Raw genomic sequence first — 72089 nt, forward strand, 5'->3', positions numbered from 1 at the left:
CAGCTACGCTCATGTCTGTTTGGCAAAAATAGGTTGAGATGCTGCCTGTTTTCTCTTTTGCTAGGTAGTCCTGGAATCATAGCTTCAGAAGGTTCCAATATCCCCCGGGTACATTGGCCTAGTGCTGATAGACTTTGTCTAGTCAGAGACTCAATTCAGAACAGCCAGTGTTTTCCTTCGCTGCGGCAAGGCAGAGAAGGGCCAGTCAAGGCTCACCGGTTCATCTAATCCGTCAGTCACCAGTCACATCATCAGCAGACCGTGATGGCACAGGGTTCGAAAGAATTTGTGGCCGTCATAGCAGCGTTAAATCAGAGAACTATCATGCAGGCTGAGACCAGTATTGAAACGCAGCGCCCATCTGGGGCATTTGCCTCACATCCAGCTTTGGGACCCCAGCCGAACTTTGACCCACTTCTACCAGCTGAAGATTTGTAGGGTCCAGATCCTCGAGAAGGATTGGCTCAAGCCCGAGTTTTTAGACCCCTGGTGTAGCCTAATGAGAGGCTTTATCCCCTTGATGCTAGTGACCTCGATTCGACCACGGTAAAAATCACAAACCTTGAGAAGCAATTCGAAAAGGCACAAGGCCTTAACTCTATTCCCGACATTGAGGATGGGTACACCGAGGCTGCCGTACGGCCCCCAGACAGATTCAAAATGCCACATATTAACCGTTTCGACGGGTCTAGAGATCCTATGGTACATATCCGGCTTTTCTTGGATATTCTGAAGTCGATGGATCTGACTAAGCCACAGAAACTCTCTCTGTATGGAAGAACCCTATCGGGTGTAGTAGCCGCTTGGTACGCCAAGTTGGAGAATACAGTGAAGCAAAACTGGAAAGAATTGGCTGAGGCCTTTGTTGATCAGTATTCTTACAATACCCAAGTTGAAATGACCATCCAAGAGCTTGAAGCAACCCGCCAGAACCCAACAGAGCCTTTTGTGGAATTTGTTGCGAGGTGGAGAGCAAAGGCAACATAGATGACAGATCACCGCCCTTCTGAGAGGGATCAAATGCAGATGATGGTGCGAAACCTCGAGCATGATATGTTGCAAAAGTTGATAGTCGCTCCGCTATTCACTTTCAAAAGTTTGCATGAAATGGGGGTTCAGATCGAGAATGCGTTCAACAGTGGGATCATTCCCAGAACAAGTGAACTAACAAGGAGGGTGATTTTAGGGAGTACCAATGCTGGTAGTAGCGCTATTACCAAACCCACCGAAATCAATACAGTTGCCACAGCCAACCCTTTTTCCAAACCAAGCCTACAAACCGCCAGCCCAGCCCGAGCTCAGGGCAGAACTTTCACCCCTCTCTATATGAGCCTAACTAGCACACTAAAAATCTTGATGGAAAGAGGGTATCTCAAACCCCTCGATCCTCAACCTCTCCTGACCCACTCTCAGCCAGACATAACCCCTCCAAGTACTGTGTGTACCATCAGCAGCGCGGTCATAGCACCGACCGTTGCTACCGCCTGCGTCATGAGGTCCAAAATCTCATCGACAACCGGACGATAGCTCCACATTTAGACCCCAATGACCAAACATCTCCTGCCCACCTCAATCTCATCCATATACTACCATCCACCTTCGACCCCAGCATATACATCACCTCGGCCCATCTACCTAAGCCTGAGGTGTTCATTCCAGAAAGCATGGACTTATGCATGATGGATGCACCTAGACTCCAATCATCTCAAACCCGTGAGCCCACTACTTCTGAGCTGAAGAGAATGATCGAAGGTCTCCAGAGAACTGTGACAAATCTGGCCTCCGAGACAATGGCTCCCTTATCGACCACATCACATACCGGGAATTTCATGACAAAAGGCTCCCCAATCTTGGGACGGGCTGCATTTGAAGAAGGTCGATCCCTTGGCAAAGTGGGGGTGAGTGGTAAGAACAGGGTAGGGACAGGAATTTTTCCCCATGAACACCTTCAATGGGCTGTTAAGGCTTTAAAGGCCGAAGGACTAAATAAACAGCAAGTGCTTGCGGTGGTTGCAAAAACTGTGGATGATACTTTTGCCACTCAAGTTGGGGGTAGTCTGAATCAAAGGGCAAGTTGAGACGAGAGATGTTGTACCAGAAACACCTCTTTCAGCTCCAATCCTACACTCGGAAGAGATCGTCAAAAGTCAACACCTACCGACCCTTTCGCTGGTACATTCAACACAACCAGCTCACAACCTGCCAAATACCCCACCTCGGGGACTGAGGGTGTTCACCCCACTGGACATGTCTCTATCAACGGCCCTGGGGGTCCTGCTTACTGAATAAACTTCCTCTCTCCCACAACCCGACGAAGTACTGTGTCTTTCATTAACAAGCTGGCCATGACACTGACATGTGTCTTCGTTTTCACCATGAAATACAAGATCTGATTGATAAAAAGGTCATCGTCGCGTTAGGTCCTGCAAAGTCTATCGGCGCTGGATCGGTGAACTTGGGGGATAATGTGACCATGTGATCAGGGGATGAACCAGCTGCGGGTGGCGCTCGATTTACTCCAGACGTGGGAATGGCACGCATTGTTTTGAGCATTTGCGAGTGCTAGCTTTTGTGCTTTCTGACTTGGGTATTGGGTCAGTCTTGTCATTTTGTATTGAGTCAGTCTTTTCAAGTTAAGTCAGTAGGGTCTGTCTGGTTGTACCGAGTCAGTCCTGTTTTGTTGAAATCAGGTGATTTCGGGGGTGTTACCTCGAACATCACTTGCTTGTTTTGTGTTCGTCTTTTCGTTTTCTTTTTAGTCTGTTTCTGCCTTGGAGCCAGTAATGCCAACAAATTTGAATGAACAGCAGTGGTCTTTCATGCTTTTGTGCTTGCTTCTGCCTTGTGCCAGTTGTGCCAGAAAGTTTGAATGAAACGACAGTACTTTTCGCCTACTTTTCTGTGCCTCGAACTCATTATATTGACCTAAGTTTTTCAAAACTTTTTGAACATTATGATGAAAACGAAGAGGAAGAAATTCCTCGGGATTTGCAAAATTTGATCAACTGAGAGAAAGAGAGGCGTGCTAAGCCCTTAATGAATGAAATCATGTTTGATAATGTGAGTACTAAGAAGGACTCTGGCTTGATCCATATTGGTTCCACACTATCTTCAGCGTGAGCGATTAGTCGCTTTCTTAAAAGATTTCAAAAAATGTTTTGCGCAGTCCTGCGAAGACTTGTGTGGAATCGCTCATGAGATTGTGCAGCTTAGGATCGCTCTCAGCCCCGAGACTCGACCCCTCACTTTTAAACCTTGAACTTGAAATTCAGAATGTTCAACAGTCAACTACAATGTGAGGCCTGTGTGGCCAGATTTGAAGCAACCCATGAACTAGAGGCAAGGAGGTTAGAAATAATCAAAAGGAAGCTTGCGAAGCTAGATCAAAAGCCCTCGAACTAGGGACAAAGATGTCAAATGTGCTCGAAGAGTCACAAAATTAGGATGTTTCTCAAGCTAACAAAGATCGGCAAGAATGCCAAATCCCAGAAAGGAGGAAAGAAGAAAGTATTGCTGAAGGATAACTGAGTTCCTACCCACAACACTAGGGGCAGATTCAGTCCCCCTTTGGATGGACTCCTGCATCGTCAGCAAACAGCAGCCATTCTCCTAGATTCAGATGACTTCAGGATCTCAAAACCATTTGACATGGACAAAGCTACACTTTTACCCTCGAGAGGCTCGCTGGGCCGAAAACCCGGAAGGGCGACCCAGGCAAAAGTTAAAGCAAGAAAAAGAACAAAAAGAACAAAAAAAAAAAAAGAAAAATGCAAAGAATGAAGAAAAAAAAATGAAGAAAATAAAAAGAAAAGATGAAAAAAGAAGAAAAAAAAAATGAAAAGAAAAGAAGAACAGAGCTCGCAAGGTTGAAAACCCGGAAGGGCGGCTTTGGCAAAAGTTAGAGCGCAAAAGGAGAGGTTAAATACACCAGTGTACCTTAATCCCGAACTACGTAAGGCTTGATTCCTATCTTTGGGATACGTAGGCAACTTCACTCTGAAGTCCAGCTGTAAAACACTTCAAATCCGACTGTGTCCATGTGATGGTTCTAGTCATCTTTGTCTTCTCTGTATCCGAGAATTTGGTTGTAAATATCACTGTGAGGACTGGTTGCCATGTGCTGCGGCGCTATTCAGACTAGGGACAACTTTCCATTGCCATATAGTGTGCCGCAGTGCTACTCAAACAAGGGGCAACTTTCCGTTGCCATGCAGTGTCCTTCAAGCAAGGGGCAATTTTCCTTCGGATTTGAGGTTGTGTATCTCAAGTGTAGGTTCTGTGCTCGTTGAGCAGCGGTCATTTACAAAAATAGTTTTTGAGAATTTTTACTGAGGTTGACTGATTTTCTCGAAAAGTATTCCATTTTTCAAAACTGGACCATTTCTTGGACCCAAAAAAGGAAAATTTTCAATGCTCATAGCCTGACTTGCATGATTTTAAATCACAAAATTGAACAAGCATGTTAATCTAACTCTCATTTTGGTCAAAATTGTTTTAGTAGAAAGCCAAAAAACAAAAAATGGTTAAAATGATGAACTAGGGGCACAGTTGAGTCACGTGTCCTGTCTTTTCCCCGTTGTCAATGCATTTGCCAGAAAGGGCACCATACTTGCCAAGAAGAGCACTCTACCTGCCAGAAAGGAGCGCAACTGAAGCTAACAATAAAGGGCCGAAAAGCTCTCTCATCCTCCAAGCAGCGAGGTATCATATCAAGTGCGAAGCATGAACTGGAATGGATCAAGATATTCCACTCCCTCATCTGGACAGATCCGATCACGTCCAAACTCCCCAGCAGACCATCGTCAACCAATGTTAGCTGCAGATTTGCCACATACCCAGTCTTAGCACAACCCCTCTGTGGGAGGAACTCACTGGCTGTGAGCAGAAGAAAGAGAATCCAGTAGCATGCTAGGGGCAAGAGCCCGCAACTTCAAGCTTACCCATCAACCACCCTGGGTAGGGATAAAAATGAGAGATTGAAGAATAGAGAGATGTGCGCTGAGAGAAAAAATGAGGAAAAGGGCTTTTTCAGAAAAATAGAGCCTGAGGGCCGAGTGATGTGAGAATCACAAATGAGAAAGGGTGGGAAACGATACCCGGAGAAACTGGCTCCTCGTGCACCAAAAGGTCTCTTGCCTTTGTAACACAGCTGAGTGTGGTGTTTGTGTGTTTTTGTTTGTCTCGATTCTTGTTTTGAGTCGTTTGAGTGTCAATAGATGTGTTGAGGTTGTTTTTCCTTTGTTGAGTGGTGTTTAGGTTGTTCCACCTTTATTTTCCGTTGTTGAGTCGTTGTAGCTGTGGTCAGTTGTAGGCTCAATACCCGGTTGAGAACCCTTTTCTCATTTCAATTTCAAAAATGAATCGTTTTGTGCTCAGAGTGCCGTGTCGTTCTCCACATTTGTGCAAAACAAGATTTTGTTCTTTCAAAAACCGCAGGGTTCAACCCGGGTCATGTGGGAACAGCAAAACCAGGACCTATCTGAAGCTATGAAAGTTTTGGGCTGCAAAGCAAAAGAAAAGAGGGAAAATGTTAGGCATCTGAGTTTGTTTCAGCTTCTGCAAGTTCCGTCATTGCACCCCGTGTATTCAGAATGAGCAGTGTCTTGTATAAGCCGTGTGTTTAGAATAAACAGAATACTGTGCTATGAGCTGCGTGTTCAGAATGAGCAGTGTGCTGATACGAGCTGTGTGTTCAAAGTGAACAAAATACTGTGTTGACTGTTTCACTGTTGCAAGCCAGAATGGCGATCAGAAGTGCTCTCCCTGAGTACCATTCCCCGTCAAAGTAAAGCGGTTTACCGCCACTCACTACATGAGGTGCTTTTTAGAGTGCCGCTTTATCTGTTTATTACATTCCCTTAGCATCATGCTCTACATTACTTGTAACATGTACTGTATCATCGTACTTATTGCGTTTATTTGCATCTTGTGTTATCTTGTATCATTTATCCTTTTACGCCGAGCTGCGTTTAGGATCGTTGTCCTCTGGGACTTTTTCAAGTGGCGCTGAGCACGCGCCTGATAGTTTGTTGAACCTCCCCTCACGATTTCAGCGCGGTTTGAGTGTGCCATTCCTTACGCGATTTCAACGTGTTTGGAATTTATCCCAGGTTGCGTTGTAGACACGCTGGGCGGATTGTTGGACCTCCTCTCACGATTTCAGCGTGGTTTGAGTATCCCATTCCTTATGCGATTTCAGCGTGTTTGGAATTTATCCCAGGTTGCGTTGTAGACGCGCTAGGCGGGTTGTTGGACCTCCTCTCACGATTTCAGCGTGGTTTGAGTGTCCCGTTCCTTACGCGATTTCAGCGTGTTTGGAATTTATCCAGGTTGCGTTATAGACGCGCTGGGCGGGTTGTTGGACCTCCTCTCACGATTTCAGCGTGGTTTGAGTGTCTCATTCCTTACGCGATTTCAACGTGTTTGGAATTTATCCCAGGTTGCGTTGTAGACGCGCTGGGCGGATTGTTGGACCTCCTCTCACGATTTCAGTGTGGTTTGAGTGTCCCGTTCCTTACGCGATTTCAGCGTGTTTGGAATTTATCCCAGGTTGTGTTGTAGACGCGCTGGGCGGATTGTTGGACCTCCTCTCACGATTTCAGCGTGGTTTGAGTGTCCCGTTCCTTACGCAATTTCAGCGTGTTTGGAATTTATCCCAGGTTGTGTTATAGACGCGCTGGGCGGATTGTTGGACCTCCTCTCATGATTTCAGCGTGGTTTGAGTGTCCCGTTCCTTACGCGATTTCAGCGTGTTTGGAATTTATCCCAGGTTGCGTTGTAGATGCACTGGCAGATTGTTGGACTTCCTTTCACGTTTTCAGCGTGGTTTGAGTGTCCCTTTCCTCACACGATTTTAGTGTGTTTGGAATTTGACTTAGGTTGCGTCGTATGCGCGCCTGATTGATTGTTTTTCCTCCTCTCATAATTCCAGCATGGTTGGAGTATTTTCCCCTTTGCATTCACCATTGCATTTTGCATGCATTGCATCGCACTATCTTGCGCACCTTACTTGTATCGCACTATTTTGTGCATTCACCCTACTCGCACTGTTTTGTACACGTTTAGCTCGCACTGTCTTGTGCACTCTCTGGTCCGAGAGACCTTAAATCCTCTGGTCTAGGAGACCGTAAATCTTGCATCTTTATTCGCACTGTCTTGTGCACCCTCCGGTCTAGGAGACCTTAAATCCTCTAAAAGTGCAATTCATTTGGTGTTTGTCGTGCCCAAACGACTTCCAGTGGTCTGGTATAGCCATCTGTCTGTGTTTGCGGTGAGTTCCTAGGAGACCAACTGAGACGGTGGAAACTAGAGTTCGAATGGCTCACGCCTAGAACGCAAAGGTTCGGGATTTCCAAGACTAAAGTCTGGTTTAAATACCCAGGGATATATCCTCAGCTTAAAATCTGTATGGCACCCCCATAGATTGAGACAGCATGTGTATGCGGCTCAATTCTGGATACTAAATCAACCTAGTTTGTTACCCTGTTGGAGAATAGGGAAAGCTGCGACCATAGTCAGGGAAAAAAGTAGTACCTATTATTCAACTAAGAAGAAGCGAAAGATTCCCACATCAGCATGAGGTAGGACATTGCTGAGGTAGGTCATTGCCAAGTGCCCCTGTAAGGTACCTTTACTTCCTAACTACTACATCATCTAGCTATTACATTACTTTTTAGCTATTCATTGCATTTGTAGTTTGCATGCATTTACTGCATTATCCATCTATGGCTTGCGCCTTTCCATGTTGAGCTTGGTCTGGCATGTGCTCATACTTTCCGCATCAAAGCATGGTTATGAGATTTTGTGTACGCACCTATTCCACTAATGGGATTGTGGTTTGAGGGTGACGGCACCATTTCCGTGTTAGACATGGTTTGCTTGTGTCCATGCCTTTCCTAGGCAAAATTTGGTTTGGTCGCGCGCCTTATCCGTTGCATCCATTGCATTGTAGTGTAGTATGTTGCATCCAGCATTTAGGATCACGATCTTTCCTGAGCAAATCATGCCTCACTTATATCATGCCACCCAATTACTTGTATTTGTGTTCCGTCTACACACACATAGTTCTGCATGTGTACGCGCCTATTCCACTGATAGGATTATGGTTTGAGGGTGTCGACACCTTTTCTATGGTAGACAGAGTTTGATGTTGTATCTCCATCCTCTTCATGATATTTGTGCGGTCTTGCACTGCTCGTAGGTTAATCATATCATTGCATTGCATTGTATATCATTTACACTGTTTTGTTGCATACTCTTTGCATCCTGCCCCTGCCTGCGGGCACATCTCTTTGTTTATCTTGCCTGTTTGTCTAAGTCTTCGGCCTTGTCAAAAATGGGTCATCTCTGGGCTTTGACATTCACTCCCGTCACGTATGACTTTCGAGTTCTGTCAAAGAGGGGCAACTGTAGACACTCCATTTTTGACCAACCTTAAGACTCAGATGTCATTGATTGAGCGCTCGGTGATTGCGCATGTTGTGCTTGTTCTGAGGTTTCGGAGTTTCGGCTGGGAGCCTTGCCCCCGAACCTTAGGACCCTTTTGTGTTTTGCCTCGGTTTGTGAACCAGGTTCTGTTTTCTCTTCCCGAAGGGAGGGAGAGGTCTCGTAGACCATCACTTAGTGGCTGTAGGCTACTTTTTCTAGTCGTAGACCACTGTCCCCATTTGGATATCAGTTTCTGATTTTTCGGAGCCATCGGTCGTCCGCCTCGGTTCGGGACCGATTAACTTTCTCCGTTTGCTCCGGATTTTGGCACACACCTTGTTTCCTCTCTCTAGAGGGACATTGTGGCCTGGGAGACCACCTTTGTGGTCATACGCCGCTCTCGGTGCTTAACAGCCTGTTTTCGTGGCGCCCGGCCGCACACCCGGCTATGCATTGTCGGTGCCCATCTTCCCAAGTCTATTTTAGCTCGAACCTTTTGAACCCTTTTTTTTTTAGCTTCTTGAGGAAGCTTGACCTTTTGAACCCTTTTTTAACTTCTTGAGGAAGCTTGAACCTTTTGAGTCTTTTTTTAACTTCTTGAGGAAGCTTGAACCTTTTGACCCTTTTTAGCTTTTCCAAGAAGCTTGACCCTTTTTTGGCTTCTCCAAGAAGCTTGAACCTTTTGACCCTTTTTAGCTTTTCCAAGAAGCTTGACCCTTTTTTTTGCTTCTCCAAGAAGCTTGACCTTTTTGACCCTTTTTAGCTTTTCCAAGAAGCTTGATCCTTTTTTTAGCTTCTCCAAGATGCTTGGCCCTTTTTAGCTTCTCCAAGAAGCTTGACCCCATTTTTGGCTTCTTAAAGAAGCTTGACCCTTTGCTCCAAGCTTCTAAGAGAAACTCGAACCTTTCTTAGCTTCTTGAGGAAGCTTGACCCCTTTGCTTTAGCTTCCTCAAGAAGCTTGACCCATTTTGCTTTAGCTTCTAAAAGAAGCTTGGCCCCTTTGCTCCAAGCTTCTAAGAGAAGCCTTGGACCTCTTCTTCTATAAGAGAGACCCTCCTCTCCACTTACAAGGGTTGAAAAATTTTGGCTAAGGCATATACATACACCTCTCTCTATCTCTCTGCATCCAAGCTCCAAAGCTCCATTGTTCTTGCACCATTGCACTACACCTCCTATCCTAACGCCTCCACCATCACTCTAAGCACCTTGGAGCTGGTTTTCAGAGGTTGAAGGCTTACTATTTTGGTCCACAAGCTACTGGCTCTTTTGACTACAAGGGTAACTCTCATTTTTCCCCTTTTTAGCATTGTTTTGCTTCATATCTTAGCCTAGTTTGCAAGCATATTTGGGCTTTGTCATAAACTGAAAAAAGTCTTATTTTGAGATCCTCTTGAAGTTTGTTTAGGGTTATTTTTCTGTTGGGGGTCATCTGCCCCCTTGCATGCTTGTTTTCACCTTATTTTGAGCCATGCATTAGGGCCTTTGTGTTGAGCTTTGTTGGCCCTTTTGACCACTGAAATCCAATGGATTTTTAGTGGTTATTATGTGTTTTTGAGCATCAAAATCAGAGAGGGGTGACCCTCTCACCCCTTGTCTTGTTTTCTAGCATTATTGGCCTTACAAATGAGCCCATATTTGCACACTTCTTGAGCATGTTTCAGGCCATTATTTGTGAGTTTTATGACCTTCATGACCTCTGTCCAGAGGTGGTTTTGCCTTGTTAAGTGTCCATCTTGCATGTGTAAAGTAACCCTCTTCATAGCCTTTCAAAGGAGCCTTCACTTGCATGCTTCCTAGCCCCCTTTCAGGCCCTTTTTGATGATTTTAAGGGCCCTCATAACCTCTGTCCAGAGGTGGTTTTGCCATGTTAAGTGTTTATCTTGCATGTGTAGAGTAACCCCTTGCATAGCCTTTCAAAGGAGCACCTCATTCTAGCATGTGTTGACTGAGTTCCAGTGATTTTTTGGTCATATTTTGGCATGCCATGTTTCTTTTTTTGGCTGGTTTGGTAGTCCTTCGCATGCTTCATATAGTTGTTTTGCATGATGTTTTGGCTGCCTTTCCTAGCATATTTTGGCCTTGCCTTAAACTGATTTTGTGTATATTTTGGACTGCCTTAGCTCTATTTTTGGGTCTCATGGTCGAATGATGTTTGTTTTGCATGCTTGTAGTTCAATATCCATGTTTAACTTTGAGTTTTGAGGTCCCTCGCATGCATATACTGAGGTGTTTTCATGTTTTGGGGCCATTGCACATCATATTTCAGAGCTTACATGCATTCCATATTCCCATGATTCCCACTCTTTAAGTGCATTAGAGAGTCGGGCTTGTATGCCTAATTTACCGACCACTGTATGGGCTTCATTTGAATGCATTCCGAGCCATCATTTTAGACCAATTTCCCACTATCTTGGACCTGCCTAGGGTTTGTTTAGGGTTGGTTTTTCCATTTGTGCATTGCTTTGTGTACCTCTAGTGTAACGCACTTCACTAGTTTCGGTATTCGGGCCATTTAGCATGCATCGTGTGAAGTGTTTACATGATTCGGGACCATTGTGTATCATATTTCAGAGCTGGATCATGTGCCATTCTATGCCATATTTCATCCTTTGCCATGCTTTGTTAGAGTTGCATGTTGTGCCTTAGGATCGGTCATTTGCATCCGTACATGTTTGCATGTATTTCGGTTGTCTCATTTTCGTCATTTGGCCACTGATTTTGGTGTGGTTGAGGCCCATTCATTTTAGTTTAAGTCCATCTTGCATTGTGTATGCCATGTCCATATTGTCCTATGCTTGATCGTCGCATTGTGTATGCCTTGATTATGCCTTTGTGTATGTCCATCTTCATATGTGTGCATTGCGTATGTGATATAGTCCTCATGTGCATTGAGTATACCTTTGATCATTTCATAGCATTGTGTATGCTAGTAGCATGTTTGCATATCATTACTTGCATGTTTACATCATTTAGTGGCATTGCATTTAGGTTGCATGTTAGAGTTGTATTCATGCATGCCATATGTGTTGCATTGTGTTTGGAGTAGGGTTTATTCCAAACACGGGAAACGAGGAATGTATCGTACTCCAAGTGACGAAACGTGTCTCGATTCTTAGTCGCTGACACTCAGGATTACCTATGATGGAGTCTAGGCCTTGTTGTTTTTATATGTGCATTCGTTTACATCGAGTCGTGCAATTCGATTCCTCAGCCATCATGCATCGAAATGCGTGATAGGTGGCACGAGGATCAAGGTCCACACTCTCTAGAGCTTGTGTAATGACGGAGAGAGTGGTCATGCATACATATGTGGAAATACTTTGCCATGCCCCTTTCTTGCTCTCTGTTGCAGCAAACCGGAAACCAACAGCAAAAACTGGTCAACAACCTTCTGGAGCTTTGTACAGCATTCCGGAATCAATTGCAAACAGAGGCGAATCGGGGCATCGCGAGGAATTTCCCGACGAGGCGACGCGAGCATACATACATCTTTCATCATTCGGAAAAAGAGCTGAGGCAGTCCATTTTATAGCTTGCATGCTAGTTTATTCACTTTCCTAGTTAATTTGTTAATTAATTAGGGTTTTGTAATATTTAATTAGCTAGAGTAGTTAATTATTTATTCGGACTGTATTATTTATTCAGACCCTCCGAGAGAGGGCCAATTGTTGTAATAAGTGTGCGTGTGTGTGATGTATGTCTTCCAACCCCACGCCTTTCTCCCTTTTATTTACCAGCTTATGATGGTTAGTTTAGAGCATGTTTCAATTAGCATACTTATGATAGCATATTTACATTCATTCATCTGTTTTGCATGCACCGAGCTCGGCGCATCATACTAACTGCATCGTATTTCAATTCCAAGTTGAATACGTGTATCAATTGTTGCATTTCATATGCCATCTTAGAATAGCCGAGCCTATCTTAGTTGCATTTTTGCATGTGTTGCATTAGGCATTTCAGCATAGTTAGGATTCATGCATGATTTCTAATTAGCTTCTTTCTTTGGCTCGGTGTGCGCGATAAGTGTTTATGCTTTAGCATCCTTGCATGTGTGTGAGTGACTGTCATGATAGCATGCTTACCATGAGGCTAACTGCTTATGTAATATAACTGCCTGAATGCCTGTGGGTAAAGGTTGGATTACTTGGATTGGAACAATTCATTGATTGCAAGTTTTAAGCCCACTAGATTGTGGCAAAACCATGTTTTCTAAGCCCACCCGAGGGTGCCAAAATCTGCATTTTAAGCCTACTTGCGAGTAGCAAACCGCTTTCAAAAACAAACATGAAATGTTTTGTTCCAATTCAGGCGATCCAGTCTATATTTGTATACTGTGTGCATCACGTAGTAAATCTAGGCTAATAACCGGAATAAGAGCACATAATGTTTTCAAAACTCGATATCATGATTAGTAGAGGCCGACCTTTGATCGGGCGAGCGGGGGTGCTCACAAAGTGACCTTCCCCAATCGTACCCAAGTTTCCGAGCCAAGGGAACTTTGGTGATAACGGATACGTGGCCTTAGGCACGAGTCAGGGTTTCCTAAATTCTCCCAAAATAAAATATTTAGGTGGCGACTTTGTATCTGGCAAAGCAGTCCATGTTTGGCACTTCTTTCTAAAAATCGATTTTTCAAAACGATTTGCTGGATTTGGACTCTTTGATGATTCATCGGTCTTGCATTGCACTCTACGAGATTAGATACAGGACCGTGACAATTGTGTGTAAACTGTAGTAAGCCCATATGAACAAAACGGGATTTCCCTCTGGAGACGTTCGGGGAAGTCTACACTATCTATTAAGAAAATGGGCTCCTTAAGGTTATTTGTTGAAAAGAAAGGAAACTCAAAAAATTAAGAGTTAAGCTTCAGAAGGCATTTGTTTGTTTGGGAGGATGAGGAACTTCTCAGGCTCAGAGATGTGTTGAGATTAGCCCCATCAATTAATTCAAATGGTGTGGATAAACCAGTTTGGTTAGTAGCCCAATCAGGTCAATCTTTTGTCTTAACCCTTTATAATCATACAGTTGTAGATGTTGCTGAGTTGGGTTTAATGAGTAGACTAGTTTGGGTGAATTATATTCCACCCAAAGTACAATTTTTTGGGTGGCTTGCTTGGAAACATAAGGTAAAGACCTATGTGTTTCTACAGTGGATTGGGATCACTACTAAAAAAAAAAAATTTGCGACCGCTATAAACCGTCGCAAATAATAAAAAAATAGTCACAAAAGACTTTTTGCGACGTCCCATGCGACGGCAAATGGGGGTCACGAATGTAAGGGTGGCAAATACTTTTTGCGATGGCAAAGCAACAGTTGCAAATTATTTGCGACCGCCTAAACTACTTATGGCGACCACTATTTTGCCGTCGCAAAAAACAAAGAAAAACACTAACATGATTTTTGGTGACCATCTTGTTACCGTCGCAAAAAAAAAAAAAAAAAAAAAAAAAAAAAAAAAAAAAAAAGTGTGTAGCGTTAAGCACTCTAGGAATAGCAATGACAAGAATTCAGACAGTATAGCATTATAGTTTAATTGCACATTCCATTTGAGTCTCAAAATTTGAGCCATATGTGAAAGTTATTACAACTAAAAACTTGGGAAAAGTTCTTTAATAAAAAAATACAATCCAGAATTGGCCAATCTTCTCATCAATTTTCTTGCTCGGGTGTTTCTCCACTCTATCGATGAACTGGCCAATCTTCTCATCAATTTTCTTTTCAAGTTCCACATCATCACATTGCACCTATGCAACAAAAACTTCAGGCATTAATGATAAAAATTATATACTGCTAAAATAAAAATTATCAATTTTAATCACTCCTATGGGTATAGTGCAATTAGATTGAAAAAAGGCATTAATTCAATTAAGCATTAATGTAGTTGTTGCTTCATAGATGTTCCCTTTTAAAGCAACATGCCTCAATTAAGCACTCTGTTGAGGAAGTCTAACTTGAACTAAGCATAGATGCAACCCCATGTCTCCATCAGCACTAACTCATGACTAATTGAATGACTATAAGGATGCCTAAAAATGATTGTCTTACTTCCTAAAAGTCATTTTCTGGTGCCATCAACATCTAATCTGGGACATAATTCAGAAACAGTTCATTACTGTCATAATAAGCATAATTCAGAAATTGTTTGATCAGTTTAGGCCAATGTGCAAAGTAGCATAATAAACATATTAAACAAAGTATGAATTCAACTGGTATTCAGCAAGTCAATGTTTTCAAATGGCAAGATATTGCAACAATCAGTACAGGCAAACAGAAGACACCAGAATCATAGTTTAATTAATACTTCTATTCACTATCAGCAAAAGAATTTTTACTTGAAGGGCATACCAGAAGATCTAAGTGTAAAAGGAGAACAGCAACCAAGGGTCTTTGCTCAGGCAGAGAGGTCTGGAGATAAACGAGTAAAACATGCATTGTATCCAATATTCCCTCATTCTGAAAGCCACTTAAAAAAAAAATTAACGGCTTTCCTCCTGAAATGAGAAACAATGGCATCAATTTATGGTTAAAACAATCAATCCATAGCAATAACACTGCAAAACCATGCATAATATGGAAATTATTGAAATAAGCATATCTTACTCGTGCAGAATGATGTAGTACATAGGCAAAGGATGCTCTACAGCATGCTACTGATAATTGATGCACAACAAAGAAAAAGCAAACTAAAAGTTAAAACATAATACCTGTCCAGGCATATTAGTTCTGTCAGCAGCAACACTGCATTTTCTCTTTATTTAACCTGTTTGCTGTGGATTAGCTCAAGAGCCATTGTCTGTCTCAAGAAGAACAAATGTGAACACCCATTACGAAGGCATTTTAGGATTTATCATTTTTCGACATGAACACATATATAACACAACTCGTTTATCACAGGAAAAATTTGTTGCTTTTTTTTTTCTTCCTTTTTTGTCTTTCCGAGTGGAGTATAACGTGTGAGTGTTTTTAAGCTACATAACTTCCATGGCTATTGTTTCCTGGAAATAATACTGGGCAATTGTTGTGTGTTTGGCATAATCTTATAATTCCTAATATATTATCTAAAGTTCGCTCGAGTAACTCATGTTGTCTGGCTTGATAAATGCATGTCGTTTGAGCATGTCATTTCTTCTTTTTTTGTCATTTTAAAAAAAATAAAAATAAAACATTTTTATTTTATTTTTTTGTCTTTTCATTTGACCAGCTATTATTTATGATGTTGGTGTTCAGTGGTGTTTTAATTGTATAAGCCGTAATGGTTAACTATGTACTTGTTTTTAGGAATTTAGTTTTTGCTTGATTTTCAAACTTACTCAAAAACATTTCTATATTTTTTTTCTTCACTTGATTTTGCTTTCTGATTTCTTAGCTATGGTGTGGGACAAAAATATGGATTCAGGTTACAATAGTGACTTTCCAGGTTCATGAATATCTAAGACCTAAGGTGAAGTTTCTTATCCTATCTCTTCATGGAGTCCAGAATAGTTACAACTTTTGTTGTCCATGACATGAATTATTTTAGTTATTTGATCTCAGCTCTGTGATTCATATGAAAATGGTTCTATCTCTGACAAGTTTGGGTGTTGTCTGTGTCAGAGATGGACTGTGAGTGGCAACTGGGTTCCTAGAGGTCTGCTTTAGAATCTATGGCCCTTGACTTGTTATTCTTGTCAAAAACCTTATCCATGTTAGCTTCACCTGAACTTTAGATATACTATTTTTCATGTGATCCAGCAAATATGTTTCATGTGTTTAGTTGTTTTGAGGGCAGCACAGAAGCAACAAATCTAATACGACATAATACATGGTCCATATGATATGCTCTAGGGATAAATTTCAAACCTAATACGACATAATACATGGGGAAATATAGTGATATCCTTGAAGAACTTCATACATAGAAAATATCATAAATACATGCAAAAATATAAGGGAAAATAGAAGTATTCCAAAGAGATATTCAGAGAAATAGGCAACCTAATCCATAATAAGCTGAAAAATTCATTAAAAGCAAAGAAATGGATACCTATTCATTTTCTTTTGAAGCTTGTTGCCCACTAGATACATCTGACACCTACAATATGTTAGTATAATGTGTTAATAATTTCCATATGTATATATACAAATTGATAAAATGTAAAATTCGTCAATTTGTAAGTATTGCACCTCTCTCAAGCTCATACTCCTAGCCACACCCTGTGACTCTAAGAACAAAACACGTGTCGTTAGGTTTTTGATCGTCGTAGTGAACCCTAGACTCAACGTCTTGTGTCACACGCTGCGTGATCTCATCAATAAATGAAGGGGCTGCTAACGATTGGGATGGGTCACTGCCTCGCCCATGATGAATCCAATTTTTGTACTTTTTTATGAATCCATTGGAAATAAGATGCTCCCTTACAACCTCTTGTGAAAAATTATATCGATTACTACAAAATCAACATGGGCAACTAATCAATGAACTTTCATCTCTATTATTGTATGCAAATCTAAAGAAGTTATCAATCCCATTCACGTAATCAACTGACATCCGATTTGGCAAATCAATCCAATTCTTGTTCATCTTTCTATTTCTTTAACTATTTTTGTACACATCAACAAAAAGAATGAGTTTGCAAAGTGTCATAATGACAAGTGCACAAATAAAACCAATGGCCCATGAAAAGTTTTAGTTCAATAATTTAGCCAACTAAGTTACCTTGACATTGTTTAAAAATAGAGAAGAAGAAGAAAATGACCATTCATGGTATTAATCTAATGCCTCAACTTTTAAGGTGTTAATTGGGGACACTGGTTCCTATGAACCCCATAAAGTAAAGGCAGCCTGAACCCTGGTAGAGTTGCTGGTCCTATTATATTGTTTTTATCTTGGAAACAATGACCATTCATGGTATTGGGCCAAACCATCAATGTAGGAGACCTCAAAGCATGGACAATTTGTATAGTAAAATTTTCATGATTTGTTTGATAAGAGAGGACTCCAAAATATTGTGGCTCTAATCGAACATGGTTGAGAAAATTTAACACTGAACTGAATCTTCTATTTTTTTGATTGAGGAATTGAGGTTGACCATACAACAAGATTTGGTTTTATCGATTTTTTAGTTTATTGTAATTGAGTGATTTATAGAAGATTTTATAAAAATTTATAAAATTGCACATCATGAATAAATAGAGGGTAGGAGCTGCTCTATAAATGTATTTCCAGTCTTTATTGCAAAGTAATTACTTATATTTTAATATAATATTTCAATCAATATTAGTTTAAAAATTCTTCAAAATCAAAACAAGAGTGTACTATCCCACAACCAAACATCCTCATTATATAGAAAAAATTTCCATTGTCTACAAACCAACAGCAATAGTATCATTCATCCCCCTCCATTGCCCTCTCTACCACAAATGCATACACCTAGAAACCACCTCTACCAAACCCCTATTGACTGTTTTGACCACGATCGTACATCAACGATCTTAATGATCTAGCCTAAATGTGAATGCAACAACTCAGACTCATTCAATAGAAAACCTAACCCTCATTTCTCGGCCACTATTATAGACCTAGCTCCCTTAAATAATTTCAAGTACGCAACTATTATTATTAATATTTTTTATTTGAATTGAGATTTTGAGATTTAGATTTCTATTGAAATCCCACAATTTAGCCAACTAAGTTACCTTGCTCATTTCTCGGCCACTATTGTGGAACTCGACTCTGTAAAAAATGAATGGATTTTTTCTCCTCGTTTTCTCTTGAATTAACTAAGAGTTTAAATCATATCAATTTTTTTTAGTAAAAAAAAAAAAGCACAAATGGGGACAGATCTGACCTCTGACTATTGGCGTCAATTAAATAACAAAAGAAAACAGGCAAAAGTAAGGTTGGAGAAAGAGTCAAGAAAAACATGAACTAGAAATTAAACTATTTCTTTAACACGTTTGATATCTCTATGAGCCCATCTAGCAATTGATCTACATTACTAAATGATTAGGCCACATGTTACACCAACGCAGAGGGAAGTTACGGAAGAAAAGAAATAAGTTCCATGTATAAAAAGTTACTCTACTTACAAAATACCAGCCACTACAAGTAGATCACAAATTTTTTAACAACAAAAAACTACTGAACAATGTTGAGGCAATGATCTGATTCTGAATGTGAGAAAACCATAAATTCAAATTAGAATTCCAGAATTTGATCCACAAACAATGAAGACAAGCAGACAATGAAATTCATATCTAGGTTGCAACACTAGAGAAATTAATTCTAAATGTAGAAAAAAATCATTTCAGATTCAAACTCTCTGGATCATAATTCGGATTTGAGTTACAGTAAAATTCACTAATAAATTACTGAACAAAACAGAATCTAGATTCAGCGTACTATGACTTATTCAGAGCAATGATCTAATTCTGAATATGAGAAAATCGTAAGTTCAAATTATAATTCCAGAATTCAATCCACAAAAATGATGATAAGTAGATAGTGAAATTTATATATAGGTTGCTCTGATCATTTGTAAATGAAAATCAAAAGCTGAACTGTACCAGTAGAAGGGAGTTCTGCTCGGCTATCTCCGATTCCTTCATTTTCTGTACAACAACCTGATCGATCGTGAAGATTGCAGTGAGATTAGTGGATAAGCAACAAGTTAACGAAAAAGGCGTGAAGATGAACAAGAAGTGAATGCTTTGAAGAGATTTCTCTGATCTCACAGAGAAACTGAGACAAGAGAGAGAGAGAGAGCAATTCAGAGCACACTTGATTTCTCGGATCATTATCAAGAAAGTTGAATCGATGAAGATGTGTTTAGGCTTACCGATTATGAAATCTTCAACAGTTGTGGACTTGAGAAAGTTAAATCGATCGACAGATTCAAGCGAGAGATTCGAGCGACAAATTCGAGCGAAAGAGGCAGTGAGATTCGAGCGAGAGTCGAGCAAGAGACAGATTTTGAGAGGGAGAGAAAAAGAGAGCTCAGATTTGGGAAATAAGAAAGAAAAAAAAAAGCAGATTGAGAGAGAGAGAAAGAGAGAGTCAAGTTTTACTGATTTTTTTTTTTTTTTTTTTTTTGAAGAAGAAGAAGAAGAAGACGATTGGGTCAGGAAAATGAGATGGTGAAATAAGATTTTGATGTCCAAAAATGATTTTTTGCAACGGTTAAATAATCAGTCCAAAAAAAATAGACACAAAAAGTCATATTTCTAGTAATGGATACTGGATGGGAGTGTATCTTTTGAATGTGTGTTCTACAAAAATGAGCAAGAGTCAGTAGAGCATCAACTTATTTGGTGCCCCATAGTTTGGAGGGTGTGGATTGGTCTACTACAGTGGTGGGGTGTTCATTGGGTTGTGCCTAGATCATTCGAATGCTTGTTGTAATGGTGGGATGGCATCTGGTTTAACAAAACTGAGAGAAGAATCTAGAAAGCTATTCCTCTTGTTACTCTTTGGTCCATATGGAAGTATAGAAATGATTGCTTGTTCAATGGTGTTCAACCAAAGATGGGAGAGTTGTAGGAATCAATTATCATCAGAGTAGCTGTTTGGCTAAAAGCTTCATTCAAAGACTTCCATTACTCTGCTAATGATTTCCTGTTCAATATTCATCAGATTAGGAAGTGTATTGGTGGTAACGTGTGAAGTGTTATGCAATGTTCTTTCTGGAGAGTTGGAATCTCTCTAACTTCATTGGGGGTTTGGGATTGCATATGATTTGTTAAGCTTTGGGTGCCAACCTAGTTGGAATGCTTAGTTTGACATTGATGCAATTTTTACCAAACCTTTGTGTAATCTTTCTATCTGAATAAATTTTTTCCTTTGTTTGCTGCTCCAAAAAAAAAAAAATTGAGTCGCACATCACTGTCCTTGATGACTGATAGCATATAAGGTCCACTGAAGGAAAGTAAGAATCATATGAGTAAAAGCTAGAGTGCTCATATATTTTCACTTGTACTTATTACAAAAATGTGTCACAATTTGGGATTTTTGGTGATAAGCCTTAATAGTAAGATTTTCATGTAATAAGGACACGGTCATAAGTTTTTTTGTGTGAAGGAAATGCATGCAGGAGAGAAACCATAATTATCAAAATATCCTTATTTATTATATTTGGTTTTCAAACTTCAAAATGCATAGCTTTTAATTTAGATGTTTATTTTGAAAGAATAAAAAATTGAATCCTCTAGTCGAGATTTACTATACAAGATTCACGTTAAATATGAAGCTTTGAAGAAAATAAAAATTGGCAAAATTTTACTATGCTTATATTTTCAGAAAGTGAAATTTTGCTATCTATCTTTGGATAGTGAAATTTCACTGTATTTTCATAAACAAATTTCAAATCAAGGAAAAAAAATGCAAAATTAGTGGACAATAGTAAAAAATAGCGTACCAAAATTTCAAATTTTATAGGCTAAAAAATTCCAAATTGAGGAATACAAATAGAGTACCTAATTTATATGTCTTAGGATACTAAATACAATTTCATTCCCCTACCTCTCCTTTTTGCTTGATCGGGATTGGCAATGTCATCTTCAAGCGATTTGACACAAAGCGAGCCCTTCTACAGATTGCTTAGCTAAGGAAGCCCAAAGCCAAACTCTCCAAAGGCAACTCCTTCAACAGCCCCTGATTCCATTGTTTCTTTCTTAGATAGAGATTGGCATGGATTTACTGTGTAGTTCTGGGCTTTAGCCCCATATAAATACCAAAAAAAAAAACAATGCAGTTTCACTATCTTTCAAAAAGCAAACTTTCAACATGAGAGATAAAAATGTAAAATTAAAGTCTCCCAAAATACAATCCCCATTATTATTTTTTTGAGAAATTATAATATAAAAATATCCAAAGTTTAACCATTATAACAAAATAAACTCTAAACTTTTAATTTTGTCAATTTAAACTTCAATCATTTGATTTCTTTTCAATCTAAACATTCATCTATTTTTGTCAAGAAAAATCAATATAAAAATATATTTTAGCCATTAAACTCAATATAGATTTATATAAAATTTCTAAAATATCATTTTTCATTGAGTTTTATAACTAAAACACTATTTTTTTTAATCAACTTTATTTAACAAATATAGACAAATGGTTTAAATTGAAAATATATCAAAATATTAGGATTTAAATTGACAAAATTAAAAATTCAGGATTTATTTTGTTACAATGGGTCAAACCCTGAGGGTTTTTCCCTTTTTTTCTTTTTTTTCTTTTTTTTTTTTTGGGTAATTTTCCCTGTCTTTTTAAGAACATTATAAAACCCAACTTTTAACGCCACACACCTACACATACATACATACAAATTTATACGTATCAATCTTCGAATTCAATCCATAATATACAACTCATTATGTAAGGGTTTTGATTCTCTTATTCATCTAATACAATTGCTGAGGATACCTCGCAAAATAATCAGAAATAGTGAAAAAAGGAAAAACAAATAAAAACAAAAAAGAAAGAAAAGAAAATGGATTTTTTTACTGACTAGGGAGTGAATGTAGATCAAAAGCATGCACACACAACCTTAAAACACAAGTTTAGAATGCTAAAAAGTTTAGATGGCCTATCACTGAATACTCTGGAGTGTTTTGAGAAGACAGTTAAAAGTTGACATTTTGACTTTTTTTGACTGCTTTTTTATGTAAAAGAGGAAGTGGGCTAAAAGTTGGGAAGTGGCTTTTAACCCACTTCCTAAAATGAGCTTCTATGTAACTAGTTTAGTAGGTGTAAAAATCGAATGCAACAACTTTAAGCTTTTGTTATTTGTGTAATCCGTTTTTTTTTTTTTTTAATCAGTGAAAAAATCTTGTATTGATAAAACAATGGAATGTTACATCAAAATGAGCATCAATACAAGGAGAGAAAAGCAGCTAGAAAGAAAAAAACAAATAGCAAGCAACAAACATCACCCCTGCACAAACACTTTTTTTTGTTTTTTTGTTTTTTTTTTTTGGATCAACAAAAAGGAAACTTTACTGATGAATAAGTTATATACAAGAGAAAAACTTACATCAATAAAGCAGGGAAGTGCATCAAGTATCATAACTAAGCTCAACATCCCAACTAGGTTGGCACCGAAGAGTTAGCTCAATCATATACCAGCACTTAACCCAAGATTGGAGAGGGTGCAATCAACTAGCCAATAAAAAGAAAGAAAACAATAGAAATAACAGGATATCACCAAGGTAACATAATCCCCAAAGCTACAAATAAACACTCAAAGCCCAACACTGCTCTGTAGCAGTAGCAGCAAATGGCAGCAGCTCTGTAATAGCAGTAGCAACTGGCAACAACAACTTTCAACAACTGACAGCAGCAACATATCTGTAAACATTAGCAGCATCTAGCAGCAATAACAATTTGGTTATACACCTAGACTTCCAAGCCCCAAACTTGACTTCCAATCCCCAACCAAAACACCAACTGATACCTCCCTCAATTACCTAAACAAAGCCTACACTAGATATAGCAGTAGCCATAAAATGCAACCTTCCTACCACCTCATAAACATAGCCTAATCTTATTCAAATTTTCCACAATATCATGCACTGAATAGTGTATATTAGACAAATTGTACTTAACCCACAACCCAATCCTCACCTTTACTGTCTCACCTAACTCTTCCATATTGTGATTTCTACCTTTGAAAACACGCTCATTTCTCAGCCTCCAGATTGACAACAAAATTACAATTGGAACAATTCTCCATATCTTCAAAACCAGCTTTTTGAATTTTGTTCCTAACCACTATAGCAGTAGACTCTCCATAGTAATGGGTGTAACCGAACTTATTCCCCACCAAAGCAACAACTTTGACCATACCTTCCACACATCAAGGCATAGCAAAAATAAATGATCCATTGATTCTACTTCATGCTTGCAAAAGGGACATTCATTTACCATTGTTGAACTAAGCACCCCAAACTTTACCAACATATCAGTGGTTTTGACCCTCCCTCTCCACACCAACCAGCTCAGAAACTGTGTTTTTGAAGGTACCACATTATTTCAAAGCATCCTAGGCACTTGTAATGAAAGACCTTTGTTGGCCTCAACCTAGTCTCTTAGAGATGCCACTATGAACAAACCTGAGGAAGATACAGCCCATCTTACTAATTCCTTCTGCTCCAAATTAAGGCTAGGACCATCTCTTGTTAATTCCTGCAACCTTATGACCTCCCAAGAAAGTAGTGATCTTCTAAACAAGAGCTTCCAATCCCCAAAACTGTCTCTCCTTTGCATGAAAGTACTCAATATGCCTTCATTGTCCACTGATAGCATAAACAGCCTAGGAAACTCCTTTTTTAGCTGTACATTCAATAGCCATTTGTCATGTCAGAATGCAACCCTGATTCCATTTCCAACCTCAATTTGAAACTTCGATACAAAAAGCTCAAACAAGCTAGTAATAGATCTTGTCACATTTAAAATATCACTCCACATAATAGATTCATTACCAATCCCTTCCTTCATTGGTAACCACCTCCCCTCTTCGGCCTCATACTTACTAGTAATAATTTTCTTCCATAATGATTTACCTTCCACCCCATATCTCCACTACCACTTAACTAGCATGAACTCATTCATATCACTGATCCTTCTTATTCATAACCTACCTTGCTCTTTTTTCCTTATTACTTCATTGCAGTTCACCAAATGAATCTTTCTTTTTAAATCTAAACTACCCCAGAAGAAGGCTGCCTTAAGCTTGTCAATTTCCCTTGCTACTCCTTTAGGCAATTAAAATAAAGATGTAGTGCCCAAGTAAGCTATCAAGGACAAACTTGATCAAAGTTAGCCTATCAACAAATGGCAACAGCTTTCTTTTCCAAAGTGCTAACTTGGATCTAACCTTAACCACAACAGCCTGCCAAGTCTTCTTCCTTCGTGGGTTTGCACCAAGTGGTAAGCCCAGGTACTTTAGATGTAATTTTTGACATAAGCAAAACAACTCTGAACCAAAAGTTTGTGACTCTTCCTCGCTAATCCCTACTCCACACACCACACTTTTAAGATAATTTATCTTTAACCCTGACATTACCTTAAAACATCTTAGAATTCTTTTCACATTCACCATTCCAGCCCACTCTGCTTCTCAGAAAAGTATCGTATTGTCGGCAAACTAAATGTGTGATAATCTCAAACCTAATGTCCGAACAGATGCTCCCTTTAACAGGCCCAACTCTTTTGCTCTTTCCATTAACACATTTAGTCCCTTAGCTACAATGTTAAACAGAAAAGGAGATAACGGATCTCCTTGCCTTACCCTTTTTTGTGGACTAAATTCCTCTGTTGGCGACCCCTTAACTAAAATAAACACTCTTGCTATGGTGACACATGTTTTCATCCATCCCATCCATTTCTCTCCTAACCCCAGATTATTCATCATAAAGAACAAATACTCCCAATTAATTGAGTCATATGCCTTTTCGAAGTCTAGTTTGAGAATGACTTCCTTACTTTTTGACTTCTTCTACCAATCCACCATCTCGTTAGCAATCATTACTCCATCAAATATATTCTTACCTCCCAAAAAGGCTGTTTGCACTTCGCTAATAACATCGAGTAAAAATTTTTTCAATCTTTTGATAGAACCTTGTCCAAAATTTTATATACCACTCCAACCAAACATATAGGCCTGTAATCCGGCAACCCTTCAGGACACATCTTCTTTGGTATGAGAGTTAAACTGGAACACATCATTATTCATAAGCTTCCAACATTTCTAAATACAAGTCATATTGAATCCGTCTGGTCCTGGCACTTTATTTCTATTACAATCTTTCACAGCCTCCTATATCTCATCTATTGTAAACTCAATTTCTAATATCTCCACCACATTTGATCTACTGACTGAAACAAAATTTCCTAACAGTTTTGGTCTAGATTTCCACTCCTCATAGAATACCAAAATGCCTTAACACTTCTTGTCTTACCAACCTAGTATCGTCAACACTAACCCTATCAATTACTACTGAGTCAACTAAATTCCCTCTTTGTGTTTTGCTGGCCATAATATGAAAATACCTAGTATTTTTGTCTCCACATTGAGCCTAGTTTAATCTGGACTTCTAGAACCAAATCCACTCTATTTTTCTTCACAACTTCCATACCAAACTTCTTACCTCCGTCCTGGATGCTATTTCATGAGTTTCCATTACTCTTGATTCTGCCGACAAATCCAATATATGTAGCTCCTCCTCTACCTTTTTTTAGCTGATCCTCCACAATTCCAAACTCTTTAATATTCCATCTTTTTAACCCAGCTTTAAGACCACACAGTTTCATCTTGAGTCTGTACCTAGCCCACCATTGCACTTGTGATCCAGACCAAGCCTTTTGTGCAACTGGTCTAAAATTTGGATGCAGTGTCCAGGCATTAATAAATCTAAATGGTTTAGGGCCCCAATTTCACTCATCTTCCATTAATAACAAAGGGAAATGATCTGACACATTTCTAGGCAAGCCCTATAACTTGAACCAGAATTTTTCCAGCCAAACAAGATCTAACAAAAACCTGTCTATTTTACTCCACCTTTCCCCATCTAATGAATTGCACCATGTAAAGTTTCTACCTAACATTGGTAAATCCACAATTTCTAATTGTTCAACAAAGTTATTAAAGTCTTGCATCCCTCTATCTCTCTTAGAACACCCATTTCTCTCTGTTATACATCTAACTTCATTATAATCCCCTTCCATACTCCAAGGGCTTTCAAAATGCACTCTAATCCTAAGGGTGATCTCCCATAAGCTTGTTTTCTTCACCATATCATTCGGGGCATAGATATTAAGTAACACAACCAAAGGATTGAACAGCAGTACCTAGAAGAGCCAAAAAATTCCTATTTCCACAGCACTCTGACATTGTAAATATGTCAGGATTCTAGATGCTCAACAGACCCCTAGCACTCCTATCAGCATCTACAGCTATAAACTCCATCCTTTCCCGTGGCCAAATTTTTTAGTTTCTTGAATAAGCATAACAACCACTCTTTTTTCCTTAATTACATTTCTGAGTCTACTGTTCCTCCCCTTCCTTTCCAACCCTCTAACATTCTAGGACACAATCTTCATGATACTAATTTTAACACCCATACTACCCCTAATTCTTCAGCCAGCTAATTCAAACCATTCTCCCCCATTTTTCAGCTTTTGCATATCTCTCAGCATCTTGATTCTCCAACTCTACTAGTTTATTTATCACCTTTTTCTCCATCCCTTCGTAGCTCATCCCTAATTTTCTTCCAATCTATAAAGTAGCGTGTGCTTCCTCAAGAGCCATCTTCCTCTTCATGTTAGTTTGACTATTCTTTGTCAATGAAAGTGACACAACTGCAACTACGTCTCTAAGTAATGCCTCCCTTTATAAATTTCCAGAAAATGATACTCGATTTCTGTGTCTTGTTTATCTCAAAACTGACAATGAGCACCAGCAGCTGGCACTACAAGAATTTACACATTTGGCGACCACTTTTGCCGACCAAAAAAATTTTAGTCGCAAAAAAATGACATTTGGCGACCAAATATTAATTAGTCGCGAATGATCATTATTTTTGGAAACCAAATATTATTGGTCGCAGAAGGTTATATTTTGGCGACCAAAAAATGAGTTGGTCGCAGAAAGTGGTATACTTTTCCCGACCAACTACAAATTTGGTCGCGGAAGGTCACGTATTTTTTGGCGACCAAAAATTTGGTCGCCAAAAACTTATTTTCAGCAACCAAAAAAAATTAGTCGCCAAATTTGTATTTTTAGCGACTAATATTTTAGTCGCCGTTGATTGAGATTTGGCGACTAAAAAGTTTGTCGGCGAAGGTACTTTTTCTGCGACTAATTTGGTCTTTTGGTCGCCAAAAGTTTGGGAGGGAAATTTGAACAACCAGGAGGGGGGAAATGAAATTTTTTGGAGACCAAAAAAATTTGGTCGCCAATCAAAAAACGACGTCGTTTTGTACCTGGAAAACAGAAAAAAAAAATTAAAAAACGGCAAATCCAGTGAGTAGCCTTTGTGTATGTGAGGCCGATTTGAACCCTTCTTCCTTTGTGGAATCTATGGAAGGGTTGACGAGTGATATTATCGCGATGAATGAAAGAGAGAAAGGGGTTGCATCGTTGGGGTTAGCTTCGGTGGAGGTTGCACAAGGGGATCCGTTTCGGCGAGTTACTCAGTCGAAGCCCTTTGAGGAGTGAAGAGAGGAGCTTAATCATATGAAGGCTTCCATGTCTGGTGTGGATCGGGAGTTTCTGATCCCGTGTGATCTTATCCAAGAGGAAACTTCAACCCTAACAGCTTCTGCCCTAAATCTTCTCTGGTATACTCTAACAGCTTCTACCCTAACAGCTTAATCATATGGAGTTGGTGGTGGTATGGCTGATTCGAAGGTTTACACACCTATTGAAGGTCGATCTGGGTCAGGTGGTCGTGGAGGAAGGGGAGGCAGAGGCCAAAATCCTGTGGCCCTGAATCCTGAGTTGAGAGAGAGAGAGAGAGAGTCACAGAGAAGATGGGAGGAGAAGGGAGAGAAGGGGATTGGGAGTGCGATGGATGCAGGAACCGCAACTATGCCTTCAGGTCCTTCTGCAACAGATGTAACCAGCCCCGCCTTCTCGTCGACACCAAAACCCCCGCCGATTCTAAATGGCTCCCCGTAACGGCGACTGGATCTGCACTGGTATACTCTCCTCCTCCTTTCTTATCACTTTGATTATGTGTATATATATATATATATGTATGTATATATCCTCGTAGTGGTGACTGGAATTGGTTATGGGGATCTAGTGACTAGGGTTGAAAATTTTGAGTCTTTTTGGGTATACAAATTTAAACTGACCGCATTGCCAACTGGGTTTTTCGGGTTTGCAAGTTTGTTTGCTAGTGTTTGTTTGGGGTTATAGGACTACATAATTGATACCCAACAATGGTCAAAAACTAATAATATGCTTGTGCGTTTGTCAAAAATTAAGTCTTATCCCTATTCCCGGGTGTTTGGCTTTAAACACTGTTGGATTAGCTAATTTGGTTACGGGTAATTCTGAACCCCTTTTTGACATTCTCTCTCTCTCTCTCTTTGTTGATTACATGGTCACTGTTATATTATATCAAAATTATACACTGGTGCCTGGGTATGGTGAGCACGTTTTCATTCACTTCAATGGACAAGTGCAACTAAAGTTCTAGTTCAAAAGAGTAGGATACATTGACAAGTGCGGAATATATGTAAATGGATGGAATTAGTAGATGCCATGATTAGATGGGGAATTGCTTTTATTTGTTTATGAGAAACTAAATGGGTGGTGAAAAAATTTAGGAAAAATGAAAAAATATTGGAAAAGAGAATTATGGAAATGGAGTGTAGACAATTGTAGATAAAAAGTAAAAAATCTAAAAGAAGAAATGTTTGGTTAAAAAGAAAAGGAGAGAATATGAGTGAAATTAGTGTTAGGAGAAGAGACACTAAACATAATTAATGCCTATGCAGTTATGTTCCCCAAATAGGATTAGATGAATCTATGGAACGATAATTTTGGTAGGATTTGAATTGACTAGTACATAGGATACCTAGCAAAGAGGGATTTTTTTTATAGCCGTTGATCTTAATTGCCACATAGGGAGAGGTAATAGGGGATGTGAGGCAGGGCATGTGGGTTATGGATTTGAATAGAGCAATGATGAATCTATTGCTTTTAGGATTTGCAATGATACACTTCTTTCTTTACAAACATATACTTTTAAGAAGAGGGATAAACATTTAATAATTAATTGCATTTGAAAGTGGAGTGAAAATTAGTCAAATAGATTTCTTTTCTTACTAGGATACTTAATAAAAGAACATTTAATTTAAGAATTGTAAAAGTAATGGAAGGAGACTCTTGTTACACAACATAAGTTAATGGTATTAGATGTATGTATGTATGTATTAGGAGATGGAAGTGAAACTGTAACATAAGTAGTCACCTGTGAATTTGATCGTAGAATTTTAAAAGTAAAACTTTAGCTCACTTTAAGAATAGAATGTTAAGTCAGGAAAATGGACTTCAATCTAGGAAACTAATTCTTTGTGGTGTGAGATGGCTACAATCATATTAATAACATTAGAGGATTGATACAGTCTCAATATACTTTGAGATGTAGAAATGGTTCAATTGCCAGGTGTCATGTTGGAAAACACAGTAAGAATCTTCATATACATCTTTATAGTGGTATACATTTTTCTTATACAAATAATTAATGGAAAATGTTAACGACTGCCCATAGGGTTGTCATTAATGTTGGTAGATGTGTAAAAAGTGTATTGAAATTGGTAAAAGTGTATAGAAATATGTAAAAGTGTTTAGAAATGTGTAAAAATTATCTTGAAAATCAAACTTTTGTCTTCTTGCTTCACTAACAGTCTATCAACACAAATTATTCTCTTACAAATTGAATTATTAATCGTCCACCACAATACCAAATTTAAAACTTATTAATTATTGAAGTTTATGAACTTATTAGGTAATTATTAAAGGGTTGACCGTGCTTTTTAAATATATAATTTGTCTTCATGCTGGACTCAATTTCTTTTGGTTGATTGTTCCTTTTAGTAGTCTACCACTCAAATGTACTTATATTCTGTAGACCAAAGGCTAAATCTCCACCTCAAGATGCTTTACTAAAACTAGAAACAGAGCAAACTTTCACTGAACTATCTCAAGGGAGCTCCATGTTTGTTTTTAAGCTGGGTTTAGTTAAGCTCCAATGCTGCCTCTTGATGAATGGGACCTCTAGTGATGTTTAGAATGTCTCATGTCTTGAACTTGTGTACCAACAGGAAGATCGTGCAAAATGTGCTGCGCGCAAGAGAATCAGGAAAAGGGGTTCTCACTGTTCCTTTCAGGTTACTGAAATCAAATCGCCTGGGAGTCATATTGACTTTTGCTGTCTACAAGACAGATCTCCCCTCAAATGCAACATCAAGTGAGAGGATTCAAGCAACTGATGGGTATGTTGTCTGCCCAAAAATCAAACTTGTCATTAGCTCCTTAAGGGGGAATAGAGAAAAGAAGAAATAAATAAATATACAATGATGACAATTGTATAACTGATCCTATTCATAAAATAAATTGTATTTAAAAAATATAAAACAAATTTAGAGGTCATCGCAAAGTAAAACAGAATTAATTGAGTTGATGTACTGTCTTAGCTATAAATAATGAGTGCGGCTAGAAATTTCAGGATGCAGACAAGATTAGAAAGATTGAATTAGATAAGACTTCATTTAATGTTTCATTACTGCCAAGCAGGTACCTTGGCGGAGTCTTCAATATCGAATCAAATGTGGAAAAGTTGCTTCAACAACTTGCAAGCAAACAAACCATACTTGTGAATGTGTATGATACCACCAACTTTTCGCACCCTATCAGCATGTATGGCTTGAATATATCAAATGATAGGTTACAACATGTTAGCACACTTAACTTTGGTGACCCGTTCAGAAAACATGAGATGCGTTGCAGGTGATCTATTTAATCCTATCTGTTACTGTGTATTTTAGAGGGGTCAATGCGAGTTCTTAGATTGAGATTCAAAGTGATAAAATGGACTTACAACTAAGTTTGTTCTTGAAGCAGATTCAAACAAAAACCAACAGTATGAGAAACTAAATGGTTTGCGATGATGATTTCAATTGGTATCCTCGTAATTGCATTGCTTCTTGGGCATATAATCAACGCAACAGTGAATCGAATAGCCAAAATTGAGGATGATTACCATGAGATGATAGAGCTGAAGAAACGAGTAGAGGCAGCTGATGTTGCTAATTCACAGGTATTTGATAGTTGTAGTTCATGTATTGAAATTTTGTTAGGCTTCACCTAATATGTCTACATGGTTCTAATTGAATTTCAATCGCCTGTAGTTCCTTGCTACTGTGTCCCATGAGATCAGAACCCCAATGAATGGTGTTCTTGGTAAGTTTTTGTTATTGTCCTTTAGCATTTTAAGTCATTTAAATACATTGCTTTGGGAAAAACATTAAAAAATTATTTAAAAATAAACAAAGAAAGTGGGGTTGTTGAGTGATGTCTGTATATATGTTTATTCAACAGGAATGTTGCAGATGCTAATGGACACAAATCTGGATGTAATTCAACAAGACTATCTCAGAACTGCACAGGGCAGTGGAAGAGCGCTGGTTTCACTAACCAATGAGCTTTTGGACCAAGCAAAGATTGAATCTGGTAAGCTCGAGCTTGAGATTTACAGAGATATCTAAAGATCAAATCCATCAAGCTGATTCACAATTTCAAGCATAGTGCACTGATTGGTTTCACTAATATGATTGATTTTTGTTCATTTGGACTAGAATATATTTTTTTTATTTGTTGATAGCTGCGCATGGAAAACAAATAGTTATGTTTCAAATTGTTATGCTAGATAGATGTGACTTGTGAATGAAAACTTAGAATAGTTGTATTGTGTTGAATGTTAATGAATTATGTATTGTGTCGAATGTTAATGATTTAGTTGATTTGAATGATGCTTTAAAAATATAGGCTTATTATGGATTGAATGAATTATTAGGAATTACAGGTGTATTGTTTTCCTGCTTTGGCAACCAATTTATTAGTCGCGACAAATAAATAATTTTTTTTCGCAAAAAATGACAATTGCCGACCAAGAGTTTTGGTCGCAAAAAATACATCTATTGCCGACCAAAATAGCTCTTGGTCGTGGAAACTCACTTTTACCGACCAAAAGTTTTGGTCGCGAAAAGTAACAAATGGCGACCAAATTTTTTGGTCGTGGAATGTCACAATTGGCGACCAAACTTTTTGGTCGTTGAATGTGATAATTGGCGACCAAACTTTTTGGTCGCGAAATGTGTCAATTGGCGACTAAAATATTTGGTCGGAAAAATATCACTTTTCGTGACCAAAGTGTTTTAGCGACAAAATGAAATAGTCGGGGTAATTAAATATTTAGCGACCAAAAATTTAGTCAGCAAATCCAACTTTTGCCGACCAACCAAAATTTTGGTCACGAATTACTTTTGCCGACCCTCAATTGGCGACCAAAGTAGCGATCAAAAAAATTGGTCACGGATAACTTTTGCCGACCAAAAATGGGCTTTTAGCGACTAATTTTTTGGTCGGCAAAAGTGTTAATTCTTGTAGTGTGGGTAGTGGCCAATCTCAACAACCTGGGCTTGTTATCTTGTTAAAGGGGTCTAGCGCTGAGACCGGCCCATCTGGACTTCGGCACTGTCTCTATTCCCAGATCCACTAACTGATTCCTCTCTTTGGGCTCCCACTAAGGTTACCTCAATATTGATAGGGGAAATTACCCATAGGTCCCATGTGAAACATGTGGACACCATTTAATCCTATAACTTTTTTAGTACACCCAAAAGTCATTTCCCCTCTCTCTCTGCTTTTTGCTTCCCTCTTTACGCCTCCTCCTCTAACCCTAATCTCAGTCCTAAAGTCAAACAAGAAGGCGATGAAGAACAAGAACAAGAAGATGATGAAGAACAAGAACAAGAAGACGCTCATCCTCAGATCTGTGCTTAGATTGAACAGATTTGTGTATATATCTTTGTCAATTTCTCTCTCTTTCTCTCTCTATTTACAGATTTTTTGGGGGATAGTTGTTGATCTATGGTTGTTGTTGTTGATGATGAAATATATCTATAATATCATTGAAACAGATCTGTAATGACTCAGATTTGTACAGATATCACACAGATTTGTAATGAGAAAATTTTCGAATTCTGAGCAAGTAATTTTCGAGTTTTAGTTACAAGCGGTGAAAACTGTAAAATTTTGCAGTTTCAAATTTTTTTTTGGTGCTGGAATGAATCATGGTTTAAAACTGTAAAATTTTGCAGTTTTATAACATTTTTTAGAACTGTAAAATTTTACAGTTTCATAACATGTTTTAAACATTCCAACGAGTCTCCGGCGATGTTGAACATTCCGACGAGTCTCCGGCGACCGTTTGACAAAAGTCCGACGGTAGTAAAATGTGAACAGTGTTTGTAAATTAAAAAAAAAAAAAAAAAGATTTTTTGGTAACAATTAAAAATGTATTGGACTAATTGGTGTAAGTATTTTGTTTTGAAATTAGTTGAATTTTGAACTTAATACATGGGACTTATCAGTAAGTTCCCCATATTAATACTAGGCCAACTCTGCTCAGGCCCATTAATACTTTTTACAAACCCAGGGGTAACAATCTGATCATCAACGGCTACCCCACCACACACCTCATTTCTCCTTCATTCACTCAAAAGGGTGCTATCTTCCAACATCTCACTCTCCACCGTTTGGTTTCTCAACAACCCTATCTGTATCAGCCACCCTCATTTCAGACACCCAACATTCATTACCATTCTCATTAATGCTCTGGTGCTGCAACATGGCTTCATTTTGTTCGGGCACCTCCTCACTATTTTCTACATCCTCTTCCACGTCGTCATTCTTTTTCACCTCCCCGATACTCCCTTCCTGGCCACCTCAATTCTCCTAGCAACGATCTTCTTTTTCCTTCCTTACAGAAGTTTCCTTTTCCGGTGACCTATTCGTACATTCACTTGGATTCCAATCCATAACCATTGAAGCCTCAAGATTTTCACATACCCTCACCTTATGGATTACACCTCTGCAATTCCACTTCACAACCATGTTAATGTATTCCATGTTCTTCGTAATAATTCTAACTTTACCACATTTAAATGATACATTGTTAATAGTATCTTCATCAAACTGCACCACTTCTCCCTATACTGAACTTATACTTCTAAATGTATCCGCACTCCAAAGATTAAGGGGCACACCATAACAATTTACCCATACACACCTTTCATGTTCAATTATATCACATGCTCTCCACTCCTCCATAGAACTGCTCCAGTGGAATATCCATCCATTTATACTCTGAACACTATTTTTCATCTCCTGAACAAACTTAAATGTCAAAATTGCCAGCACCCCTTCTCCTCTAACTATTACCTCTTTCAAATCTCTTTTTAGACATTCCTCCTTAAAAGTCGCAAAGGAGAAAAAGTTATGAAGTCTGACCACCAAACTTTCATATAGCTACCTATTACCCACTTCTCTTGCCTTAATGATTACGTTCTCCATTCGATGATTACTTCCTTTTCTAACAGCCTCTGCGTATGACTTCATTCCTCCATGCTCTTGCTTTTGTTGTATCCCTTCCTTCTGAATGCCCTAGTTTCCAATCATACTCACCCTCTGATGCTACTGGTACTTTCCTCCTGATTGAATACTAACTATATTCCCCCTTTTGCTTATTTTCATCCATTTCTCATACTCTGTTCCTTTGACGTTTAGCTCCTTATCCTCACACCATAACCCATCAAATTTTTGTACTGTTATCTCAGCAACTACAAAACAATCATATCTAACAAAACTGAATCTTGATCTTGTAGCCTTCTTCCTTTTCATTGGTATGAACACATCCTTCACAATGCAAAACTTAGAAAACAATCCAAACAACATTTTCGACTTCATAACCTCTGGGATATTATCCACAAATATCCTGAATAAACCATCCTTTCTATCTTCATCAGAATTTTTGCCTAGCCCTTTCCTACAGACTACCGGTTGCCAACCTCCATGCTCTCTTTCTCCCATTTTTGCCTATCCTCTGCACGAACACATTAATGTAATCCTATCATATGGGGCAAATCAAGAGAACATTGAAATAGAAAAGAGCCAAAGTGAAGGACTAATCACAACATTGTGATGAAGCAATGTTGATTAAGCTCTCAACATTGTTAATGCCATTTGGGCTTTGAGCTATCTCTGTGCGCTTCTTGCTTATCAACTCAAAACCGGTGATGGTAGTATGGGGCACGTAGACTAGACCGGCAAAAGCAATGTCAAGGGTTGATAACTAAATCCGAGTAACAAATCTCTCTCTCTCTCTCTCTCTCAAAAAAAGACACACTATGTTTTAGCTCTTAAAAAAATAATAAAAAAAATAAACATATGAAAGGGTAAAATTGTCTATAGTTATAGCACATGCAAAAATAATATCCATAAACTCTCAAAAAAATGTAATTAAGTAATTTTGTTCATTAAGATTTATTTGAGTATCCTTTTCTCATTACAAATTTGTTTTGAGTGACTTTTGGCCTATTGTGTAAAGGGTAGTAAGAACGAGCATGCGAAAGAAACTTAGCCTTTACTTATGTATGTAGAAGCTATTTCTTGAGTAAATATTGAAGTCATGTGATATATCGCTTCAACCACATGATTTCTCTCATTTAATTAATTTTGTTATGTATAAATTTTCTATTTTTATGGCATTATTCTTTTGAGTTGAAACTAATTTCAATGAATATATGCAATCACTTGCATAAATCATGTATAGGTCAATTAAGCTAGAAGAGAATTGAAGAGAGATCATTCATTATTTAAATAATAATAAATGCACATTTTATTACAGTATTTTTGGGTTATTTAGCCCTTGTTTGTGTCACGACCCAAACTAGCCCCTAAAAGTTAGGACATGACCGGCCCGAACTTAGGCCTCGAACCCAAAAGCAACATATATTCTATATCATATTGGGGTCTAGCGAAAGCAAATAATAACAAACTGAAACACCCATTGGGCAATATCTAAAGGCCAGGATCTCAAAACATTTCATCACATATCATAATACATACATGGCCCACATATGTATATACAAATATATACAAGCCCCCTTCATGGGGTATAATCAAAACGTCGAGAAATTCAAAGTTACACATATTAACAACATATTTGACAAGATCACCAATGACCCGTGTGCTATAAGAGGGAACTCCGAAAAAAGGCAAAAGACTTTACTTTGCTCAGCTTGACACAATAAGGTCAACAAAAGGCTACCGGAACTGGACTAGGGCTGGCCCCCGTGTCCACCACCTACATAAACATACACAAATATAAAGTGAACAAGGCTCAGTGAATAATAGCAATATAAGGAGTTTCATGTGAATAGGCATAAGATACGTAGCATATAATTTCATAGGTTATTTGCTTGTCTCAGTCATGAATTCATAGTAAAACAGCCTCGAGCCCAACATTATACAAAACGGCCTTAGGCCCAATATAACAGAATGACCTTAGCCCAACATAATACAAAACGCCCTTAGGGCCAACATATCAACACCTGTTTGTAACGAATAGGGTAAATGGAACATCGGCATGTCTCCATCTCCTTTGGCCTTAAGGCCATGAGTCATAAATAGTCCATGTCAGAACGGCCTTGGGCCCATCATTTATAACAAAAACAAAACGACCTCAGGTCCATATCTCATATGCTATTGTCCAATCATTCCAGTCATTCTATCAAACACAACTCATATAACATATGTCATTAACTAGCAAAGTAGATTAGGAATTAAATAAAACATATGAGTACAATACGCGAATAAAGCATATCGTTATACTATTACTACTCACAGTGATATGAATGAGCAACAGTCCCTTCCTGTACGTGACCTACACATAGCATACAACTCATAAGTAAGTCACCTCCCTTTAGCTTTCTCTTTCTACTAAATGTTCAATTCGTTAATCCGTGTGAAATTGTAAGCACTTCAAAAGGATCAAATGCACATATTAATAATTTTAGAGGGTCAAACAGAGCCAAAAAAAAGTGACAGAAATTTTTCCCATGTGCCGCACATACGGAAGTCTCCCACCGCACATGTGGGAAGGTGCGTCACACGTGCGGCCTACACGTGCTTTTATTGCAGTAAGCTCCAATTTGTCTCCCCTGTTTTTTGCATGTGCAGCTGTGAGCCCCGCACGTGTGGCCATGGGCCCTGCACGTGCAGTCACATGCTCTATTTGAGCAGTCCGAAATTCATCAAAAATCTAACTTTTCAAAGGCATCTCAAGGCTCAAATACAACAAAAATTCCTTTCAATAACACAACATAGGATCATATAAAGCATGATTTTCAACCCTAAATAGATTATAACTCCATTTTAGTAAAACATGTACAACTCAAACAATTATATTCCATCCAATTCCTCATCTTCTCATGGGTAAGCAAAATAGATACACACACATATATTTATAATGAGTTCACAATATGCAAGAATTAAAGATTAGAATATGAGTCCTCTAAAGCTAACTCAAAGTACTTCTAAAATACAAGAATCAACTTTCAATTTACATAAATTTAATGACTCTAGATGATTTCCATGGACATTTTCTCAAACAAATTCTTTATATCAAAACCCTAACTTATATGAGTGAGAAACTTCAATTAAATGCTTGATAACAATCAGTTGAAGGTAGTTTTAGGGTATTTGAGTTAATTTACATTCACCTTGAGTTCCAATCTTTGAACTCTCTTAATTTCTTCAAGCTCTTAGTTGATTCCCTTTTTCTCTCTCTTTTCTCTCATCTTTTTTTCCTCTCCAGGAGATATTTTATGTTTTGATTCTAAGTGTTTCCTCTAACCCATGTATCTCTTATACCCAAGGCTTAAACACAAGTGAGCCTACAAAATCAAGTGTATCTATAGCTAGCTTAATTAAATCAATTTAATTCGTTACGAATTAAATTTTTACAAAAATTCATACTATGGCCTAAAAATCATGTTGATCAAAACTTTAAAATCAATTTCCAGTCATCACGCTTCTAAGGCTTCCAATTTCTAGTTCAAACATCACAATTTTAATCGATTATTCTCACAACCGACAGATATGATTCCATAATCATATAATTCACATAATTAAACACAATTTCACATGAAATTTCACATCAAGAAGATAATTACACATATAATGAAAGGCTTAAAGCATATAAGAGGGTCAGGTTATAACACTCTCCCCCTCTTAAATAAGTTTGGTCCATCAAACTTGTTTTACCTTAAGTTAGGAATAATTCCAGATATTGTTGTTTCATTTCCTCTTCTCTTTCCCAAGTAGCTTCTTTCCCATAATGTTCTTGCCATTCCACTTTCACTATTGGAATCACTTTACTTAGTAATTGCTTCACCTATCGGTCCAAGTTTTGAATAGGTTTCTTCTCATAAACCAAGTTATCATCCAAAGTAATCTGGTGGTAGTCTATGACATGGGACGGATCTTGTAAGTAACTTCGTAACATAGACACATGAAACACGTTGTGCACTTGTTCCATATTCGGCGGAAAAGCAACACGATAGGCTACCGAACCCACTCTTTCCAGAATTTGAAACGGACCAACATATCGGGGTGCTAACTTACCTTTTTTGCCAAACCTTGGGAGTCCCTTTATTGGTTTGACTTTCACGAAAACATGATTACCCACTTCGAATTCTAAATCCCTTCACTGATGGTCAGCATAACTCTTTTGTCTGCTCTGAATGGTCTTCAACCTTTCTTGAATAGTTTTAATTTTCTTTGTTGTCAATTAAACAATCACAGGTCCAAACAACGATCTATCACCAACTTCGGTCCAGCACACGGGAGAGCGACATTTTCTTCCATATAAAGCTTCGTAGAATGCCATTCCTATGCTTGAGTGGTAACTATTGTTGTATGCAAACTCCGTCAACGGTAAATAAGTTTCCCAACTCCCTTGCAAGTCTAAAACACACATCCAAAGCATATCTTCTAGTGTTTGGATTGGTCTCTCGGATTGGCCATCTGTTTGAGGGTGAAAGACCGTACTGAACTTTAGTTCCATTCCCATAGCATCCTGTAGGCTCGGCTAAAACCTCAACACAAATTTCGGGTCTCTGTCGGACACAATTAAAATTGGAACACCATGTAGCCGCACAATTTCGTTCATATAAATGGTAGCAAGTTTATCCGCATTGTATTGAGTTTTCACAAGTAGAAAATGGGCTAATTTAGTTAGTCTATCAACAAAAACCCATATGAAATTCATGCCTCAAGGAGTCCGGTGTAAGCCAACAATGAAATCCATGGTCAGATGTTCCCACTTCCACTCCGGGATTAGAAGGGGTTGAAGTAAACTCGACGATCTCTGGTGCTCTACCTTTACTTGCTAACACTGTAAACATTTTGAAACAAATTCCGCAATTTCCTTCTTCATGTTCGACCACCAAAAATTTTACTTTAAATCTTGATACATCTTTGTATTACCAGAATGTATTGTAAATTTCGATGCATGTGCTTCTTCCATAAGTTTCCTCTTAATTTTTGGCACATTTGGAATGCATAATCTATTTTGAAATTTCAACACCAAATTTTCAATTCTGAATCCGGGTTTTGGCTTTACTTCCATTTTATCACAGATTTTCTTTAAAATCTCATCTTCTACTTGTCATTGCTTAATTACTTCAAGAAGTGTCGGTTGAGCTAACATTGCCGACAATATTGCTTCTCGACCATGCAACAAAATTTCCACACTCATTTTTTCCAACTCAAGTAATAACTCCTTCCATCTTATGAGTAAACTTGCCAAGTTCCCCATACCCTTTCGACTAAGAGCATCGGCAACGGTATTGGCCTTACTGGGATGGTAATGAATTTGCAGATCATAATCTTTGATAAGTTCTAACCATCGTCTTTGTCGCATATTCAACTCCTTTTGGGTAAAGAAGTACTTGAGACTCTTATGATTGGTGTAGACTTCGCATGTAGTACCATACAAATAATGTCGCCATATCTTCAAAGCGAAGACGACTGCAGCTAACTCGAGGTCGTGTATGGGATAATTCTTTTCATAAGGCTTGAGTTAGCGAGAGACGTATGCGATGACCCTCCCATTTTGCATGAGTACACAGCCTAAGCCTTTATAAGAAGCGTCACTGTAAATTACAAATCCTTCAGTGCCTAATGGCAAGGCAAGAACTGGTGCCGTAGTTAGCCTTGTCTTTAACTCTTGAAAGGCAGACTCTCTTTGTTCTAACCACGCAAACAAAACACCCTTCTGGGTCAGTTGGGTAAGTGGCACATCAATTTTGGAAAAGTCTTTAACAAATCTTCGGTAGTATCCAGCTAAACCCAAGAAGCTACGCACCTCTGACACACCTCTGACACATTAGTAGGAGTCGGCCAATTCACAATAGCTTTGATCTTGTGTGGATCAACAGAAACACCCTCATTCGTTATTACATGCCCCAGGAATCCTACTTCATGTAGTTAAAACTCACATTTCTTAAGTTTTGCATACAGTTTCTTATCCCGAAGGGTTTAAAGAATTAACCATAAATGGTTCTCATGGGCTTCCACACTTTGTGAGTAAATGAGGATGTCGTCATTGAACACAACCACAAAGTCATATAAATAAGGTTTAAAAACACGATTCATTAGATCCATGAAGGCCACTGGCGCATTGGTAACCCCAAACGGTATAACCAAAAATTCATAATGTCCATAACGGGTTCGGAAAGCAGTCTTCTCAATATCCTCGGCTTTGACCTTTAGTTGGTGATACCCGAATCGCAAATCTATTTTGGAGAAGACTTGTGCACCCTGTAGTTGATCAAACAAATCATCGATCCTAGTTAAAGGATACTCATTCTTTATGGTTAATTTGTTGAGCTCTCTATAGCCCACACACAACTGAAGCGTTCCATCTTTCTTCTTTACCAAAAAAACTGGTGCACCCCAAGGAGAAGTGCTCAGGCGAATGAACCCTTTGTCGAGTAAGTCTTGCAATTGGACCTTCAACTCTTTCATCTTGGCCGATGATATTCTATAAGGAGTTTTGGAAATGGGTTGAGTTCCCGGCACTACATCAATTGTAAACTCAATTTCATGATCAACTAGCTCTCCCTGTAACTTCTCTAGAAAAACATCCGGAAAATCACGAACGATTGGAATTGTATCAATGCCCATCCACTGGTTGTCTACTCAAGATGCTACATAAATACCCCTGACAACCCTTTTGTAATAATTTGCACGCCTTCATTGCGGAAATCAAGTAAGATGGAGAAATCACTCCCTGTCCGTTGAAAATAAACTTAGACTGTCCCGGAGGTTAGAAGGTAACTTATTTAGACATACAATCAATAATCGCATGACATTCACTTAACCAATCTATCCCCAAAATTATGTCAAAGTAAGCCATATCAAGAGGTAACAAATTGGCATCTGCCCGAACATCCCCAATTAGGATTTCATATGTAAGATAAATAGACACACATACCATAGACTCTCCCGATGGTGAGGACACACACAAGACATAAGGTAATGGTTCCATAGGCGTATTTAAATGGCTAGCAAATGCTTTTGACACAAATAAGTGGGTAGAACCCGAATCAAATAACACATGTGCAACGCCCCAACTTCTAGGTCGTTAATAAATCAAATGAACCTCAAATTTATAATTGCAGATAACTCATAATCCCAAATATACAGATCGTCTCCATAAATAATTAACTCAAATGCCTCCAAAACATAAATTATACAAATCTTCAAAAATAATATGTAGTTGTGGACTAAAAAATCTCCAACTCAAATAATCTCTTTAGATGCTTCAACTCCAATCGCTACTAAATTTGCTCCACACTCAAAAAATAAATTAATTCAGGAAGTATACAAGACAATAGGAATAACAGGGCTCGGATAGAAAATAAATCAATAGAGATCCAGCAATTACACAACTGATTAGATTCGATAATCAAGCAATTTACCAAATTGTACAAACAAGTCAACTCGACATATGATAATTTATCAAGAACCAAATACCTGGTCCTACTTGATACACGACCAGTGACCGGCCTCACCCACCTCACCCAAGGATAACCGCTTATCTGGGCTATTGGTTCAAGCTATTGGCAAGGTCTACTCGATCCATGTACGGAGCATTTCCATGTCATTTAGCCAGACAAATCAACACTGACTACACAAAACAACTTCATAGAATTTATCAAATGACTAGAGTACTCAAACGTATCAACAAGAATGATTTCACAAATTTTAACATATGATCATGATAATCAAGAAGAGTACAAATGTGAAGTAATTAAGATAAAAACTCTTTGCAAAGAGATTTAAAGGAAGCATATTGTATACCACCCGAATTATCTCAAATCAATCTCTTCCGTCGCCAACACTTGAATCTCGATATTTCTCCATGGATCTCCAAATTCTAAGCCATAAGGTATGTAAGGTTTCACAAAATCTACAACTCTCCTCCTTTATGAAAATGCTTATTCTCACTCTAAACACTCTTAATTTACACTCTAAATCTATATAACAAATGGAGAGAGATATGGAAAGAAACATAGAAAGAAGTTGAGAGGTGAGCTCAATTTATAGACAATGATACTTAGGGCAAAAGAAAAGGAGTTGAGAGGTGAGCTCAATTTATAGACAAGGATACTTGGGGCAAAAGAAAAGAAAGACTTGGGGCCAAAGCAAGGAACTTTACTTAGTGGGCAAGAAAGGGATTTACTTGGAGAACAAGAAAACAAACTTCCTTGGAGACAAAGTAACTTGGAGAGAAAGGAAGATTAAAGAAATTAAAAATAAAAGATTACTTGACAAGCAAGGAAATGATGAAAAAAAAATAAAATAAAATTTACTTGGTACCCAAGAATAATGAAAAAAGATTATAAAACAAAGGAGATGAATAATAATGAGGTGGAGATAAAAAGAGATAAAATAAATAAAGAAAATAAGTTAGGTTCACCAATATCTCGCACTAAAATATTAATACATCAAAAATACGAGATTTCACAACATGTGCAGAGTAACCATTAACAGAAAATGTACCTGGTACCACAGCCTCAGTATTCTGCACGTCACCCGAAATTAGCGCAAATACTCTTCCCTACCTAGTGGTATCTTTAGCATTGGTGGGTTTTGCAGTTGCCTTTGTGGTTGGGGTTGGAGTTGAACCGGTTGAACTTGTTGTAGTTCTATTTCCATTCTCTCAATCTCTTTGCGGGCAATCCCTTGCTAAATGACCCGTTTTGTCACACTTTAAGCATGCCCCCGTTACCCGGTAGCAAGTTCCACGGTGCCTCTTTCCACAATTCGGACAAATTGGTGCGGAGTCACAAGTAAAGGCGGAAGTACTAGAAGTTCCCGGATTCAATTTCTTGCTTGGTGGTGCCACTGAACCCCTTGGGGCTTGGGTATTCTGCCTCTTCCCTTTCCACTTTGAGACTCGATTTTGAGCAACAATATTACCCTCAGCTATTACTTCCATTTCCAACACATCAACATATGTAGGTAATTTCAACACATTGATCCGGTCGAGAATAGCAGTTTGTAATCCTCCTTCAAATTTTCTTGCCTTCTTGTAGTCCGTATCCACCATATGTGGTACGAAACAGGCCAATTCAGCAAATTGAGCCTCATACTCTGCAACAATCCTATTCCCTTGTCTCAAGGTCTCAAACTCGATCACTTTCTTGTCTCGCATACATTGTGGAAAATATTTATTATAGAACAGCTCCAAAAATCAAGCCCATGTTAACCCTTGGTGTTCAATTCTTGTGAGCATCCACCACCTCAGTGCTTCGTCTTCAAGAGTGAAGGCAGCAAGTTGCACTTTTTGAGCTTCGGTGAATGGAAAGACCTCAAATAACTTTTCTATGCCCAACACCCATGCTTCCGCTTTCATGGGTTCAATTCCCCCTTTGAACAAGGGCAGCTTCATCTTCTTGAATTCTTTCGTAAGCGTAATCATTCAGTCCTCAGCTTGATGATCGTGTACCACTGGTGGTGGTATAGATGCCGGTAGTGGTTATTGCTACTGTTACTGTTGTTGCCTCAAAGTTTCTGCCATCTCCATATTCATTCTTTCTATTCTATCCAGCCGTACGGAGGTAGAATCCTCTGAATCATCCATTCTTGTCCTCACTATGATCTACATAGCAATTAATTATAATACACACAAAAAAGACACAAGTAGACATGGATAATAGTCATTCCAAAAGACATGTTAGTGATTATTGCATATACAAATCTCGTTGCTATATATCATTTTGCATGCACTAAGAAGTCACATGCATGTAACTTAAGTCTTTTCTAGACTCCATAAAGCTCAATGAACTCATGTGTGAGATAGCAACTCGTGCTCTAATACCAACTGTCACGACCCAAACTAGCCCCTATAAGTTCGGGCCAGTCATGTCCAAACTTTTAGGGGCTAGTTTGGGTCGTGACAGTTTGGTAACCATTTCGTTTTCAGTTTGCAGTTTATATTTACAAAAATTTTAAAACTTATCATAAAAACTTGTTTGGTAAATTTTTTGGTTTATAAATCAGTGGTCTCAATTTGTAAATTTTGATTAAAAAAAAAAATTGTAAACTCAAAAAATCAGTTTACGTTGGTTTTGAAATAGACCAAAAACGTGGAGTTACAGTAATTTGGGGTGTACATGACACAGGCCATGGTTCGAATCTGCGTAGGAGCAAGTTTTTCAATTTTTCGTCCTCTTCTTCAAGGAGTTATAACTTATGGAAACTGTGACAACCCTCACCACTGTTTACTGCTAAACTGAGACTAAGCATGTTAATTGACTGATTAACTGAAAGTCTAAACTGATTGATTGAGTATATGAGTTTAATTGCATTTCTCTCTATTTGACTGGTAAATTATCTGTTCATGTTATGTGTTTAAACTGCGAATTGAAGGCCTTATCGGCGGCCAAATCAGAAATTGATTAATGTTTTATGATCATTAGAAATTATGTGATTTAATGGCATATTTATTTAAAATGCGATTTGGTATGATTAAATTAGATTAAAATAAGCTAGATTACAAGAGTTGGCCCTATTTACCAATTTGCCACCTAGTAGATTAATCTAAGCAACTCCTCTCCACTTCATACACTCTTAACTAAACATTTCATCAACCCTTTTTGAGAGTCACAACCGACTAGAGAGAGAGAGGGTAGGAGAAAATCTTGAGTTCTTGAGAATTAGATTGGAGATTGAGAGAAATTGAAGGGATTCTTGCATATTTGTGCTTCTACACTTGAATTGAAGACATAAGGTAGAGAAATCACTCTCTTAGTTGTGTATCTAAGTTGTATCTAGCATGGATCATGGTAGTTTGGAGAGCTAAGTCTAGAATTGGCTCTAGTATGTTGTATTGTAGCTCAAATCATGCATGCATGTTTACATTATTGAGTTTGGTGGTTGGATTTCATGGAAATCTTGCATGTATGTTCATGCTTGTGTTAAAATCCATGAATTCATCTTCTCTTTGTAGAAATTGACTCACTTGAGCATGTATTTGAAGCTTTAAAGTTGATTTAACTCATGCATGTTGCATTGAGGTCACGTTCATGAAATTTGGTTTGAAATTGGGTTTAATTGAACTACCTTTGGGCTTCGATTTCTCAAATGGATCTTTAAAACATGTAATGTTATGAGTCTTGAAGTGTTTTCTAGAAAATTAGCCCAAAATGATCGAATTTGATACATTTGAAGTTGATTTTGAGCTTGAGGTTCAAATCTGGAAATTCCAAATTTTGGACTCACGCTCGAGCGGGGTGACTAGCGCTCGAGCGTGAAATTCGTGCATCCAGCACTTTAGTTGTGTTTGCAGTCCGCTCGAGCGTGGTATTGGACGCTCAAGCGGAATCTTATGTCTCAAGCTCGAGCAGGTGTAGAGCGCCTATCGAGCGTGATTTTCACACATCCAACACTTTTGACTGTTTTACAGTCCGCTCAAGCGGGTAAGTATACGCTCAAGCGGAACCCTTTTGTTGCATGTCCGCTCGAGCGGATATAGTCACGTTCGAGCGGGACCTCTGTTTTCTGAAAATTCTGAAAATATTTTTAAAGCGCATCTTTGCATGCCCATTTTATTCTAGGCATTCCTAGGCCTAGTTTAAGGCATCTTAATGAGGATATTGATGTAGAACCACACCGAGGCAAATTAGGGATTAAGTTATTATTTTTCCCAACTGTATAGCTTAGTGTGTGTTCAATCTGTAACTGTATAAGGTTGGCATTCCGGAGACGCTCTAGCTTATCTGTAGCCCAAAACTCTGTGAGTAACAATGTTGTAAAGATATGTTCAATAATGATTATCTTCTGAACAACTGAACTATACTATTTTCTGAAATGATACTGTTACTGAATGAATGATGTCCTATTTGTGAACTGTATTTGTGGCATCCATAGCAACCTACCGTTACTGTACTGTACTGCTACTGTCACAGAGATCTCTGTCGGTTTCCATGTTGGAACCACTGCTGTTTATTGATATGATGGCCATCAACTGACTGTTCGGTCTATAAGACCTACTGTACTGTTTTGCTATTAGATGTACCACATATGACTATTATAGTTTCTGAATGACTGTTGGCATGAAATATGAGCCATAAACTAAATGACTAATATACTGTTTAATTGACTATTTTCAATACTGAAAGGACATTCATTCTTAACCTCCTTACGCATATGTTATTCACTGGGCTTTAGCTCACTGCTCATATATATATGTAGGTGTTCAGGCACCGGACCATTGCTAGGGGCGTTAGGCAGGCTCTTGTTTTGTCAGCCAACCATTGTGCCTCACTGCAAGGTTCCAAGTGTGATCAAGCTTAGGCTGCTTTTGGGGTGTCTTAGTTTCGCCCAACTGTCACTGCTCTGTAATATTGTATAGACTGAATGTTTTTGAACTGTACTGTTTACATAGGGATTAAGTCCCTGTCCTGAAAAATTGTAAATATTGTGCATACTGTTTGGTACTGACTGTATACATGTATGAAAAGTCTTTTGCATACAAACTGTCACAGCTCATTGGACAACTTTAATTACTGTATTGGCTTCCGCCAGCCCCTGTACTCTGTATTACTGTTCTACTGTTAAGCAGGCCTTCGGTAATCTCGGATTACTGGCCGGTTACGGTGCTAAACCCATAGAGGCGAGTTTGGGTCGTGACAGAAACCCCATGGAAATATCAAGAGAGAGAGAGAGAGAGAGAGAGAGAAATGGGTTATTTGTAGAGAGAGAAAGTTTGTTGGAGGAGAACCTTAACCTAGATCTTCATACACCTTAGACATTTCCGATGCAACACAAAGTTCAGTAATCGCATCTTAGGCATCTGTGTTGTTGTTCTCAACAACCCCTTCGATCTACCTAAAGCTGTGAAGAAAACGAAGAAAATGACGATCGGTTCTTTCATGGTAGAGGAGATCGGCAACAGAAACGGTGGCTACGGAGATCAGCGACAGAAACGAAGATGGAAACGACGACGACGACAAAAGATAAAGAGATCTGCTGACTTAGATTGCAAGGTCAGTGTTTGGATTGCGAACTGAGATCGATTTCAATCTTTCTTCTTGTTCAGCTCTTTGGTAGCAGCAGCGGCAGCGACGAACAATGAAGGAGGTCTCGCCACCCTCTTCTTCTTCTTCACTGATCTCTCTCTCTCTCTCTCTCTCTCTCTCTCTCTCTCTCTCTTTTTATTTGGCTTTACTACTCCACGTGGTTGATGGTGATATTATTATTATTATGGTTTATATGTTAGCTGTTATGAACATTATTAATATGATTATTAAATTTATCTATGGTTGGTATTATATTAATATGGTTATTATGGATGCTTATTATAATGTGTATGATCCAATTGTCATAAATAATAAAAAATAAATATAAATATTTTAATCCTTAACAAATATGTTTTTTAGTTTATATTTTTAAAAAATTTCAAACATTTTTTCCAAACCAAATGCGTTTGTAGTTTATGTTTTTCAAAAAATAAACAAAAATCAGTTTATAAAATTTTTGTAAATATAAATAAAAAAACTTAAACGTTACCAAATACTACCTTACTGTTTTCGTTTACGTTCAAAAACAGATTTCAAAATTTTGAAAACAATTTTTTTGTTGTTTATTAAAAAATTAATTGTTTAATAAAATAATAAATAAAACTATTTTTGAGAAACAATTCATCAAACAAGTCTTCTTTGTCTTTTGAACAATAAAAACACAAAAATGCAAGTTCTACCCAAAAACTATCTAATTTCCACTCCCAATGGACCTTGTGCAGGAGGAAGCCGAACTCCCAGTTAATCAACCCACCTACATAATGCATTCCAAAGTAGGAAAATCATATTCGGATCTCCTTCTTGGTCCAAAACAGCCCACATTGATGGACATTATTAATTGCTATCCTACCAAAATGAATTGTAAGATAATGTGCCAAAAAAGGCAAAATTATGTTGGATATTGATGATTGAATTCTTAATATCTTGTTATGTAAAAAATAAATAAATAAATAATATATAAGGTTTTATTAATGAGTATTTTAAAAATATTGAATAATAAAATTTTAAAGTCACAGTGTAATTATTATAAATTTATCAGTGGGTGTCCTTAAAAGTATTAATTGACTATGTGTTTGCCTTCAAAGAAAACAATTACACAATTGATGAGGTGAAAAATAAAATACGGGCATATCAAGATCGGATTGCGATTCAATGTGAGCTATCTGCTCATTCTAACTTTAAAAGGAAAAATAAGACTGAGTATTTTTCTTTACCTCAATAAAGAGGATTTCACTATTTCTTATGTATAAATGAGGGTAGAACTCGTATGAAAATCCATTAATAAACATTAATATCTTACACACTTGAAAATCCATTATGTAGTCCACTCTCTTCCTTGTGGATAGTTAGCACTATATTCTTGCACCACAGTTGCATTTCCTTTCTCATTTCGCCTTGATTCCACAATTTCAGTTAATCTGTCCATGACTGTTCTGTTGTGTCCTCATATCAATTTGCCACGTGTCTTTTCTCCACGCTTTTACGCTATGTTTAGTTGGGGATTTGAGGAGAGATTTAAAAAGTAAAAAGAAAAAATTAGGTAAAATATGAATAAAATATACTTACATTTAATCTAATTTCACACACTTTTTCTCTTTTCTTTTTCAAATTACTTCTCAAATTCCTCAACTAAATACAATATTAGGACTACCCAACTAACACATTTGCTGAGATAATAGGTCTGAGTATCAAAATATCTTACAACTTGGACAGGTGGCACCCAATATGGGTAGATTCTCTTTGCTATTTTATGGCTGCCGGTTTTGACTCAGAGAAAATAGGAACTAATCTCCAGCAACTTCCTGAAAATAAGTTTATATATTTAGGGCTCATCTGAAAACAGGCTAATTTAATAATTTTTTAATTATTTAGTTAAAATATGAGTTAAAAAAATTAGTATATTTAGAATAATTTTTTGACTTTTTACGAAAAGATGTGTAAAAAATAGAGAGAAAAGAGAATCTTTAACTTTTTAGTATGAGTTTGTGGCTTTTTTGTTAATTTAATAACTTTTTAACTTTTTGACTAAACAGGAGGGTTCCCAAACGAGGCCTTAGAGAGTGGCTTGCCTCTCGTCCATCATCAGGATTGGAGGGTCCAGTCCAGTCCATTAGATTCATATTTGAGTGTTTTTTTAAATAATTTGAACTGTTTACATTTTAAAATTTGTTGAATAAATTATTCCTGTAAAAAATCACGTCAATCAGATAATGAATATTATATATTCGGATCACTTTTTTATGAATCATTAATTTTTCAACCGTCTATTTTTTTTAGACAAAAGTGATCCGAATACATAGTATCCGTTATCCGATTGATGTGATGTTTTACAGGAATAATATACTCAACAGACTCTAAAATGTGAATGGTTCGAATTATAGAAAAAGATTCCAAAAGTGAGCCCAATTAGCCGAATTGGATTGGATTGTCCTAAATCTAAACTGAAGACAGTCCAAGTCCATATATTTATACTATTATGTAGTGAAATTTTAAATTGGTTTGGTAAAGAAAAAAATTTCTTATGTTACGTGGCAATTTTATATATGTAAAAATAAAAAAATTATTATACACAATTAAACAAGTTTTGAATAAAAACTTTAACTTTCATTAAAAATATACTTATTATTTAAATAACATAATATTATGATATTAATTTTTTTATTATTAATTATGTGAATTGTATACGCGTAACTATTAAGTTGACCAAGTCTTCTCCCATTGTGGTGGCTTATAGCTAAATTGGGGCATGCATTTCATGGGTTGATCCACTCATCACTTGGACGGTATGGTTGACACGTGCAAATCTCTTTTTCTCTAGAATTTAATGCCAAGTGACGATCTCCTATTAACCGTAACCGTGCCAAATAGTACACAAACAGTGTCTTCGAATTTTTCATTATTTTGTTTTTAAAACAAGAAAAATGAAATTAAAGGAAACCAACTGAACAGGCTATTAATGTTTTAGCATATAGTAAGGCTTGAAATTAAAATTCAAGCATGCCTTCTTTTTTAAATATGATTTAGTTATGATTAATTCTGCAAAAATTACAATTCAATCTATATCCATAAATGCACTCACTTCTTGAGAATGTACAATATAAGTGTTAAACAATATTCTATGGAGTATATATACTACTCAAGTCTTTAAAAATATTAAAAAGTGATAAATTTCTTAAAAGAAAAAAAAAATACTTTTTTTTCCATTATAAATTCGTTATCTTTTCTCTATTACACTTCTCACCAAAATTGGTTGGATTAAGGCATTCCTTTGCCCAGATTTTTTTTTTTTTTATTTTTTTTATTTTTTTTTTTTTGCGTTTGGCCCACATGTGGGAATGTTAATTTAATTATTTAGTCATTATGGTGACCCATATGATATTACAATATGAATTATAGATTTAATAAAATTATAGTTTCATATAACCACAAATTATTCTTTGATTTGTCAATAGATGAAATAGTTTTCAAGTCTCCTACTTTGACGGCAAGTAGAGTTATGATTGTATTAAGAAACATATCTATAAAAATATATTTTGATCACCCATCAATTATTCTGAATATAATGTATTCTGTAGAGGGTTGAAAGAGAAAAACCTTTTCTGTTAATATTATATCAAGTTTATGTTCAATCAACTTTGAATCACTCAAAAAATTCGCATAACAAATTTGGATACATTATTTATTTTCTGCATTATGTTATTGTTTGTAAAGATCATGATAGTTCTAGATCTTAGATTATGAAAGATGTTATATATATAACACTATAAAATTATTTATATTATGATATCAGAACACTTGTTCGAGAATTATCTTGATTTTTCGTTAAATAAAATTAAATGAATGTGATTGCTAATATAAATTTACACCCATATATAGGAATGGCAATGGGGGGCAATGGGGTGGATATTAATTCCCCATCCCCATTCCCCTATAATAAATTTTCCCCATTCTCCATTCCCCATTTCCCATGGGTACCACCCTCCCCATTTTTTAATGGGTATGGATTTTCCCCAACCCACTTTAATCTCCATTTTTATTTTTTATATTTAATGTTAACAACCAATTTTTTTTTTTTTTTTTTTTTTTTTTTTTAAGGTTCACAACAAAAACTAAATATACCTTCAATCTTTTTTCTTTCTTTTTAAATATATTTAATGTTAACAATTTTTTTTTAATTTTTTTTAATTTTTAATTTTTAATTTTTTTTAAGGTTCACAACAAAAGTTAAATATACCTTCAATCTTTTTTCTTTTTTTTTTAATATATTTAATGTTAACAATTTTTATTTATTTATTTATTTATTTATTTATTTATTTTTTTAAGGTTCACAACAAAAGTTAAATATACCTTCAATCTTTTTTCTTTCTTTTTTAATATATTTAATGTTAACATTTTTTTTTTTTTTTTTTTAAGGTTCACAACAAAAGTTAAATATACCTTTAATCTTTTTTCTTTCTTTTTTAATATATTTAATGTTAACAACCTTGTTGTTTTTCTTTTGTCTTTTTTTTATAAAGGTTTTAGTTAAATATACCTTCAATCTTTTTTCTTTCTTTTTTAATATATTTAATGTTAACAACTTATTTTTTTATTTATTTTTTTATTTTTTTAAGGTTCACAACAAAAGCTAAATATACATTCAATCTTATTTTATTTTATTTGGTTCAACAACAAAATCAAATACACATTAATTAATTAATTAAAAAGTTTGTTTTATAATAATCAAATATATAATTTTGAGACAATCAAAAAGTTTGTTTGAAGAAAATGTTATAAGACTCATATTAAATTGCATCAGGGCATAAACAAGGAATTGTTAGCCACGGACAATTTAGACATTAAACCATCTTTCTCTTAGCAAATTTGAACAATTCATTTTAATTTATCCAAAATCTAATTATACCTTTAACAAATCTGAACCACTCATTTTAAGATATCTATGCATTACCACACCCAATCCATCCTCCATCTTCTTCCTTTAGTCCCCCACAAATTTTGTTGTTTGTTACTTTTAAAAAACAAAAAATATTTTTTCAATTAAATTTTTACTAATTTCACAACACCATCACCACTATTCTCACTTTCACTGTCACACTACCATCACCATAGCCACTACCATCATCACTGCCGCCATCACCCCACCACTATGTAACAATTTCTACTTTCACCTTCGTTCCATCACCACCACCACCAAATATAAAAAAATATATTTTGAATTTTTTTATAAAAAATATTTTTCATTAAAAAATATTTTCTATCTAAATAAATGAAGCATAACATTGGGAAACAAGCTGATTTCAGTTAAATCTGTTCATAACTAAGAAAAATTCTTTTAATTTAAAAAAAATTATTTAGTATGACTTTGTATCCCCTTTTTGTTTTTCTAGCAAATAAATCTATGTACCCATCATTTCTAACCAATCACAACTCATGCTTGTTTTGATTCTCTACAATTTCCTTATTTTCAAATACATTCATATATATATATATATATATATATGTTGTATAAATTGTGTGATAACATAAAATAAATAGATTCATACTCGTTAATTGAAATTTCAGAACAAGCAAACCATTCTGAAAATTACAATACACAACAAAATAAAATAACATAGAAAAGCAAACCGAAACCTACACTAGACAGTGTCCTTAATTTTTTTTAAATAAATTTAAAAAATTCTAGATATGCATAAAATTTGACAAGAATAACGTGAGAATGTTAATTAATGTGTATTTGATTTTATTGTTGAGCCAAATAAAATAAAATAAGATTGAATGTATAGCTTTGGTTGTGAATCTTAAAAAAAAAAATGGTTGTGAACCTTAAAAAAAAATTTTAAAAAAAAAGAAAAAAAAGTTAAATGTATATTTAGCTTTGGTTGCGAATCTTAAAAAAAAAAAAAAAAAAAAAAAAAATTGGTTGTGAACCTTAAAAAAAAATTAAAAAAAGAAAAAAGATTAAATGTATATTTAACTTTGGTTGTGAATCTTAAAAATTAAAAAAAAAAATGGTTGTGAACCTTAAAAATAAAAAATAAAAAAAGATTGGAGGTATATTTAGCTTTGGTTGTGGATCTTAAAAAAAAAAAAAAAAAAAAAAAAAATTGGTTGTGAACCTGAAAAAATAAATAAATAAAAAAAAAAGAAAAAAGATTGAATGTATATTTAGTTTTAGTTGTGAATCTTTAAAAAAAAAAAAAAAAAAAAAAAAAAAAACATATGGGGAAATTAGTGAGTACCCATCCCCAACCCATCCCCTGTGGATATTAAAGAATATCACCTACCCTACCCAATGGATAAGAAAAAGAGGGGAAAACCCATGTATTTGGGTTGGGTCTCCATGAATACCCACAGGGTAGGTTATCCATTGCCATCCCTACCCATATAATTAGAGCGTTGACTAATTGTCTATATATAATTATTCATTGTGAAACTAGATCTGAAACCCAATATTATATGAAAATATTATTGCGTAGTACACGTATTGCTTTTGTTGAATGAATTTTGATAAATTTATTACTTTAATGCTAATTCGGCATGACTTTTGACTAAGGAAGCCATATCTTGATGAAATAATGTTCTACTTTGTTTTTGTAACACTGCATTGTTTAATTTCGTAATACCTTAAGATATAAAGTATTACGTAATGAATCATAATTATTCATATTTTGTTTAATTATATTATCAAATTTTATTATGAAAAAGCAATTAAAATTTTATTGTGATCTTTATAGTACCAAGCATATTGTTATTTTTGGATCTAACTATGACATTCAAAAATTATTTCAGTATGATGTTATTACCACCATTATGTATAAGCTTGACTTTTATGGATGGATTGATGAGGTACAAAAGTATATATTATTATTATTTGACATAGAATATAAATTGTGTTAATATTTGTTATCTTAGTATTATTCTTATGATTTAGTATTATGCTTGTGAATAAATTATTATTTATTCAATAATATTTATGCAAAGTTTTTCAAGTCTTGTACTTTGATGGGCAAGTGAAGTTATAATTGTATTAGGAAATTGGTCATCTATTTATCTATAAAAGTATATTTTGATCACCCATTAATTATTTTGAAATTAATGCATTCTATAGAAAGTCAAGAGAGAGAAACATTTTTACACTATTATTGATATTAAGTTTATGTTCAATCAATTTTGAATTATTCAAAAGTTTCGCATAATAAATCCGGATACATTGTTTATTTTCCGCATTATATTATTGTTTGTGAAGATCATGGTAATTCTAGATCTTGGATTATGAAAGTTGTTATATGCATAACATTATAAAACTATTTACAATTGAAACGGTACCCTCTCCTCAACTTTTTTATATAACAAAATAATTTACATATACTTATATATATATATATATATATATATACTTGCATTCACGGTATACTTACCAAACCCACACATTAGTAGTGGTGTCAACAACAACAACAACAACAAAAAAAAAAAAAAAAAAAAAAAAAAAAAGGGGGGGGGGAAGAATCAAATTAATAGCTCAAAATGAACCAAAATTTTGATTTTTATCCATTTTTCATAAAAAAATAGTTTGTTTGTCTTGGTTGTAAATTTTTTTACATGAATTGAATTGATTAAAATATTATATTTAAATTCTTTTATATTTTGACTTATTAAATATAATTAAAAACAATGGTTTTGTAATGAAGATTAGAAAAATGAGTTATTTATAGAGTAGTCTCTACCCTTAATCTTCATTTATATCAATTAGAGATTTTACAAATTTTTATAAAACCCTTTAAATTTGCTTAAAACCTCAAATATATGAATTTCTAAAAAATCAACATAACCAGATGTAACATATAATCAATTTCAATTCGTTAATCAATCAAATCCAATAATTCCAATACTAAACTTTCTCTAATCACATTACTTGCACGCCTACTCATTAGATATAGTAGATATAATTGAAAGACTATATGTGAAGTCCTTTTGTAAATGTTACTTTTCATTTAATGGACTTAATGAAAATATGACTTATATAGTCAGTCATAAGTCAGAAGGCACCTCGCTCTCCAAGCTATCCATTGGAGTTTGGTTATGCATATGTCCTCTTCAATTTTTCTTTTATCTCAATGAATTTTCTGTCCAATAGAGTATAAGACTTTATCTTTTGGAGTTTGGTTATGCATATGTCCTCTTCAATTTTTCTTTTATCTCAATGAATGTTCTGTCCAACAGAGTATAAAACTTTATCTTTCTTCAAAAGGGGCAAAAATCCTCACAAGAGGACATACAAGTCCCACCTTCGGACAAAGAATTCATTGCATTCGGATGCTATCCTCAGTCAATGTCCTCGCAAGTCCCACCTTTTTAAAAGACAACTTGTCTTTTGTAACCCCTCCTTTAGCAAGAGGTGCATGAGCATTTCTAATGGAATAGTCAAATTTGTGTGGTAAAATATTATTATATGATATAAAGTGATAAAAATGAAATTTTATTAAATATTTGTTAGTTTGGAGAGTAAGTATATGTACCAAGGTCTTATTTGTTTTGAGAAATAGGTGTCGAGATTTGACCAATAGTGAGATAGGAACTACAAATATCATGTTTGTTATGCAAAATTAACATGGGATTAACATTCTTATTAGATTATGAAACCCTCTAAAGAAGAGACTAACAATCCCATAAAGGAGATGGTATTAAAATCTAATCTCATATAATGTGAGATAGAAGGACTGTTTTGTTCTACACTTTATAAAAATAACAAAGTCATATTTTGTATAACAAGGACTTTTATGTAAGTTTAATTAAATCTTAACCAACTAATATCACTATATAGTGCGAAAACAAACACAATTTATACTATATTTCTAACTTTAATATGACCACATTAATAATTCCTTCACTCAATTATACCGTATTTAAAATTTTTTCACTCAAATAACGGGGCATAATAGTATCCCTCTAATCCACTTTGTGAATTGGATGGTATTGTCACGGGTCTTGTTTTGATAATTTGAATCGTTCAATGTGTATAGCTTGTTGAGCAGTTTATCTTTGTAAAAAATTACATTGATTGGATATCGATAACTACTTGATCGGATCATATTTTTATCAACAATTTATTTTAAAAATTATATTTATCGTTGATATAAATCTGATCCGATCAACATAATTTTTTTACAAAGCTAAAGTATTCGATAATTTTTACACATTAAATAATTTAAATTATTAAAACAAAATCTATGATAAATCTCCACAGGTCTAATAACACGATCAAATTCAATCTCCAATTGACGAGAGCTTTGGCTCTATAAATATATAAATACATATTTATATATTTATAAAAGATAAAATAATAAGGAAAAAAAAAAAAAAGCACAATAATGATACCTCACTTTCTGTCCATTCTACTGTCTCACTTTCTACTATCTCTCTCTGTGTTCATTGCACATGGCAGAGCTCTTTTCTACACTCTCTCTGTCTCTCTTTCGCGCGCGCTCTTTCTCTCTCTCTCTCTCCCTATAGTTGGCTCTCCGCAATGAAGGGGGGTGTTACAGCATTTGTACGGGTGTAATTTTGATTCGTTCCGACCCATAACAGGCTTTGCAGACTCTTGTAAAAAAATTGGGTCTGATCGGGTCAATCTACAGGTCAAAAAATTAAGCTTAGGTCCAAATTCAGGCTCGAGAGTATTCGGACTTTAGGCAAGCCAATGAGTCGGACTTGGGCTCGAGGTTTGGGCGGGTTTGGACGGACTTAAACAATTTTTTTATTTTTTTCACTAAAATTTTATTATTTTTCATTAAAAATAACACTGGGCCTCGAATGGGTCGGGCTTTTGAACAGGCCAATGGGCCGGGCCAGGCTTTAAAACGATGGCCCAAACCCTGGCCCAAGGCCTCAGGTTGAGGTTGGACTCGGGTCTTAACGGGTCGGACCCATCTCGAGCCGCGAGCGAGCTTCGGACCGCCCACGACCGCGGGCCAAAATTACACCCCTAAGCATTTGTAAGAGTATGTCATGGTAAATATTATAATATATATTATTATCATTGTTAAATTATGATAATAAATAGTAATATTTGACTCTAATCATAATAATGATGTTCTAAGCAAAGATTGTTATTTTTGTTATTTTAGCACAAAAATTAACCGATCGGACGTCTGACCGACCAGACAGATATCTCCTTTACTTTTTCAATCACTCACCCCAATAACACTTCATATTCTTTTCATATTTTATTAAAATATTTCGACCATGCTACGTAGCTCGAAACCGCGGCTCGAAATCGCGGCTCGACACCAAAACGACGTCGTTTTGGTGTCGAATTTTTTTTTTTTTTTTTTTCTTTCTTCCCTGGTTTTGTTACAGAACAAAGAAGAAGAAGGGAGAAGAAGAGAAGGGAGGAGGAGGAGGAGGAAGAGGGAGGGGAGGAGGAGGAGGAGGAGGAGGAGGAGGGAGGGGAGGGGGCCATAAAAACCGGTTGGAGGAGGAGGGGAGGCTGGGCAAATGACGGTGGTGCTGCGACGTCGGCGGGGCTGGGCAGACGACCGAGGCTGGGCGAAGCGACAGTCTGCTGCGACGATCGGCGACGACCCACGGCGACGAGCCCTCACTTCTCTCTTTCTCCCTCTCTCCTCCTCTTCCCTCTCTTTCTCCCCTCTTCTTCCATTTTCGAGCCGTTTCGAGCTCGACCCTTTCGAGCTACGAGACATTTTCGAAAATACTTATTATTCTTTCACACTTTCCAACTCGAGCCTCTTATAGTCGATGAAATGAAATAAAAATTTTAATATATTTAGGAAAGTTACCGTCACTGCCTACAAATAAAAAATAACTGTAGATATTCAGAAAAGTTATAATCACTCCCTACAAATGAGAAATTGCTGTAACAACTCAAAATTTAGAATTTGTTTGGCAATAACTTTTTTATGCTTTTTAATTTTTTTAATTTTTTTAACTTCAGACTTTTTTATTTATTTGGTTTTTTAATTTTGGAATGACAAATTTTCTTATTGATTTTTTAACTCTTTTGATTTTATTTTTTTTTTTGTCTATATGTTATTATTTAGCCCCAAATCCATTGCCAAACGGGGACTTAGGAAACAATAAGGGCTCTATTGGGAAGGTTTTTTTTTTTTTCTAATCAACTCCTCAAATTAGAAAAACGATAAGATAAGGGCTCTATTGTAAATGTTCTTAGCTTTTGCTAGCTACTAAGTGCATTAGACAACCCTTTAACTCATGCATTGGAGCAAAATTAATAGAAACTCGGTTCTTAACTGCGTGAGTCAGTTAATAGTTGACGCTTGACACAAATATTGTATATGGAGAGTGCACTGGAGATGTTATAAGAGTTTGTCCAATTCAGTTTAAGTGTGTTAAAAGTTGCTCAGGTCTGTCTAAATTCGAATTATATATTTACTATTTATATTTATTTATATATAATTCAGATTGTTTGGTGTCTTTGTCAAGCCTATTCAAATTTCATTCAAACTTTAAAAGCCACACCAAATTTAAAAATATTACATTTTCTTTTATATGTCTTCTATACTATATATAGAGCAAATTTGTGTCTTAAAAAAAAAAAATTCCCCAAAATGCCAAATGGATTTTTTTATGTGAATTCTATTAACTAATTTAATTTTAAAATTTTAAAAAATAATAAATAGTAAATAATTTTCTGCTTACTAATTTCTCATATTTTGAGTTTGAATTTCAAATTTTGATAACTTTCCAAATTTTTTTCTCTCTTTTTAAATTTACTGATTTATTTTCTTAGCACATCCCTCGGGCGTCTACACCGTCTAGTATATATATAAGGATTTAGATTTATTTTGAACTAAAAGCCTTGAACATTTTGCAAATAAAAGAAAGACATCTCATTTGACCTACTAAATTATATAAAAACTTATATTATTTCCAAAATGAATGTATTAATTATAAAATAGGACAAATTACACTAACAGTCCCTACAGTTTGGGATTTGTATCATTTTGGTCCTTATCTTTTCAATTGTGACACATTTGACCGTGAATTTTAAATTTTGTTCCAAATAAGAACAATTGAAGATATCATTGCTTAATTTCAAGGGTAAAATTGTCAATTTGATAAAATATAAACTAATTTGACAAAAATAAATGTCAAAAAAATATTTTTAAATTTTTATAAATTATTTCTACCAACCAAAGATAAAATTATATAAAATTGATAAATCTATTAGACATTTATTTATTTATTTATTTTACCAAATTAATTTTGATTATGTGTCTGGATGATGATCATGTAATGGGTGGTTGTTAGGATTTTAATGTGTAATCAATATATTTAATATATGAATTATTTATAGTTTTGAATTTTTTGATTTAATGGATTGATTTAATAATGATATCAAAGTTATCGTTATATTTGACTTTTGAAAAAATAGAAATTAATTTAATGAAAATAAAAATAATCACCCATTACATGATCATCATCCAAACATAAAAAATAAAAATAATTTGGTAAAAATAAAAATAAATATCTAACAGATTTATCAATTTTACATAGGAGTAATTTTATCTTTAGTAGGTAGAAATAATTTTTAAAATTTTTTTAAAAAAATTTAACATTTATTTTTGTCAAATTAGTTTATATTTTATCAAATTGACAATTTTGCCCTTGAAATTAAGCAATGATATCTCTAATTGTCCTTATTTGGAATAAGATTCAAAATTTAGGATCAAATGTATTACAATTAAAAAATTATAGACCAAAGTGACACAAGCTCCAAACTATAGGGAATATTAGTGTAATTTACCCTATAAAATATTATTAAAAACATCTGTAATAATTGTTTATGTAGAAAGAAAATTTTCAAAATTAAAATTATTAAAATCATATTTAAAATCAACTATATCATAAAGAGAAATTATTATAATATCTACTGAAAAAATGTATTTTGAATGTATGCTAGCAAAAGTTGAATAAAAAAATTGAGTTGCATGTCAAAAGCCGAGATTAATAAATTTTAAGTAAAAAATTATAAAGGGTTTCCTTAAATTTTTCACTTTGAAGAAAATAGGACCTAAAATGTCACATGCAAATAGTATCCAAGTTAGTAATAAGCTAGTATATATATCTAAGATGCAAACTTCTAATGTGAAATAGGATTGATATAGTGATAATATATTATTTATAAGACTGTAAAATGAATCAAATTATTCAAGTTTAAGTCGTATTTGACTCTTTAAAAGTTCATTTGAAATTGACTCGTTATGTTAACAAGTCAAACTTATATATCTCTTAAAACTCGTTAATTTTTTAATCTAAACTTGAATAATCTATAACTTGGCTTGATTTGATTATATACACTATAAAATCTAAACTATTTGAACTTAGCTTGGCTCGTGATTAGCTCAATTAATACTCATTTGAGACTCGTTAATAACTCCATTTGCATAGTGACATTGATTTCCAATGTGTAGATCCAAAAGTTATGCCAGGCCAAATCAAGATTGACATATTGCAAATTACGTTGTAGAATTTTGGTCAAAAGAATTATCAAATCAAAATTGGCTACCAAAATTATTTAATTGCTTGAATGCTAATCCAAATGAATGTGTCAACAATGACAATCTCACCTAGAAATTAAACTCTTCTAAATCAAGATTATCATAAGGTGCTGATATTTAAAAATAAAAACAAAAAAATAAAAAAAAAAACTCTGGAGAAAATAAATAAATTAAAATAAAATAAAAAAGAGAAGAAAGGAAAAAATGCCAAAACATGTTGATCTTCTTGTTTAAGAAGTCATTTTTCCTTTGTTATTGATTCCAAACGTAGTGCAATCCTCTATCCCCAATTTCTTTATCTTAAATTTTCGCGTTTACTATACTGAGAGGGTGATTTATGCTCCGGCGTTGGGCCGAGGTATAAATCGAACAGGTTGGGGGCCCAGCAGAGCAGTGGGCCGAGATGATCGACTGTTCACCCGGAGATGGGCTACCAGAACTTGGGCCGGGCAGAGTTTGGACTATGTGCTGCCCCGAACCGTGCAGAAGGTGCTCGGCCAGGAAGTGACCGGTCAGACCAGGGTGCTCGGTCCGAGGATTGTCGAGATCAGACAGACCGAGAGGCCTGCGCTCGGAAAGGCGCGGTCAGCCGAGGTAGTTGACTGACCGGCGAGAAGACCGACCAAAGGAGGATCCCGGGCTAAGCTTTGCCGAGATGCCGCCTAGCCCGGTCCTTCATTCGGTTATCCGGTCGGGCGCTTAAGGTATGAAGCATGGTATGACCGAGGAAGGGCAGCTCGGCTGCCGAGCTCCAGCTATGCTGGGAGGCAGTTGAGAGCAGGTGGTGAACGGCATGGTTTAAGCTGACAGATGGGATAGCAGAGCCACGTGTCAGGAGATGACAGGGAGTGGATATGGGGCACAGAAGGTATATAAGCCTGTCTGCGCCCCCCATACGCGACAGACGAACACTCTGTAAGATAATCCTTACACTCAAACACTCTCTCCCTTCTCTCTATTCCCTCTAAGGTGTGTGCTAACTTGATCGTCGGAGGGTTTTTCCGGCCACACACCGCCGGGTAGCTCATCCTTATTGACTCGCAGGTGATCGGACATCGACGGAGCTCGGAAGAAAGGAATACGGGCACGCCGGAATATTAGCTCCCCGTACAATTGGCGCCGTCTGTGGGAAGCTTGACAGACAAAACCTTGTCTTCCAGGTTCATCTGATCGCCGTCCATGGCGAACAACGACGAGTTCCCGTTGTCCGCCATCGATGGAGCCACCCCGGAGTATACCCGCAGGAGAGAGGGACCACCTGCCGTCCATCCAATGGCTGAGTTGGGGACGCCCACTAGAGGACAGTCAGGGGACGCGCGGGATAAGCGCGGAAGGAGTCATGGGCATTCACGGAGTCCAGACGGTCACCGGCGGAGAGATTCACACGCCAGGCGACTGGAAAGCAAGTTAAGGGACCAAGACGCTGTCATCAGGCGGATGGCGGCGGAGATGGAGGATCTTAAACGGCATGTCAAAGGGAAAGGTGTAGCTGGAGTGGGTGACCACAGTGAGCGCACCCTATCCCGCCGTTCAGGCGGACAGAGCCAACGACATACTCAGTCCATATCTATCACCAGAAGCTACCAGGTTGGTGATTCTGACGTGCGTGCAGAAAAGTCCAGCGCGCAAGACAGCACCTACAAACCCTCACGTCCGGCGACGACGTCGAGGTATTCTTATTCAGCTCAGTCAGAGGATTTACGGGCAGTATTAAGGGAGCGGGCTCGCCGGCGCGAAGCTCAGAGAATACCTGCTTTCCAGCGGCTCTCCTACGGGGTTCAGGCCAGCGAGGAGGTCGGAATGCCTCCACCCCGCCAGGCAGTGCCGATATTCGAAGATACAAACTTGGCAAGGTTGAACGCCACTCCCTTTTCCCTGGAAATTGAAACAACGCCGCTTCCGGCAGGCTTCCACCAGCCAAAGTTCACACTCTACGACAGAAAAACCGATCCGTACATGCATGTAAGCCACTTCCGACAGGTTATGGCCGGACATCGGCGCAATGACGGACTTATGTGCCTAATCTTTCCATCAAGTTTAGGCGAGCTGGGCTTAAAGTGGTTCGAGAGGTTGCCGGAAGGGAGCATACAAAGGTGGCATCAGTTGGCCGAGGCGTTTGTTACGCGCTTCAAAACCAACACAAAAACACCAAAGGAAGTTGATCACTTGCTGAGTGTCAAGATGGAACCGTGCGACACACTGAAGGCGTACAATTCAAGGTATTGGGAAACCTTCAACGAGATCTTAGACTGCCCGGTCAACCTTGCTATCACGCAGTACAAGCGCGGTCTCCCGGTCGGACATAGACTGCGGGACTCGCTCACCATGCACCAGCCGACTTCCATGGGCCAGCTCATGCAGCGCATCAACGAGCACATCCGAGTAGAGGATGATGCGTCGGCTTCCACCGTGAAGGCCACTCCGGTCGGAACAGACAAAAAGACAGCAGGCAAGGTGCACGCAGTTGGGCAAGAGTCCAACCGCTCAAATGACCGGGCAGAGGAATCAGACCGAGGTTCAAATCGAAAAAACCGGGGTAGAGGACGTCGGAATGACCGGGATGACTACCCCCGTGATGACGTTGAGGACGCAAACAGGAGAATGAAGGCAAGGACTGGCATAACCACGGTCTTTAAGATTCCAATCTATCGCATACTTAGCGAAATCCGAGACGAGGAGTATGTCCGGTTTCCTGCTAAGTTGGGCGATGGACAAAAGGGGTACAACCCGCGGTATCGTTGTACGTTTCACCGGGAGAGGGGCCACCGGACTGAGGATTGTTTGCCTTTGCGACAACATTTGGAAGAATTGGTCGCGGCCGGGCATCTGGACCTTTACATTGATGGCGGAGTGAAACCAAATCAGGCTCCGGTTGATCCCAGGGGACAGGACGACCGAGATGCACCACCGCAAGGAGTCATTAATGTCATCCACGGCATCGTGGAACCGGAGCGTGTCTGCGAACTCCGGGGCATGATCAAGAAGGCAGAGCACATGAGGGAAGTTTTGTCAGTGCAACCCGCCATCAAGAGGGGGAAGACAGAAGAGAAAGACGTGATAAGTTTCACCTCAAGAGATTTAGAGCGCATCCAGACGCCGCACAACGATGCTCTTGTAGTAACACTACGCGTCAAAGAATTTGATGTTAGACGAATCTTGATCGATCAGGGAAGCTCGGTCGAGATCATGTATTATGATGCGTTCAAACAGCTCAAACTCCGTGAGACAGACTTGGCTCCGGCCACTTCGCCACTGGTTGGATTTAACTCGCAGCCGGAGTGGCCATTGGGAAAGATTATCCTGCCGGTCAAAGCGGGATCCGTGGTCAAGCAAGTGGAGTTTTGGGTGCTACAAGTCCCTTCAACGTACAACCTTATCCTTGGAAGAGGATGGCTTCACGCCATGCAAGCCGTAGCATCGACCTACCACCAGGTGATGAGATTCCCCTCGGTTATGGGGGCAATCGAGGAGATTTGGGGTGATCAGGTCATGTCCAAGCAATGCTTCGTGGCGGTCAACGGGAGCCGGGCTGCCAAAGGATTCGTTCAAATGATCGAGGGACCGGAGGACCAGAGTGTCCTGGATGATGTTGGCACCAACGCCGAGGACAAGGCTGTCGAAGACTTGGTTGAGGTACGGATTGATGCCGAGCAGCCGGACAAATTCTTCTTGCTCGGTTCAAGTCTCTCGGCCATGGAGAGAACCGAGATGATTGAGTTTTTGATGGCAAATATTGAAGTCTTTGCATGGTCGCCCTACGACATGCCCGGCCTTGACCCAAGTTTTATCTGCCATCACCTCAATGTCTTCCCTGGCGCTAAGCCGGTCATCCAGCGGGCAAGGAGGTCGGCTCTGCATCACGCCGAGGTAGTAGCAGAGGAGGTAAAAAACTTACTTGAAGCACGAGCAATACAGGAAGTGCATTACCCTCGGTGGATTTCCAACACGGTAGTGGTGCCTAAGAAGAATGGAAAGTGGCGAGTTTGTGTTGATTACAAGACAGTCAACCGAGCTTGTCCAAAAGACAGCTTTCCTCTGCCGCGCATTGACCAGCTAGTGGATTTGACGGCTGGACACAATCGGCTCAGTTTCTTGGATGCGTACCGCGGCTATCACCAGATTGCCATGCATGGGCCTGACCAAGAGATCACCTCTTTCACGACTCCAAGGGGACTCTTCTGCTATCGAGTTATGCCCTTTGGTTTGAAAAACGCCGGGGCAACCTTTCAGAGGATGGTGACCAAAATGTTTGCTCCTTTGCTCGGTCGGACAATGGAGGCTTACATCGATGATATGGTGGTAAAGAGCCGACATGAGGCAAACCATTTGTCCGACTTAACCGAGATGTTCGCCATTCTGAAGAAGCACAAGCTGCGCTTGAACGCCTCGAAGTGCGCCTTTGGTGTGGGATCCGGGAAATTTTTGGGCTTCTTAGTCACGAACCGAGGCATCGAAGCAGACCCTACTCAGATTAGAGCCGTGCAAGAGCTGAAGCAGCCCAGCTCGGCTAAGGACGTGCAGCATCTGGCCGGGATGGCCGCCGCGCTTAATCGATTTATAAGCCGGTCATCAGATCGCTGCCGCCCTTTCTTTCAAGCCTTGAAGTCAAAGTTCTCATGGGATGACGAGTGTGACCAAGCTTTGACCGAGCTCAAGAATTATTTGTCTTCTCCGCCACTATTGGTTACACCAGAGCCCGGTGAGGAACTCTACCTTTACCTTGCCGTCTCTCAGCACGCAGTAAGTGCGGTGTTAGTCCGGGCTGAAGGGATCAAGCACCTCCCAATTTTTTACGTCAGTAAGACCTTGCTGCCGGCTGAGACGAGGTACTTACCTTTGGAGAAGCTTGCGTTGGCACTGATGATGGCTTCGAGGAAATTGGCACATTATTTTCACGCCCATACCATCGTCGTATTGACCGAGTTTCCCCTCAAAGCCTTGTTTGAGCGCGCAGACTTTTCAGGCCGCATTTTAAAATGGGCGGTCGAGTTGGGTCAGTTCGAGGTGAAGTTCCAGCCGCGCACCGCAATCAAAGCCCAAACCTTGGCCGATTTTGTTGCCGAGTTCTCACCTGGTACTCATCCGGTATGCCCGGTCGATATTGCCGAGGCAGATGATGAGACGCACACAATGCCAACCGAGGAACAACCAGCCAAAGCAGGTCGCGCCGCGGAGTTAGCGCGCACCACCGAAGTTCCCTCAATTTGCACGGACATACCACCCCGCGATGCGATGACGGAGTCGTGTATCACCAACACACCCACTCTGTCCGGCACCGCATCACCAAGGGGGGAAGGAATGGTTCCACACAGCTCAGAACTTGATGATTCGCCTACGGACTTGGGCAGTCTAAACCAACTTGCTGAGTCCGGTGTTGAATCATCAATGGGGGGAGGAATGGTTCCAGGCAGCTCAAAACCTTCGGCCGGCTTCACACCGCAACCTGGTGATTCGCCTACGGACTTGAGCATTACTGACCCACGTGCTGAGTCCGGTGTCGAATCACCAAGGGGCACTGAATTTGAACCAGTCAACACCAAACTTGGCACCGCGCAGCCGAGCAGTTGTGATCCCATTGCCCTTCGCAACTCTCAGGACCCATCTGACTGCTGGAAGCTTTTTTTAGGGGATATGTGGAAGCTTTTTGTCGATGGAGCGTCCAACCGTCATGGCGCCGGCCTAGATATTGTTCTCATATCCCCGGACGGCCTAACCATTGAGCATTCTATCACACTCGGCTTCCCGGCGTCTAACAACGAGGCTGAGTACGAGGCGCTTCTGGCCGGGCTCAAAAGCGCAATTCAAATGAAGGCTGCCGAGCTTCTGGTATATAGTGATTCCCAGCTTGTGGTCAACCAAGTTTCAGGGATTTATGAAGCGAAGGACGACAGGATGGCGAAATACCAAGCTCTGGTCAGGAACCATATCAAGCAGTTTGAGGCAATCCGAGTTCAACGGATTGGCCGAGAAGAAAACAGCCGGGCTGATGAACTCGCCGGCCTCGCTTCCATGGTCAATAGTACGTCTCCAAACCCTTTGTTGATTGATTTTCTTCCGCGGCCGAGCATTGAAAACACCGGGCAGACGGATGTACTCTGCGCCGAGCTAGGTTCTTCATGGATGGACCCCTTGATCTTGTTCCTCCGGGACCGGACTCTTCCAGCGGCCAAGAAAGAAGCACACAAAATCCGGGTGAAGTCAGAGCGGTTTTGGCTCTCTCCATCAGGGGCGTTGTATAAGAAGTCCTTCACCGGTCCGTATCTCAAGTGCGTGCACCCGAACAGTGTGGAGGCCTTCTTGTTTGAAATTCATGAAGGCATTTGTGGCAGCCACATCGGGGGCAGGTCCTTGGCATACCGAGCTATTTCGCAGGGATACTGGTGGCCGTGCATGCAGGCCGACGCGCAAAAATATGTCCGCAAGTGCGAGAAATGCCAGAAATTCGCCCATCAGATCCACCAGCCTGCCAGGGAACTTCTTCCCCTCACCAGTCCTTGGCCTTTCGCCATGTGGGGGCTAGACATAGTGGGACCTTTGCCAACAGCACCGGGCAACCGGAAATTCTTCATCGCGGCCACAGATTACTTCACAAAGTGGGTTGAAGCTGAGCCCTTGGCAACCATCAAAGAGAAAGACGTGAAACGATTTGTCTGGCAGAACATTGTCACGCGGTTTGGTGTCCCCAAGATTTTGATCTCTGACAACGGCACCCAGTTTGATGGTCGCCTATTCAGAGGATTTTGTGAAGATCTGAAGATAGAATTCTACAACTCCACCCCGGCCTACCCGCAGTCCAATGGTCAAGCCGAAGCATCAAACAAGACTATACTGGATGGGTTGAAAAAACGGTTGGAGAAGGCTAAGGGCAAGTGGGCTGAAGAATTACCGAGCGTTCTTTGGGCATACCGAACAACCCCGCGACGCTCTACCGGGGAGACTCCATTTGCTTTGGCTTATGGCATGGAAGCGGTCATACCCTTGGAAGTTGAAATGCCCACCCTCAGAACTGAGAGTTTTGAGCCCGAGCTAAATGCCGAGGCTATTGCCTTGGAGTTGGACCTAGCGGAAGAGCGCCGGGAGAAAGCCCTCATCCATGTGGCCGCCTACCAACAAGAGCTCTCCAAGAAGTATAACAAGACAGTGCATCCCAGACCGTTCAAAGTTGGGGATTGGGTTTTGAGGAAGATTATGGGCAACACCCTGGTGCCAGGCGAAGGCAAACTAGGGGCAAATTGGGAAGGACCCTACAAGATCACTGGTCTGGCTGGCAAGGGGGCTTACCACTTGGAGGATCTAGAGGGAAGAGCCATACCCCGGCCATGAAATGCGGCCAACTTGAAATTGTATTATTTTTAAGCTTTTTACTTTCGCCTTTTTGTAAAGCAATTTTTTGGCTTGCAAAGCAGAATGTAATTCTTTTTTGTCAATCTATAGAAGTAATTTCGCCCAGCACTAGCACTTTTGTTCTTTTAATGCTTAAAACCGAGATGATCTGCTCCAGTTGGAGGAGTTGGTGTTTTGTCCAACTTAGGATTCCCAACCGAGATGATCTGCTCCGGTTGGAGGAGTTGGTGTTTTGTCCAACTTAGGATTCCCAACCGAGATGATCTGCTCCGGTTGAAGGAGTTGGTGTTTTGTCCAACTTAGGATTCCCAACCGAGATGTTTGCTCCGGTTGGAGGAGTTGGTGTTTTGTCCAACTTAGGATTCCCAACCGAGATGTTTGCTCCGGTTGGAAGAGTTGGTGATTTGTCCAACTTAGGATTCCCAACCGAGATGATTTGTTCCGGTTGGAAGAGTTGGTGATTTGTCCAACTTAGGATTCCCAACCGTGATGGTGTACTCCGGTTGGAAGAGTGGGTGTCTTGCCCAACTTTGGAGTCCCAACCGAGATGATGCACTCCGGTTGGAAGAGTTGGTATCTTGCCCAACTTCGCTACAACCGAGATGGGTATTTCGGTGCGTGAATTTGTTTTGTTATGCTCAAGTTCTTCGACCGTGTTATGGACTCCGGTCGACAAAGTGTTGAAATGATAAGTTATACCGAGATGGTTTGCTGAAGACGGAACTGATTACTACCGGGCAAACACTTGACGAAAATTCAAAATTTTTCATTGATAAAGAAATTCATTACAAAAGGTGGGGACAAAGCCCGGTTACATCAAGTGTACTGAAAGCAAAAATACAAAGAAAAGAAACCTAAACTAAGGGGGAAAGATTGGTGAACTCATCCTCGGCAGCATCAGCATCAAGGTCAACAGCTTGGCTTGCTTCTTGGGCGCCGGGCTCATCGTTGCCGGGCTGTTCAGGCACCTCGGCCTCTTCTTCCTCAGAATCTGTGTCATCCTCTCCATCTTCAAGTCCTTCCTCGGCCTCCGCTTGAAGCGCAGTAAATACATCATTTGCATATGGCACGAGGTAGACCGGTAGTGAAGCTTTGGGAGGATTGGCAAAAACGTCGGTGTCAGAGCCCTGGCCGAGGTGTTCACAGGCAGACTTCCAACCGGCCTTGAAGTAGATGTCTTGTGTTGCAAACACCTGCTTCTTATAGCTCTCCTCGGCCTCGTTGAAACCGGCCTTGTTGGCAGCCCGGCAAGCCTTCTTTTTCGCCTTCTTCAAAGCGTCAACTTCGGCCTGAAGCTCACTTTGTTTTTTCTCGGCTGCGCCCAGCTGACCGAGTAGTCTATTATTGTCATGGTTGGCCATTTCGAGAGAAGCTTTAGCCCGGCCGAGCTCGGCTTGGAGGCTTTCAACATGGCTGGCAGTGTCGTTGGCTTTCTGCCTAAGCCGGTGGATGCGCTCTAGGACCAAATGTTGTTTTTGAATGGCCTGCACAAAGAAGCATAGTACATCAGAAAGGGGACCGAGCAAGAAGAACCGAGCAAACACTTGTGAAATGTTAAAAAGAACGCCGACTTACCCTGGCCATCGACTTCACAGAAGATTTTACCAGCCGGGTGTCAGGGACGTGGTCACTGCCTACCACGTCGCCCGGTAGGAGAAATGCTTTGGAGAGATCGAAGGCAAGCAAATGTTCTTTGTCTGCCTTGATCGATGCAGTCGCCGGGATGTCCTGTCCCCGGTGCTTCAGCTGAGGACGCCAAGCGGGCACGGGAGCAGGAGTTTCAACAGGATGCTCGGTTGTCAGCTCGGTGACGAGCTCGGCGGAGGGATCTGCCCTTGGTCTTTTTCCAGCCCGGCGCGCTTCTCTGGCAGATTGCACGGCAGCTGGAGCTGGAGAAGCAAGGGCTACAACGGCTGCACTCGATTGACCGGCAGCCGGGGAACGGGTGGTGACGCTCGGAATCTCGGCTGAGGTCGCGGTTAGGAGGTTTTTGATCCGAGATCTTTTGGCCATTTCTTGCTCGTCGGTTAACCGGATTAATGGGACGTCTGGTAGGGTTGGATCTGGAGGTGGCGAAGGAGCTCTGAGGAAGTCAGTTACTCTACTCCGGCGCGGTGCAGAATATCTGTAGATGGGTGTGTAGCCGAGCAATTCGTTGCAGTCTCGGTGACGGTACCTAAGCACGGCCCGAATTGCCTCGACGTTGGGGAATTGGTAGTTGGCTTGCAAGGCTTGGATAGCTGCAAAAGAAACAGGGAAACCGGTTAATAAAACTAAAAGAATAAAGTTAACCGTGCAAATTTGAGTGGCTTACATGAAGAACCGAAGTCCTTGCTTATGAACCATCCCGGCACCTCGGCTGTTTCGTAGTTGCCGGACACCCAGAAGAAATCATCATCGTGCATATCTTTGTCCGGGGTGCCGGTTACGATTTTTTCCTTGCCCGGTCTTATTTTTAAGTAGTAAGCTAGGCCGTCACCGGTGTGGCCCATTGTGTACTGCCTCAATATCTCGGCTAGGCCTAAGTTGGTGCCTAGCCGTTGGTTCAATTCATGTACGCCGTTGATTATTCTATAAGTGTTGGTGGACACTTGGGTTGGCGCTAGCCCGGTACGGCGTAAGAACTCGGTAATCAGTGGGTTGAGAGGGAAACGAAGGCCCCCTTCGACGATGGACAGCACGGTGAAGGGGCATTCCTCCCTACCCCAAGGCGTGGTCTCTTCTTCGGCCAGCTCAAGATGGACATCGGCCGGGACGCCGTAGTCCTCTCTGAAAGCGGCTAGCGCGGCCGGAGTATCCACAAGGAAGCGGAACTTCCCCATTTGTGGCCGACTTACTATAGCCCGGTTGATGGGTTGGGCATGGTGATAAATTGCTGCAGCTCGGTCCTGAGAGGTTCAGGAATGACAGGGGTCCCCTTGGACTCTGCAGGAAAAGGATGGCAAGTGTAAGTGTGTGGTTTCGTAAAGGGAGCTAGACTTCAGCTCGGTCGGTAAGGGGGCCAAACTACCTCGGTTGTCTGATTAAGGAGCTCGGTCGGCCAAGCAGGCCTGACGTTAGCCCGGTTGAGCGACCAAGTCCTTTGATTATCTCGGTTTTTGCCCCGGTTGGAACAAACACGTTGTTTGCCCGGTTTGGCTGGCTTCTTGGATCAAAAGAAGGTCCAGAGCCCGGTTCACCCCAGTTCTTCGATGTTCTTCAGGAAGACGAAGAACACCAAGAACAGTGGGAGGTTTAGAATGTTTCTATGGTCTAAGCCCTAAAAGCTATGTTTTTGGGTCCTAATGTGTGCAAAATAAGAGTAAATAGCAACATAAGAGAGATTGGGCATCTTACCTGTGAAGGGCTGAAGGTGTTCTTCCCAAACACGAAGAATGGCAGGATGGCAGTCGAGCTTGGGTCTGAGAATCGACAGAGATGGATGCAGCAGTAGAGGAAAAATGGAACTGGGGGGGGGGCAAGTTTGTATAGGCGTCAGAGACCGCCCAAATTCAAATTCTGGCAAAAACGGTGGGTTGGCTGCCCGATGACCAATGACAGACCGCCACGTGTCACCATTTATGG

The 72089-nt window shown here is 38.5% G+C and overlaps 2 protein-coding genes across 2 annotated transcripts; one reads left to right on the plus strand and one right to left on the minus strand.

Annotated features, from left to right (window-relative positions):
* Window positions 1-29598: 29598 nt before the first annotated feature.
* LOC114260581 (histidine kinase 3-like) lies at window positions 29599-32110 on the plus strand. The gene is made up of 4 exons (XM_082901450.1): window positions 29599-30420; window positions 30722-30934; window positions 31049-31387; window positions 31526-32110. Exons 1-3 carry the CDS (start codon window positions 30194-30196, stop codon window positions 31071-31073), a joined length of 465 nt encoding a protein of 154 aa, XP_082757576.1. The 5' UTR covers window positions 29599-30193; the 3' UTR covers window positions 31074-31387; window positions 31526-32110.
* Window positions 32111-43280: 11170 nt separating this feature from the next.
* Window positions 43281-43775, minus strand: LOC145805617 (uncharacterized). The gene has a single exon (XM_082900782.1). It carries the CDS (start codon window positions 43773-43775, stop codon window positions 43281-43283), a length of 495 nt encoding a protein of 164 aa, XP_082756908.1.
* Between the last annotated feature and the right edge of the window lie 28314 nt (window positions 43776-72089).

This window comes from Camellia sinensis, chromosome 13 (assembly GCF_055761805.1).
Source record: "Camellia sinensis isolate YWXY chromosome 13, ASM5576180v1, whole genome shotgun sequence".
NCBI classification, from domain to species: domain Eukaryota; kingdom Viridiplantae; phylum Streptophyta; class Magnoliopsida; order Ericales; family Theaceae; genus Camellia; species Camellia sinensis.

Coding starts and splice junctions, on each gene's coding strand:
- LOC114260581 (XM_082901450.1), top strand. CDS start 30,194: ATGGGACCTCTAGTGATGTTTAGAATGTCTCATGTCTTGAACTTGTGT. Junction 30,421..30,721: donor AGGATTCAAGCAACTGATGG/GTATGTTGTCTG, acceptor ACTGCCAAGCAG/GTACCTTGGCGGAGTCTTCA. Junction 30,935..31,048: donor AAACATGAGATGCGTTGCAG/GTGATCTATTTA, acceptor TTCTTGAAGCAG/ATTCAAACAAAAACCAACAG.
- LOC145805617 (XM_082900782.1), bottom strand. CDS start 43,775: ATGCGAGACAAGAAAGTGATCGAGTTTGAGACCTTGAGACAAGGGAAT.